Below are 72089 nucleotides of genomic sequence, written 5' to 3'. Positions count from 1 at the left end.
ATTCATTGATGACATCCTTATTTATTCTAAGTCGGAAGAAGAACATAAGCAGCAGCTCTGGATAGCATTGGAGATACTCCGACAAGAGAAGTTGTATGCCAAGTTTACCAAATGTGAATTTTGGTTAAAGGAAGTTCAATTTTTGGGGCATGTTATTGGAAATGAGGGAGTTAAAGTGGATCCGGCAAAGATTGAGGCAGTTATGAGTTGGGAGAGGCCAAAGACTCCTACGGAAGTGCGAAGTTTTCTAGGATTGGCCGGATACTATAGAAGATTCGTCAAGGATTTCTCGAAGATCGCCACGCCATTGACCAAGTTAACCAGAAAGAATCAAAAGTTTGAATGGAGTGCAGAATGTGAAGATAGCTTTCAAGAGTTAAAGCAGAAGTTGGTAACAGCTCCGGTGTTGGTACTTCCAGATGATCAAGGGAATTTTGTGATATTCAGCGACGCTTCACATAAGGGTTTGGGTTGTGTGTTGATGCAACACAGTAAAGTGATCGCATATGCATCAAGACAGTTGAAGCCGTATGAGTTAAAGTACCCGACTCATGACTTGGAACTAGCCGCCATAGTGTTCGCACTTAAGATTTGGAGACATTACCTCTACGGAGAGAAGTGTGAAATCTACACGGATCACAAGAGTTTAAAGTACATTTTTACTCAGAAAGAGCTCAATATGAGGCAGAGGAGATGGCTGGAATTGATCAAGGACTATGACTGCTCGATAAATTACCATCCTGGAAAGGCGAACATAGTGGCCGATGCTCTGAGTAGGAAGGAGAGATTGAATATGATGATAACATCAAAAGAGTTATCCGAAGAAATCGAAAAATTGGAATTGGAACTTTGTGCTTATGGAAAAGTCGAGGAAGTTTGTCGTGCAATGACCTTTCAGCCAACACTAGTGGAAAAGATAAAGAAGTGTCAAGAGGAAGTAATGGAAAAAGAGAAGAATCAGTTATCTGGAGAGGAGATTAATACTCAAAGGGATGAGCAAGGGATACTAAGGTTTTCATCCAGAATATGGATTCCCCATGTACCTGAATTAAAGAATGAGATCCTCCATGAAGCCCACAATTCAAAATTTTCAATCCATCCGGGAAGCACCAAGATGTATCGAGACTTAAAGAAGAACTTTTGGTGGCCAAATATGAAGCGAGACGTGGCAGAATGGGTTGCGAAGTGCTATACTTGTCAGAAAGTAAAGGCAGAACATCAACGACCAAGTGGATTAATTCAGCCCCTGAAGATTCCAGAATGGAAATGGGAAAATATCGCTATGGACTTTATAGTAGGACTACCGCGAACGAAATCCGGACATGACGTAATATGGGTTATAATTGATCGTCTTACGAAGTCGGCGCATTTCCTTCCAATAAATGAGAAGTCGTCACTGGACAAGTTGGTTCATCTGTATGTGCGCGAAATCTTACAAAGGCATGGAGTACCTGTATCAATAGTTTCAGACAGAGATCCCCGATTTAACTCGAGATTCTGGAAGCAATTTCAGGAATGTCTTGGCACAAAGTTGAATATGAGCACGGCATACCACCCGCAGACTGATGGGCAGAGTGAAAGGACGATTCAAACAATTGAAGACATGTTGCGCAGTTGTGCAATCGATTTTGCAGGAAGTTGGGATGACCATTTGCCGTTGATTGAATTCTCTTACAACAACAGCTATCATTCCAGTATCGGCATGCCACCATACGAAGCTTTGTACGGGCGAAAATGTAGATCACCAATAAGTTGGGATGAAGTAGGAGAAGAAAGAATTCTCGGCTCGGATTTGGTACAACAGTTGCATGACTCGGTCAAGTTAATTTAGAAAAGGTTGCTTGCTGCTCAAGATAGACAGAGGAAGTATGCGGATCCAGCACGTAAGGACGTTCAATTCCAAATTGGCGAAGCTGTGTTGCTGAAGGTGTCACCTAGAAAAGGGTTGATGAGATTTGGCAAGAAAGGGAAGTTAACACCTAGATACATAGGACCTTTTGAGATTTTGAGTCAAGTAGGAAAGGTGGCCTATGAGTTGGCCTTACCACCTCAGTATCAGCATGTGCATAATGTGTTCCATGTGTCGTTGCTTAAGAAGTACAATCCTGACGCTAGCTATGTGATAGAATATGAACCTGTAGAAATTCAGGCAGACCTGTCATTTGTGGAGCAACCGGTTAAAATACTCGACTGGCAAGTAAAGAGTCTTAGAAATAAGTCAGTAAAGTTAGTAAAAGTACTTTGGGGGAACCCTAAGGTCGAAGAGTCGACTTGGGAGTTAGAGTCTGATATGCGTTCCCGGCATCCTCATCTTTTCTCTTAGATTCTGGGGACAGAATCCCTTAAGGGGGAGAGGATGTTACAACCAGTATTTTCGTGTAATATTATTTATGGATTTGGTATAATATTAAAGTCAAATGAAAATATATTCAATGATTGTACACTAGTATGAGTGAAAATTTCGGCATTATAAATTTGCTTTGTGTAGTACGTGATTTTTCAAAGCAAGAGTTTATTTAATTTCTTTATTTTTGATTTATAAGGAATATTCTAAGACTTGGAAAAATTTTCTTTTAAAAGGTATTTTGTTCACAAACTTTGAAAATGATTTTATAAAGTCTCTAAAAATCCAAGTTATTTTATGGTATAAATTTTATAATTTTTGAACTTGTATTTTATTTTATAAAAATAAATCATTATAAATTCTAGTTGTCATATTTAGCAAATTATAAGAAAGCCCTTGCATGTAAACCACCCTCTCATTCTTTTCAAGGACAAAGAGGACAATTCCAACCCCACTAACTCTTATTTCTCTAGCCAATTTCCTTCTTTACCCTTGCATGCAAAATGCACCAAGTATAAGTGGAGGGATAGACTTATCAATTCTCCCTTCCACTCACATTTTGTCAAATCAAATACCATAAAAACAAGCAAAGACATGATCATTTTCACTCATCACCCACACCTCACTCTCTCCTCCCTCCCCTTCTCCCTCACTCTCGGCCCTCCCTCTCTCACTCTCGGGTTTAGCCGAGAACCAACCCCCCTCCCCATTTTTCTTCATTTCTCCACCAAGCTTCTACTCTTTATACAAGTAAATGTTATCTCCCATACCATGATCATTCATATTTCAAAGAGTTTTGAGTAGAAAGTTTAAGTTTAAGTGTTGCATGTAAAGGTTTTAGTGAAACTCAAAATACAATCTTGATTCTTATGGATTTAAGGTTGTTTTTGAGAGGACTACAATGAATGGATAAGTGCCAAGTCATGAGAAGGAAACTCTTGATGATTAATTGGCCATTTCCATCCATTTCATTCGGCCATGACCATATGGGAGCCGAATGAATGGTCCTTGAAATCATTCTAGTTGTTTTGATCAATTTTTGCATGTTTATGTGATAATGACTTGAATTTTGTGGTGATAATTTGATAAAACTCCTTGCATGCTAAGTGATCATCTAGGTATACCTTATGCTAGGCTTGCATGTCAATTTTAAGATGGGATATATGTAGAAAATGTGTTGTTTTGGTTTGAAAAACCCGAAGGCATGCATGCATGAGGATTTCTCTTAGAATGTTGTAAGATTTTGATCATTTGGAAAGATTTTGTTAGTGAGCCTTAATTTCAGTAGGTATAATGTGTTAATATTGATTTATGCTTCTTGTTGCATGGTAATAATTCGTGATTATCTTTTATAAAAATGCATACCCTGTTGTTTCAAAAGCATGAAGATTTGTGATTTGTGAAGTGTAGATTCTCTTGTTTTGCCATAATTGTACCTTAGGTAAGGATGATCTCACCCAAGGTTCTTTTGAGAATAAGGGAGTTAGTTCAGTAGATTACCATGTATAAGTCTTGGTTTAAGTATTGAGTTGTTTTTATTTGTGTTTGTCAAGTCAAAACCTTGGAGAAATGAGAGTTATAGTTTCTGCAGAAAATCAGTTTAGTACCCTGAGGTTTAGAGTGAGTTTTGACCATGTCATTGGTGTGCACTTTGAGGCCCAAGCCACCAGAAGTTAGTATTGGAAGTATATAAAAGGTTTTAGGAGTTGGTTGGAGGTTTGCATGTCATTTAGTTAGGTGCACAAGTAGAATAACAAAATCTGTCCAGCAGGGGACAGTTTTGTTGTAACTTAGAAATAGGAAGATTTGACCATGTCATGGGTAGGCCCTCATTAGGCCCAATTGGGCCTTAGTTAGAGGGAGTGTCAGAGAAGTTTTTCCAACCATAGTTCATAGGATATGAGTTAGAACCATGTGTCACAAGTTAATTCAAGTCAGGGCATTTTCTGCCCAGAAAAACAGGGGAACCTTGGACTTTTAGCTTAGGCCCAAGAAGGTCCAAGCCAGGACCTTGAGCCACATCAAGCTTGTGAGATGCCCTTAGGTCAGGAGAGTCTTGTGTAAAAGTTTTGAAGAAAAACTTGTAGTTTAAGAGTGCCTAATGCACTCAAGAAACTATAGTTGTCATTCTGAAATTTGCACCAGTGAGCACTTTCACTTATCACCTAGTTTTAGAACACTTAGGAGTAAGTATTAGGTCGACCACCATAGTTTCAAGATGGTATAAGGTCAGTAGAGCAAAAGGCACAAGTGAGGGTCAATAGGTTTTGGATAATTTAGGAAAGGCACATCGAGTTAGGGAGCCAAAATTTGAAGACTTTGTCTAGTTTAGCGACCAAGTGACTTAAGTGGTGAGTCGAGATCATCCAAGCCTAGTGTTGCATTATGGTATATATGGTGTTATTTGGTGTTAATATATGATATGTGAATATGTGGCTATGTGTGTGCAATTGTAATTTAAAAGTGAATATAAATTAAGTGTGTATAGGCCTAAGTCCATCCGTGTTTAATTTCAAGTTGTAAATAGGTTAAGTTAGTGAGAATATATTATAATGAGGATTATTATTTATGTAGGATCTCGAGACGAGGGAAAACTTTCCATAAAAGTCGAGTGAAGCTCCAGTTGCTCCTACCAGTCAGACCAGACCAGCCTATCTCAAGGCAAGTAATTCAACTTGACCTTCGTATTTACTATAAACAGTTCATATATATCGATTCAATTATCCCGAGTCATTTTGATATGATTAAATCAAGCGTATCTCTCGCTTATCTTTGAATTATATAGAAATGCCATGAACCCTCGAGTATGTATTGCAAGCAGTTCAAAGTCTTTTCATGATAGTTAAATGCCATGATAAAATAAAGAGTTGTAATATTACTTGATTGAACCTCTTGATTAACATGCCGATGATTCCCGAGTATTGATATCTCATCCTGATACTTGAACCCCTATAGAACCTTACCTTGAACTCTGATAGTCAGAAACTTACCAACATGATTCCTCATTGATTGATACCCTCTTTCCTATCCTAAAGCTTGACAATTCTGATATATATATACATCCTGAGCTAGAGATCAATACCTTAACACCCATAGTATTCATGAAGCTTATCTTCTTAATGATCCAACACCTGTACCTTGACGAGAAACCATTGCTTTGAGCCCAGTTTGGCATTACCCCTTCATATTATCCATTAGTCTCACCATATTTTCCTGTCCAAGTTCTGACATATGAAAACCTTTCGGTTATCCTAATAGAGTAAAGTTTTGTGAATCATGGCCCTGAGATTTAGTACCATATTTCCCATGTTTCGAGTTGATCTATAATCCCTTAATAAAAATATTTACTGTTAAAAGAGATTTTGTTACAATTCGGCATCAGCTTTTGAAATAAATAAAATGTGGGTTTTCAGTCCCAAAGGGGGATAAATGTTTTCTTGAATAGTGGATCTGGACTGAGACGCGAGTCATTTCCACACTTATATTAGGCTTAAAAGTTGCCTAGGGATTCCCGTTAATGTTTTAGAACCCAGCGAGGTTCGGGATTACTTCGCGGCTGATCACCGGCTGTAATCCGTAGCGTCATAAAATGATTTTGATTAAGACATGATTTTAAAATTGTTTTGATGCAAGCAAAATGATGCCATCTCACATAGTTTTATCTCTCGTTATCATTAGTTATGTCTTTCTATTGTCATTCTTAAAAGTATATCTCAATTTATGTTTTGTGTCGTACTGTTAGCACTTGTTGAGCATTCGGCTCACTCCTTGCTTTACCCTGATATTACAGCTAGCAGCTATGGTTAGATTCAAGCAGACTGCCCGTAAGACCTGTGATGCTGATGCTTATGTTCGAGCTCAGGTAGAATAAGTAATAATAGTTGTGTGAGGACTCGGTATTTGTAATCAGATGTAATAGTTGGTAGTGTTGGGCTGTTCCAAACCCTAAACTGTAAGATCTTGGATTTGGTTGTGTATTCTTCATTAAAATTATATAATAGCTATATTTATTTTGTTGTTTAAGTTGGGGGTGTGACAATCATTAAATACACAACACGGTCCATAAGAAACACAACGCATGAACCCAAAGAATCCTCAGCAAAAACTTTGATTCTGAATCTAAAAAAAGTTAATAAATACATTAAATTAATTTGTAAAGATGAGACAATATAAGACTTATTATTATTATTGGGAGATAAAACAGTTGATCATATACCACTTTTCGATAACTGTAATGATGCAAGGACATTCAACACATTTGTTGCTTCTATAAATCTTAGTAACTTCAGTCTGAAACTTGTTGTATGAATTGTACCACCAGAAAGAAAACTCCTCGAAATTGGCAATCACAAATATGGAGTACATGTTCTTCTGTTTAATTCGAAACAAAATAAGGAACAGACGAATATACGCTGAATTTTTTTATACAAACTTAACAATACATCAAATTTATAATCCGCACAACTTTAGACAAATCTTCAGGATTCAGCATTAGTTGGCCAGTAGACATCATCTCAAATTTTGGAATGACGATAGTTTCCGAACTCTGACCATCTGGAAAGCAGGGGTATGGCACCCCAACTATATTGCGTACTGCATACGTTCCTGTGCGGGGGTGCGCGAGGGTGCGGCTTCCAATGTACGGGGTGCGCCACCATGGCCTGTCCCCATATATCACAGTTCAGATTCGTGGGGGTACAGGAAGGGCATGACTTGTAATTTTTTCGACATCTAGGATACCTTCGCTGCCGTCATTCGCCTCCATCATCATTGTTTCTCCGCCTTTGTTGTCATCAATTTGATAATTTAACTTCATCTCCATCTTTAATTCCTTGTTATCAATCATCAATCTTAAATCTTTTAATAAAACTTCTAACTTTATCTTCATCTTTTATTCCTTGTTATCAATCATTATTTTTCCGCTTTTGTCGTCATCAGTTTGATAATTTATTTTATTGACTTTTATTAGTGTGCTAAATATATTGTAAAGAAAAGGAATCAGTATGATACTCATAATCAAATAATAATTTTTTAATAAATAAAATAAATATATAAATAAAATAATATGTTAGGTCACACAACACTGTAGAAGGGGGTTGAATACAGTGTAGAATATAATCAAATCGATTTAAAGCATATGTAACAGAAAACAGATGTATTAGATATAACAAACTCTGTTACAATGGAACTGTTCTCTCTCAATGATGAGCAAATATCACGAGAGCTGCTAGGTTGCAATATATGATCTTCTCGATGATCGTAACTCTTATAGAGTAAACCTATGTCTGTGTTTATATAGACACACAGTTACAAGATAACTTCTAATTGATATGGAATATAATTCTGTCTCCTAAAATATATCAACCAGATATCTTATATAATTCTTCTAGTCCTCAAACTCTTTCCATGCATATCTTATTCCTTATTAGTTTCGATCTTCTTTCCTGTGAATCAGCTTCCTTCCTTAACTGTTAGTCCTCCAGTACTTAAGTTCTAATAACCATCTTCTGATATTATCTTCTGATAATCTAAGTTCTGATATCCTTAAGTCCTGACTTCAAGTAAATCCTGATTCCAGTAAGTACTGATATTTCCTGTTAGTTAAGATCTGAAAACTAAACATGAAACATATTAGACATGACATCTCAAATATATCCAATAATCTCCCCCAACTTGTAAAGTATGAAAGAATATACAAGTTAATAGATTTGATGATGTCAAAAACATTTAAGTTCAAATGCAATAAGAGTTTAATAAGACTATAAATTAAAACTTACAAAACATCCAGCTTTACTAACATCACTAAATCAATCTGAATCCATAATGATTCTTAACAAAATTATTTATCAGATTATCTTCAGCTTTCTTCAGAACTTCAGCTAACTGTGCTTTGACCTGCATCAGTTCTTCTTCTTTACTATCACCAATTTGATAAATGGTTGTTCTGAGAGCTTGAATGGATGTTCTTTCAAGTCCATCACCAAGTCTGATAACCTTAGGATGTGAAGAGTTTTCATTATAACATAAGCATCTTCCTTTCAGAATAACTTCCACCTTAGCAGAATTCTTCAGCATAGGAATTTCTCTTCCATCACCTTCAGTAATCATTGGACTGTATTGAGAAGTCTTTGTACCAGAGATTCTGAATAGATCTCTTATAGCCTTTAAAATATATTCTGACCATCTTCTTATAACATCAGATTTTACTTCCAGGAGATAATAAATATGTTGAAGTTCTCTGATAGACTTCTTTAATACATCATAATCAACTAATCTATAAGTCCTTCCATCATTGAGAAATAAGATTAATTTATCTTTCAGATTCTCCTTATCATGAGCATCTATCACAACTTGAGCAGACAACACCTTGTCAAGGTGCCTTTGTTTGATTTATTCATATGGTTTGTCTGTCAATATGAAAGGATCTCCTAGAGTAACCTCTACTCCTGTTTGAATCTTCTCTTTGTCAAAACCTAATCCAGCTCTATCTCTAGGTTGCTTGGCTTTCAACCCAAATGTAGCAAGTTGATTAATCATGAGATTGGATTTTGGTTCAGCTGGAGTAGCTTTCTTCCATAACAGCTTCTTCTTATCAGCAATTGTCAATTTATTCAAATCAACTTGAGCATTGTCAGCAGTTGATGTCTTGATAGCTTGATCATAATTTGTTGTTTCTTCTGTACCTTCCTGTCCTTTATTATGAACAACAACTTGAGCAGTGTCAGAGGTTGTTTTAGAATCTTCACTTATCTTTCTTCTTTTCAGAATTTGAACAGTTTCATCTTCAACAAGATTATCATCAGATACTTGAACCATTTTACACACTGGTTTCATCAGATCTTGAGAAGTTTTCAAGTCCAGTGACTTGGTTGTTTTATCAATTTTTCCTTTCCCTTTGTCTTTGGAATTACTCTCAGTCTGTGATCTAATTCTGAACTTTGAAGTTTCAGAATTTGACTTTTCCTTGATCACAATGCCCTTTTCCTTTGGCCTCGGAGGTTTCTTTGCATCAGAAGCTTTAGACATAGGATTTTTCTTCTCAGCAGCAAATCTAGCTTCTTCCTCCTTGAGAGTTTCTAAATCCATTCCTGGATTGTGTTTTAGAAATAATCTTCTTGCTATCTCCTCATCAAGTGTCTGGATTTTAGGATCTTTGTAATAAACAGTAGTCTGCTTCCCCTTTAACTTCAGAGTTTGCAAGAACTTCTGAAAGTCTTCAGATCCTGACTGAATCAGAATATCAGAACTTGACATCAGACTTTGCTTATCATCACTTGACTTCAATCTCTGAGCATTCACAATATCAGAACTTGACTTGTTCTGAATAGAAGATTTTCCTTGAACTTTTCTTTGACCTCTGCTCTTTTTAGAGTTTCCCTGGTCATCACCTTTATCATCCTTTTTCTATAGTTCTTGAGTAGGTGAGCATTTGGACTTAACTACCTTCTCCCCCTTTTTGGCATCATTAGGAAGTAAGAGAGAAAGAAGAAGTTCAACTAAAGATTGGATTTCATCCAATTAAGCTTTCTGAGAAGCTTGATTAACCAGAACCTCAGCAATTTGGGCCTGTTGCTTCTCTTGAGTTTTCTCAATGGCTGCAACTTTTTCAGAAATAGGTATGATATACCTGTTTTTGTCAAGCTTGAGTACCTGATCGAGCTTATCGGCTTGTTCTCTGAGTGTATCAACCTTTTCATGAGTAGCGGTATATAGACCTTGAAGATGTTTTGTAGACAGAGCTGTGATCTTGAGTTGTGTCTTGAAATCAGAATTTGTGAGCAACTCATCAGCTTTTGCAATATGCTCTGTCAGAATTTTAGAACATGGAATAAAATCTGATTCATTCCACTTCTTGGTCCACTCAACACCTCTGTGAGTATCCTCCCAAGGAATAGGTGCTTCCTTTTCAACAAATTTCTTCACCAATTCTTCCATGCCTAGATTAGGTACTGGAGTCTCAGCAGAAACACTGTCATCAGAACTTGAGGAAGACTTATTCTGTTCTGATAGCTCAATAGTGTGTGAAGCAACTGGAGATTCAGGAATAACATCATCTACATTCTGATCAGCAGAATTTATCTCTAGAGCTGGTGTCTTTGATGTAGATGGAGCTTCCAGATAAAGAACTTCAGGTATATTCAAATTATGAATATCTATTTCAGAAATATCAGTTTGTTCTTTAGCATGATCTGTAGCTTTAATAGGAGAGACAAGAGGGGTAAGAACTGTGTCATTAGCAGTGTCTTTGGCTTGAGCTGGAAGGGCTTTAATAATGATTGGTTCTTGTGAGATCAGAGATTCCTGATCCCTTCCTCAGTTTCTTCAGTATCTTCTGATATAGCCTGAGCCAAATACCTCTTTGCCTTCATTTTCTTCAATCTCCTTGCCAATGAAGGAGTTGCTTCAGCAACATCAGAATGTAAAAATTTCCTTTTCAAAGTATTAGAACTTTGAGCTGTTGTTTCTTTCTGAGAAGTAACATTCTCAGCTTCAACTATCACAGGTTCAGATGCATGAACTCGTGCTTCAATTGTCTCCTCTTCACTCTCAGACTCATCTCTGAGAATCAGCTTCCTTCTCTTTTGTGGAGGTTTAGAAACAGACTTTATTCTCTTAGAAGGTTTGGAAGATGAAGGTCTGGTTGTTTGTGCTGATGGTTGAGGTTCTGATGGTTGGACATTAGGATATAAAGCAGTGTATTTCACTGGATCATAGATTATTAAGGGTTGTTTGACAGATAAAGGTATTTAGAGGGGTCTCAACACAGCCTTCTTATTATCAGTCGATAATAAGTCATTAAAAGCTCTTTTGGCTAGTTTGAATGATGGAAGTAATTCATGAGCTACTTGGGGCTTATTATCACAACAAATGCTATAAATAAGCTGACAGAATCTAGAAAAATAGACATTATTTCTATCTTCTGTCATCTTATCCCCAATGAAACCTAAAACAACACTTGCATAATCAAAATTAGTTTGATTAACGAGAGCATACCCCGATTTGTTGACTCAGGATGGGGATGGCATCAAAATTAGAACATTTATTTGCAAAGGCCTTGGTGATGTAGTCAAAGAAGAAACTCAATTCCCTCCTTATATAAGTTCTCTTCAATTGACCTAGCTTTGCTAATGTCCTTTCATACCCCAGACTTGCCATCATATTTTGAAGAACTGGCTCCTTAACAGTGGAATAGGCGCAGTTCTCAAGCAGCTGCAGTGCTTGGCATACTGTAGCGAAAGTTACGACATGCTTGTCCTCCCCTGATGAAAAGATTATACTTGGGAACCCTTGAGCACCACCATCATCATATACTCCACTTCTCCAGAACTCCAGCATTTGAGTTCCAGAGACTGCATCAGGTCGGGTTAGAGCGTACCCAATATCAGAATTAGTGAGAAAATCCTGAATGAAGTGAAGTTTCGATGGAGCTTCAGCCTTGCTAAGAATGGCAGAGTAGTTGTTAGGAACAAACTTAACTCCATTGAAAATCACGTCTTCTGGTGCCATCTCTGTAAGAAATTGAGACATAGAGTGTTTGCAAAGTGTTTGATAAAAGTCCTGAAAGAAAACCGCTTCAGAGAATATTAGAGAAAGAGAGAATAAGAGAGATGAAAAATAGAAAAGTAAATAAAAGATTAGAAAATCTTTTCACTCCCATATATATACTCTCTCCACTCAACAGTTATATTTTTGAAGCATGGGATATACTTTATGAAAGGAATATGTCCTAAGTCCAATCATGTATTAGGATTTAGGAATAACTTTTATGAATCTGTTTTGATTTCATTGATATTAATAAAAGACTTGTTTTGTTTTTATCACGGGCTTTATCTATTTAAGTGTTTAAATAAGATATACCATAGTTTAGAGTAAAGCTTTTTATGGATTATGATGAGATCATAATAGTGAGACCTAAAAAGATGATAACTTTAAACTTAAATAGTTCCTGGTCGTAGGATTACTAACTGGTAATTAATAATCCGCAGAGATCGGTACATACTATGCTTGCTTCATTATGAAGGATGTCTGTTCTCATAGACATTTGTGTGGTGACACTATAGCTAGTATGTAAGTGCTTATTATAGAATAAGTTCACTGAACTTGACTCGCACAGCTGAACAACTGATGGAGTTCACTCACGTGTCAACAGTTGTTCACATAGTGATAGTTGTACAAGTATCCTTAGACTTGAGGTCATCATAGTCATCTTGTGTACACTGAACTATGCTTTGGTTTAGTTCTTAGTCTCCAGGGACAATTATTAGGGCTCTTCTGGGTATAGGAATTTGTACACGAAGATAGTGTATGATCAATAAAGGATCTACCCCTTCCAGTGAAGGAAGCGAATGTTCAAGGCTGATCCACTTATGCTAGTTCAGGAATCTCTGGCCAGAGTGAATGAAATTAGAAATGAGTTTCTAATTTGTATAGACCTACGCATAGTAAATGGTAAGCAAGTGATTGAATTAGATAGGCTTGACACGAGATCCATGCCTTGTATTTAATCGGGACATTGTAGGGTAGAAGGAGTTTATTGTACGGTAACTATTCACTGAATAGGTTCTTGGTATTCTAAGCAGTGAATCCGGATAGTCGCGATATGCTGAGAAGTATCCCTCACGATGTAGAATAAATGTGATTAATTAATTAATCATATTTAATAAATTAGAGAATTTATATAAATAATGATAAAATAGTTTTATTATTATTTATTTCTACTACCGGCTTAATATTGAACCTACAGGGTCACACCATAAAAAGAGAATGATTTAATGGTGGAGGAATTAATTAATAATGGCTAATAATTATTTATTTATGAAATAAATAATTAATTGGCAAATTTAATAATTGATTAAATGAGATTTAATTGATTATAAATTAATTAAGAAAAGTTTTTAATATTATTAATTAAAGGATTTAATTTTTGGAAATTAAATCAAGAGAGAGAATTATTTCTAAAGTGTTTAGAAAAAGGATTAATGATTAAAAGGTGTTTTAATTATTAATGAGAATAATAAATGGGATAATAATAATATTATTTATGGAAAATTTCAGCTGAAAATTTTGCCTATAAATACACTATTATAGACCCTATTTTATTCTAACCCACATCGAACCCGAAAACCCAAAAAGTTTGGAAAACCCAATTCTCTCCACCTCCTTCCTCCTCCTTAACATCGTTTTCTTGGTGGATACCGGTGGAGTGCTTCACACTTGAGGAGCAACTGCTAAGGATCTCTGATCGTTATCTCCGAATTATTTTTAAAGGTTAGATTCGATCCCTCGAATTTTTATTCACGATTTATATGCTTTTATTTGGATTTTATGTGTGTAAAAGCTTTTTACCATGCCCCCGCTGCGTTTAAAATCCAACAATGGTATCAGAGCATAGGTTGTATGCATATAGATCTGTGGTAAAATTTTCAGAATTTTATGTGCTTGTATGAATTAATTATGATTTTTACAAGTTATATCATGGATTAATTTTGTCTGATGAGAAATCGTTTCTCATAATAATTTTGAATGTTGATCTGGATTCGACAAGTGTTGTAGATCGTCTGGGTATTTTTTTCATAAGTTTATGATGTATAGATTTTTTATTATGAATTTTTGAAGTTCTTGTAATTAAAATTTGTAATTAAATAAGTAAATATATGTATATATAGTATATATATATATTTGTATCATTTGCAATATATGTACATCTGTACATCTTCTACTGTTGTTTGTGTGTTGCACGGAGAAAAAGAGAGCAGACAGAGATCAGACAAGTCAGGTACGGCGTTCAGATGGCAGGCGCGTGTGGCGCACGCGCGAGGGAAGGGCTGTTGCGCATTCGTGGAATGCGTTACACCCTTTAATGGCTTAAAATGGGTGTAACGCATCACCGGAATGCGTTACAGGTCCTGTAACGCGTTCCTGTAATGCGTTACAGCCCGTCTGTTAATTTTAAAATTGATTTTCTGGGAGTTTCGTAACTCCGTTTTGGGCGTGCAATATACCGTTGGATTCGCTTTTCCGAGACGGATCTAATGGAGTGATCAATTTTAGTTTATATAAAAGTTTTGAACTGTTTATATTCCATGAAGTGTTTTAAAGCTGTTTTTGATCGTTTGAATTGATTTTAAATGCTTCTTGTGATACATAGAGATGTATATTGCTTGTTCTAATGTGCTAGATGATGTAACATGCCTACCTTGATGTTTATTCATGTTGATATATGTGATATATGCTTAGTTTATCATGCGATGATAGATTTAGGTGAACTTAAATAAACATAAGGCGTTTGTTAGACAACCTAGTATAGTGAAATTGTTTCATAACCTTAATAATAATATTATGAATACAATCATGAGATTCTTGTGTTTATGAAACACATAATTGAATATGAATTTTCGATACGAGAGAAAGGATGATTCTGTCAACAACAGATTTCTATCTGTAAGAAAGGGTTATTAAGTGACGCCTCTTGACAATGCTCCACCCGATCTGGGAATCATCTGATTATTGATTATTGATTTGAAATATTTAATTTAAAAGGAAGAATTTCTTTATAATATGATTATGATTGTAACGTAATATAATCCCTCTAAAATTAAATAATATCAAGTAGTAATTGGCCAATGATACAACGGGCTTGTGTCGGTCATAGCCTTCCAACATGGTAGAAAGTAGTTCTTATTTTGGAATCATTGTCGTTTCGTGCCACAAACGAGGGCTTTGATTTCGAAATAAGAAATACTTGTCTATTACATAGAGATGTGCACATTGAGTAAGAATCTAAAGGTCGTTATGTGCCACAGCCGTGGGCTTTTGGGAACTGATTCAATTGTACGGAATGTTGGGTTAGACTTGACTTAGAATATTGAGTTTGTCGTGCCACAGCCGTGACTCAATTATTCAAGAGGCTAAAGTTTGATTAGGGAATAACATTAGATGTAATTGACAAGAGTTGTCTGCCTATTGAACATTACATGGCGTTTCGTGCCACAGCCGGGGTTGTGTAATGGAATGTAGGATCCCTATTCCCACTAGCATTATGAATGCTTAATTTTTCACGTAGGGGGTTGAATAAATTAGGTAAACTAGTGGGAGCCACTTATGAATAAAGACCCGATTCATATAGTGTTTTAAAATGAAATCGAATATTTGCTATGTGTTGTTATGTGTTTATCATTTACAGATTTACAATATACATTATGTCTTCTGCACTATCACTCAGGAGCATACTGGATGCTCAGAAATTGACTGGTCCTAATTACGCTGACTGGCTTCGAAACTTGAGAATTGTTCTCAGGATTGAGAAGCTGGAATACGTGATTGACTCACCTAAGCCTACTGAACCTGCTAGTGATGCACATAATGATGAACATGTTGTGTATCGTAAGTGGATAGATGATGCAAATATTGCTCAATGAATCATGCTAGCTTCCATGAACATTGAGCTACAGAAGCAACATGAGCATATGGATGCTCACACTATCCTAATGCATCTAAAAGAGTTGTATGATGTGGCAGGGAGGACAGCTCGATATGAGATATCAAAGGAGATGTTCGGTTGTAGGATGTATGAGGGATCATCTGTAAATGACCATGTACTTAAGATGATCAATTTGATTGAACGTCTTGGACAACTTGGTTTTGCCATGGATGGGGAGCTGAGCCAAGACTTGGTCTTGCAATCGCTTCCGAGTTCGTTCTCGCAGTTTGTTGTGAACTTTCACATGAATAAGTTGGATGTCAGCCTGCCTGAACTCCACAACATGTTGAAGACTGCGGAATCGAATTTTCCCCCTAAGAAAAGTTCTGTTCTTCTAATTGGTGAAGGTTCCAATCCTAAGAAAAGGAAGAGGAACCCTTCCAAGAAGAAGAAAGTAGGTGAGAAAACGCCGGTTCCACCAAAAGCGGAAGACCCCAAGAGCAAAGTTGTTTGTTTTCACTGTAACAAGGTGAGGCACTGGAAGAGGAACTGTAAGGTTTACCTTGCAGAAATGAAGAAGAAGAAGGGTAGTGAGACTACCGCTTCTGATTCAGGTATGTTCATGAAAGAAGTGAATATGTCATTAAATCAAATTTCTACTTGGGGATTAGATACCGCCTGTGGTTCTCAAATCTGCAATTTGTTGCAGGGACCAAGGAGAAGTAGGACTCTTGAGGAAGAGGAGGTGATTCTACTGATGGGAAATGGAGCAAGAGTTGCTGCTGAAGATGTAGAATCATTTCATTTATATATGCCTACGGGCAAGACTATTATTTTAAATAATTGTTATTTTGTCCCCTCGATTGTGAGGAATATTATTCCCATGTTAGACTTGGCTGGATTTTCATTTATTATTGAGAATAATGAATGTTCTATTCTTAGAGATAATATTCTTTATGGACGTGGTACTTTAAATAATGGTCTGTATAAATGTGACATAATTTACTTCAGATTGAACAAACTAATAAAAGAAAAGGGATGATGAAAATCTCACTTCATAGTGGCACTGCAGTCTCTATTTAGTGGACATGGAGAGAGGGCTGTAGATTTGCTAGGAATGGTACACACAGATGTATGTGGACCAATGTCTACGCAAGCCATGGGTGGATTTTCATACTTCATTACTTTCATAGATGATAGATCTGGATTCGGATATGTGTTTGATGAAACACAAGTCTGAGGCCTTTGAAAAGTTCAAAGAATATAAGTATGAAGTGGAGAAACAACCAAACATAGTATTATAACTCTTCGATCAGATCGAGGTGGTGAATACTTTAATGGAGTGTTTCTAGATTATCTCAAAGTAAATGGTATAGTCTCCCAGTGGACTCCTCCGGATTGGTATCTGAAAGGAGAAATCAAACTTTGTTAGACATAGTTCGGTCCATGATGAGCTATGCAAATCTTCCAGTATTCCTATGGGGTTATGCATTGGAAACCTCAGCATATTTACTGAATAAGGTGCCTTCCAAAATCTGTTCCTCAAACTTCGTATGAGATATGGAAAGAAAGGAAACCGAGTCTTAAACACGTTAAGATTTGGGGATGTCCAGCTTATGTCAAGAAAGTTGACCCAGATAAGCTGGAATATCGATCCATAAAATATAGTTTTGTGGGATAAACTAAAGAGACTTTAGGGTATTACTTTTACACCGATCATCGGGTGTTTGTATCCAGACATGCTACCTTCTTGGAAAAGGAGTTTATCCTTGAAGGAAACAGTGGGAGCAAAATTGAACTTGATGAAGTTCAAGAAGCACAAACTACTACGGATCAAGTGGAAACACTTGTTCTGACTGAACAACCTTTTGTGGAACAGCCCATTCATAGAACAGGGAGAGTGTCTCGCCAACCTGAGAGGTAATATGGCCTTGTCATTGAGAATGACAATGAGTTGTCGATCATTGATGATGATGACCCTGTGACCTATAATGAGGCTATGAGTAGTGTTGACTCAGAGAAATGGCATAGTGCCATGAAATCCAGAATAGAATCTATGTATACGATATACAAAAGATAGATTATAGCAGATGGCCAGGTGGAGACCTATAAGGCCAGGCTTGTGGCAAAAGGATTCAAACAAAGGCAATGGATTGACTTTGATGAAACCTTTTACCTGTAGCCCTGTTAAAATCAGTTCGGATTTTGCTTGCGATTGCCGCTTACTACGACTATGAGATCTGGCATATAGCCAGATGGTTTCTTTCCAAGGGAATTGAAAACCTAGTGTGTAAGCTACTGCGAACCATATGTAGTTTAAAGCAAGCTTCTCGAAAGATGGAACATTCGTTTTGATGAGACAATCAAAGAGTTTGATTTTATCAAAAACGTAGATGAACCATGCGTTTACAAAAGGGTTAGTGGGAGCGCGATAACATTTCTTGTGTTGTAATGAAATAGAGTTGACACACATAACAACAAAGCAAACCCACTCACAAAGCTACTTTATGAAAGTCACTTTGATCGTCATAAAGACAAGATGGGTATTAGATACCAGAGTGATTGGCTTTAGTACAAGTGGGAGATTGAAAGGAATATATCCTAAGTCCAATCATGTATTAGGATTTAGGAATAACTTTTATGAATCTGTTTTGATTTCATTGATATTAATAAAAGACTTGTTTTGTTTTTATCAAGGGCTTTATCTATTTAAGTGTTTAAATAAGATATACCATAGTTTAGAGTAAAGCTTTTTATGAATTATGATGAGATCATAATAGTGAGACCTAAAAAGATGATAACTTTAAACTTAAATAGTTCCTGGTCGTAGGATTACTAACTGGTAATTAATAATCCGCAGAGATCGGTACATACTATGCTTGCTTCATTATGAAGGATGTCTGTTCTCATAGACATTTGTGTGGTGACACTATAGCTAGTATGTAGGTGCTTATTATAGAATAAGTTCACTGAACATGACTCGCACAGCTGAACAACTGATGGAGTTCACTCACGTGTCAACAGTTGTTCACATAGTGATAGTTGTACAAGTATCCTTAGACTTGAGGTCATCATAGTCATCTTGTGTACACTGAACTATGCTTTGGTTTAGTTCTTAGTCTCCAGGGACAATTATTAGGGCTCTTCTGGGTATAAGAATTTGTACACGAAGATAGTGTATGATCAATAAAGGATCTACCCCTTCCAGTGAAGGAAGCGAATGTTCAAGGCTGATCCACTTATGCTAGTTCAGGAATCTCTGGCCAGAGTGAATGAAATTAGAAAGGAGTTTCTAATTTGCATAGAACTACGCATAGTAAATGGTAAGCAAGTGATTGAATTAGATAGGCTTGACACGAGATCCATGCCTTATATTTAATCGGGACATTGTAGGGTAGAACTATTCACTGAATAGGTTCTTGGTATTCTAAGCAGTGAATTCATATTATCCGGATAGTCGCGATATGCTGAGAAGTATCCCTCACGATGTAGAATAAATGTGATTAATTAATTAATCATATTTAATAAATTAGAGAATTTATATAAATAATGATAAAATAGTTTTATTATTATTTATTTCTACTACCGGCTTAATATTGAACCTACAGGGTCACGCCATAAAAAGAGAATGATTTAATGGTGGAGGAATTAATTAATAATGGCTAATAATTATTTATTTATGAAATAAATAATTAATTGGAAAATTTAATAATTGATTAAATGAGATTTAATTGATTATAAATTAATTAAGAAAATTTCTTAATATTATTAATTAAAGGATTTAATTTTTGGAAATTAAATCAAGAGAGAGAATTATTTCTAAAGTGTTTAGAAAAAGGATTAATGATTAAAAGGTGTTTTCATTATTAATGAGAATAATAAATGGGATAATAATAATATTATTTATGGAAAATTTCAGCTGAAAATTTTGCCTATAAATACACTATTATAGACCCTATTTTATTCTAACCCACATCGAACCCGAAAACCCAAAAAGTTTGGAAAACCCAATTCTCTCCACCTCCTTCCTCCTCCTTAACATCGTTTTCTTGGTGGATACCGGTGGAGTGCTTCACACTTGAGGAGCAACTGCTAAGGATCTCTGATCGTTGTCTCTGAATTATTTTTAAAGGTTAGATTCGATCCCTCGAATTTTTATTCATGATTTATATGCTTTTATTTGGATTTTATGTGTGTAAAAGTGTTTTACCATGCCCCCGCTGCGTTTAAAATCCAACACTTTACACCTGGCAACGCATGAATAGTCAGTAAAAAGTTAAAACAGGAGTTAATGGGCACGTAAAATAGGCAATAATTAACGTGCACATGCAGTTATTCAAAACCAACATGTTGACCACTAACCGATAATGATTATGACTGTTGTTAACTTACCCAAATTATTCTGATTTAAATATGACTGTTTCAGATTTTACCACAAATAAGTCAAATAAAGAAAAATGCCACGTAAGCATCAAAGATTCCATCAGGATTTAATATCAGAACTTAACTTATATCAGATTAAGCAGTCATCAGAACATGGCTTTTGTACTCAAATAGTGAATATCTTTTTCTGTGATTCTTCATACAAATACTGACTTGTTTTTTTCAGAGTTTAATCATCAGAACTTCCATCAGAACTTATCCTCAGAAATTATGCAAATGACACTTAACTGTTTGTCAAAAACAACTTAATCACCACATTAATTTTCATCATTCATATGGAGTGAGAGTGTGTGCATTCAGCAAAATATCAGATAAAGATTAAAGTCTGATCAACTTCAGTACATCTTAGAAATAAGGCATAACTAAGAAAAATGCTTAAAATCTGTCATCAGTCATGATGTCTACTATGGAACAAATTTATTCAAGAGTCCACCTCAACTGTTTGTGCTCATTTTATGCATCTTTTGAAATTCCTTTTTACAGTGGCTTCTCAGTGTAAGTGAGTCACGACTGTTTATCAGAATTTATGCTGTTATCAGAGTATTTCTCCAGTAATCATAGAGTGTGAAAAGTCACCAAGAAAAAAATATTTGCTTTTCTAATGCATATTACTTAATACCAGCAATACACTTGGGTCTTCCCTTCCACATTTTTACTCTAGATCTTAAAGGAGTACCTAACTTTTATTCTTTTCTTTTCTTTTGATAAGTGAGGCTTATCAGCACTTAGTTCATTCTTAAGATTTACTGACATCAGAATTTGATAGATAAGAAACAAGAATCTAGTTTGTGACTTAGTAATAAGATACACAAAGTAAACTTGACTAAGCTCAATATCAGAATCTCCTTGTGTTAATGAGTTTCCACATAAACAACTAATTCAAACATGGGATTTCTAGTATGTTAAAGACTACTAGGTCAGCATCTAGCACAGTTATCATCATTGGATTGAATAGTTACAGAACAATCAAAACACTTATCAGAGTATCTAAATCCACATCAGATAACAATCAACATTTAATGAATTTTCAGATTATGCACAGATTATATATAGATAATATAATCTGTAAACATTGATCATAAAGTCTGATGCATGAGAATAAAAACTAAGCAGATTTAGAGAAAGAACCTGAAACCATTCCAAGTTCATTTACCAATCTTATAAAAGTAGCTTCATATAGTGGTTTTGTGAAGATATCTGCTAGCTGTTGATCTGTTGGAACAAAATGCAATTCCACTGTACCTTCATCCACATGCTCCCTTATGAAATGGTACCTTATGCTGATGTGCTTTGTCATTGAGTGTTAAACTGGATTACCTGTCATAGCAATAGCACTTTGATTATCACAGTAAATAGGGATTTTAGAAAATTCTAACCCATAATCCAGTAACTGATTCTTCATCCAAAGAATCTATGCCCAACAGCTCCCTGCAGTAATATATTATGCTTTCGCAGTTGATGTGGAAATTGACTTTTGTTTCTTGATAAACCAAGAAACCAATCTGCCTCCAATAAATTGGCAGCTTCCACTAGTGTTTTTCCTGTCAATTTGCATCCTGCAAAATCTACATCTGAGTAACCAATTAGCTTAAAATCTGATTCCCTAGGATACCACAATTCTAGATCAGTTGTATCCTTAAGGTACTTGAAAATTCTTTTCACAGCTAATAAGTGAGGTTCTCTCGGATCAGCCTGAAATCTTGCACAAAGACAGGTAGCATACATGATATCAGGTCTACTTGCAATTAGGTAGAGTAATGAGCCAATCATACCTCTGTAGTTAGTAATATCTAATGATTTACCAGTGTCCTTATCTAACTTGGTTGCAGTGGCCATGAGAGTGGATGCAGTTGAACAATCTTGCATTCCAAATTTCTTCAGTAAATTTCTGGTATACTTGGATTGACAGATAAAAGTGCCTTCTTCAGTTTGCTTGACTTGAAGGCCCAGAAAATAGCTGAGTTCTCCCATCATACTCATTTGATATCTTGACTGCATTACCTTTGCAAATTTCTCACACAGTTTGGAATTAGTAGAACCAAATATGATATCATCAATATATATCTATACCAAAAGTAAGTCATTTCCAAGGTTGAGGTAGAATAAAGTCTTGTCAATTGTGCCTCTGTGAAATCCACTTTCCAGAAGGAATTGAGCTAAAGTCTCATACCATGCTCTTGGAGCTTGCTTAAGGCCATAAAGTGCTTTGTCAAGCCTGTAGACATGATTGGGAAGTTTAGGATCTACAAAGCCTGGAGGTTGTTCAACATATACCTCTTCTTCCAATTCTCCATTGAGAAAAGCACTTTTCACATCCATTTGAAAGACTTTAAACTTCTTGTGAGCAACATAAGCCAAAAAGATCCTTATGGCTTCTAATCTAGCAACTGGTGCAAATGTTTTATCATAATCAATACCCTCCTGCTGAGAGTAACCTTTAGCAACCAGTCTTGCTTTATTCCTTGTAATTATGTCATCACTGTCAGTTTTGTTTCTGAACACCCATTTTGTACCAACAACTGATATGTTCTTGGTCTTGGCACTAGGGTCCAGATTTATTTCTTTCAAATTCATTTAACTCTTCCTGCATTGCTTGCACCCAATCAGCATCTTGAAGAGCTTCTTCCACTTTCTTTGGTTTAGTCTGAGATTGAAAAGAATGATAGAGACATTCATTTGAAGTTGCAGTTCTAGTTATGACACCTGCTTCAGGATCTCCAATGATTAAATAAGGTGTATATGCTTTAGTCCACTTTCTTGCAGATGGAAGTTGATCTCTAGAACTGGATCCTCCCCCATGATCCATGCTGTCTCCATCAGCATTTTCTGATGCTCCCCCTGTAGTTATGCTCTCTGAGACTTCAGAATTTGAATTTTCAGGAGGTGAAGAATCAGAGCTTCCAAAATTATCAGAATTTGGCTCATCAGAACTAGATGAATCAGAACTTGAAGAGCCAGTGACAGGTTCTGATGCGTCTCGAGAGTCTTGAGATGTGGTAGGTTCTTCAGCTTGCTCCCCCTGGACAGGTGCATTTTCCTTTGGAGTTGTTACCACAGTTTCAACGACATCAGAACTTAATCCATCAGAACTTATAGGATCAGGATTTAAGTCATCAGAATTTCCAGAATTAGAATTTAAATCTTCATTCTCAAATCCCAGCTGATCATGATCATCGAAATCTTCAAGTCCAGTAATCTTCTTATCATCAAAAGAGACATTGATAGATTCCATGACAATTCTTGTTCTTAAATTGTAGACTCTGAAGGCTTTTGTGGAAAGTGGATACCCAAAAAAAATTCCTTCATCAGCTTTTAGATCAAATTTTGACAGCTGTTCAGGATGAGTCTTAAGAACAAAACACTTGCAACCAAATACATGAAAATATTTCATATTTGGCTTCTTTTTCTTCACCATCTCATATGGTGTTTTTTCATGCTTGTTTATGAGTGTAGCATTTTGTGTAAAACAAGCAGTCTGCACAACTTCAGCCCAAAAATAGGATGGTAGCTTTGCTTCATCAAGCATTGTTCGTGCAGCTTCAATGAGTGTCCCGTTCTTTCTTTCTACAACTCCATTTTGCTGTGGAGTTCCAGGTGCAGAAAATTCCTATTTGATTCCATGATCTTTGCAGAACTCTTCCATGATTGAATTCTTGAACTCAGTGCCATTATCATTCCTTATTATTTTAACAGAATCTTTGATCAATTTATCCAGCTGTTTGACATGATCAGTTAGAGTAGATGTTATTTCAGTCTTCTTGTGCAAGAAATACACCCAAGTGTATCTTGTGAACTCATCCACTATAACCATAGCATATCTCTTCTTTGCAATAGACATGACATTGACTGGACCAAATAGATCAACATGCAGTAGGTGATAAGGCTCAAGAATTGATGACTCAGTTTTGCTCTTGAAAGAAGATTTTCTTTGTTTTGCCTTCTGACATGAATAACAAAGGCCATCAGGAGCAAATACTGTTTTTGGCAGTCATCTCACAAGATCTTTCTTTACAAGTTCATTTATATTGTTGAAATTTAAATGAGAGAGTTTTTTGTGCCAATTCCAGCTTTCTTTAATTGATGCTCTACTCAACAGATAAATTGCAGAACCATTAGTATTTGTTAAAAATCTGGATTCATAAATGTTACCATGCCTGTATCCTTTCAGAACCACTTTGCCTATAGAATTACTTATAACTTCACAGTGTTCTTCAAAGAAATCCACATGATAACCTATGTCACAGATTTGACTTATACTCAACAGATTGTGTTTAAGTCCTGAGACAAGAGCTACTGATTCAATGATGACATTCCAAAGATTGATTTTGCCATATCCCAGAGTTTTTCCAATGTTGCCATCTCCATAAGAAACTCCTGGGCCAGCTTTCTCCACAAAATCTGATAGCAGGGCTTTATTTCCAGTCATATGTCCTGAACATCCACTGTCCAGAACTAGGATGTTCTTCCTGTTGCCTTGCAATCACAAAGACCACTAATGGTTAGTTTTAAGGACCCATACTTGCTTGGATCATTTGGTCTTTTTAAGTTTGTTAACATTTGCAGCAGATTTAACATCAGAGTTTATGCTAACATTTTTCTTATCAGTATTAACAGTATCAGACTTTGCATCATACTTTACACTAGAAGGAATTAAAGCAACTTTCTTCAAAGAAGGTTTTATCTGATAAAAATCATAGTACAAACTATGATATTCCTTACAAGTATAAATGGAATGCCATATACTACCACAATGAAAACAAGGATTTTGTGGCTTAAACCTAACAGACTGACTCTTAACTCCTGACTTAGAAGGTAAGGAGTTTATATTCTTATTCTTCCTGCAAAAAGAAGCCAGATGGTTAGAGTTTCCACAGTTATAGCATTTCTTTCTAGGAGCATTAGGAACAGGCATATAATTGTTGCTTTTATTCACACCTTCCTTTCCATTCCTATTTTTCCTAGCTACCTTTACCTTGTTTACACTGGTAATCTCTTTCAGCTTATGTTTAAGCTGCTTCTTTGTCATTAAGCCTATGTTAACTTCAGTTGGTTTATTATGTTCTAATTTGTCAGAAGTTTACTCTGCTATCACTTCTGTCTCAATATCTTTCATCTTTTCAGAATCAGACTTTACAGTTTTAGCTACAAATTTAACAAGATTTACCTTTGGCTTATGGGTCATTTGGCAAATCTGAATCATTTATATCTGAATTATTAATATTTCTGAATGATGTGAATTAATCAAAAATATGAATATCAATTGATTAAGATCATTTGGTATATATTTATTTTTATGATTTCTGAATGATTAAATTTTGTGATTAAACGAGTCTGAAAAAATTACAAGATTTTAAAATTGATATAATATTGAATGTTAAAAGTGCTAAGCATTTAAAATGCTAGATGCACTAAATATTTTAAAAAATAATGTGTTTTAATTAAAAATGTAATTCAGACAAAGACATGTATAAATTAAAAAAGGTACTAATACGCTTTAGTAAAAGTAATTGGTTAGTTATTAATAAATATAATATTTTATTAAATAAAATTGCTCGTGATTTTTTTTATAAAAAGAAGTGTTTTAGTTGGGTAAAATAAAAAGGGCAATGTGTTTAACTTGAAAAAATTTATTGATTTATATATTAATTAAGTTAGGATAATTAAGTAAAAATAAAATTTAAATAAGGGTAGTTAAGTAAATTAAGCTGGTATCGTACTATCGATCCACTCTCAAATTTTTAAGGTTTCATTGATTATAATATAATATAGTGTAGCTAGATATTAAATTTGGATACATGGGAATATTATTAAAAAATTATTAACTTAATAAAATAACTTGTTTATCATAATATTTGTTTTAATGTTAGTGCAAAATGATATAATTATGAATGTCATAATAATTATAGTTAATAAAAAAATATTAAAAATGAAAGAGAAAATAGGCTTTTGCAAAAAAGAAGGAAAAAAATAATATAAAAGCTTGATAAAAAGTGTGGACAGTATCATATGAATCATTCAGATAAAGTTATCTACATGAATGATCAAGTGATTTATGAATCGCTCATGTGTTAAATGTTTTCAGATAAATGATCTGAATGAAAGATGCGGTCAGATCAGTGTTCATTTAGTAACATTCAGGGCCAAACAAATGGGGTCTTAGTAGTCTGTTTAACAATAATTGACTTAACTTGTTCAGTTCCTTTTTCACTTTTCTCATCTCTATAACCTAAGCCTTCTTTCCAGTTCCCACTACTTAGTATATCCTGAGTTGTTCAGCCAGAGTTAGTCCAAGTCCTGATAATCTCTCTCTCCTTTTCTAACTCAGTTTTTAGAGATTTATTCATTTTTAGCACTTCATCTCTAACATAGAAAGCATCATCTCTATCCTTCTGAGTTTGATGGAACATAACTAACTCTTTTTCTAAATAATCATTCCTCTTTTTAAAAGCAAGATTTTCAGAAGTTAATCTTTCACATGTTAAAGTTTGATCTCTATAGCTAATAAACATGGTTTTAAGATATAATCTCAACTCAGTAATATCATCAGTATGAAAGGCATAAGTTGTTTGAGGTACCTTTAACTCAGCATCATCAGAACTGCTATCAACAATTGCCATCAAGGCATAGTTCTCCTCATCTTCAGAATCTGAAGTGTCTATCCAGCTTTTCTTCTTTGTGACAAGAGCCTTGCCTTTATCACTCTTTCCTTTCTTACAGTCAGGAGATATGTGGTCTTTCTCACCACAATTGTAGCATTTGACATTTGATTAATCTCCTCTGTCAGACTTTCCTCCTTTGCCTTCAGATTTTCTGAAGCCCTTCTTATCAGAACTTCTACCTTTCCTGAAAAACTTCTTTCCCCTTCTGAATTTCCTGTAGGCTATCTTTGTGATACCCTTCACCATAAGAGCACACAGCTTCATCATCTCTTCATCAGCATCTACTTCAGGTAGACTTTCAGTTTCTGAATCATCATCATCAGAACTTGATGATTTTGAATCAGACTTTATGATAAGAGCCTTTCCTTTTCCTTTCTTTGAGACAGCCACTTTGGGGGATTCCTCCTCAGCATTAAGAGCAACTGTCCTTGAATTTCTCCCATGTCTCTTGCTTCTTTGATCCATCTCAAGTTCATAAGTCTTGAGCATTCCATAAATTTCATTAAGAGTAGTTTCATCAAGAGCATAGTTGTCTCTTATAATAGTAGCTTTCAAATCCCAACTTTCAGGAAGAGCTAAAAGGAATTTTAGATTTGAATCTTCAATGTCATATTCCTTATCCACCAGTGACAGTTCATTCAAGAGTTTGACAAACCTGTCATATAAGTCAGTTAATGACTCATCACTTTTTGAGTCAAAGTGCTCATACTCTTGAGTGAGTATAGTCCTCCTGTTTTTCTTGATTGCATCAGTTCCCTGACACCTTGTCTCCAAAGCATCCCATATCTCTTTTGCAGTCTTGCATTAAATTACCCTATTTGACATGACATTATCAATGACACTATGCAGCAAATGCCTTACCTTTGCATCCTTGGCAATAGATGAGAAATCTTCAGCTGTGTATTCACTTTTCGTCTTTGGTATGGTCTTTGCTGGCTGATCTGCAACTTCAACAGAGAGCTTGGTTGGCTTATGCGGTCCTTCATAAATTCTGTCAAGGTATTCTGGATCTGTAGCTTCCAGAAACATAGCCATCTTCACTTTCCATATGTGATACTCAGAAGGTCTCAGCATGGGAACCCTGATAGTCTCATATCGACTATGGGTTTGAGTCTTTGGAGTTTCTTCAGTTTTGGCGGGCTTGATTGAATTTTCTGCTTCTTCAGACATGATTGTTTTGGATCTTTACTGTATGTGTGTTAACAAATAAGCTCTGATACCACTTGTTAGGTCACACAACACTGTAGAAGGGGTTGAATACAGTGTAGAATACAATCAAATCGATTTAAAGCATAAGGAACAGAAAACAGATGTATTCGATATAATAAACTCTGTTACAATGGAACTGTTCTCTCTCAGTGATGAACAAATATCACGAGAACTGCTAGGTTACAATTGTATGATCTTCTCGATGATCGTAACTCTTATAGAGTAAACCTATGTCTGTGTTTATATAGACACACAGTTACAAGATAACTTCTAATTGATATGGAATATAATCATGTCTCCTAAAATATATCAATCAGATATCTTATATAATTCTTCTAGTCCTCTAACTCTTTCCATGCATATCTTCTTTTTGTATTAGTCTCGATCTTCTTTCCTGTAAATCAGTTTCCTTCCTTAACTGTTAGTCCTCCAGTATTTAAGTTCTGATATCCATCTTCTGATATTATCTTCTGATAATCTAAGTCCTAATATCCTTAAGTCCTGACTTCTAGTAAGAATTGATATTTCCTGTTAGTTAAGATCTGAAAACTAAATATGAAACATATTAGATATGATATCTCAAATATATCCAACATATTATTACTATAAATTTGTGTAAAATATGGATATGTTATCGAATTTTTTTCGGGTTACGGATTCGGATCGGGTTTGGAACAGATTTCGGGTTTCAAGTCGGTTATCGGTTCGGTATAAACTAAGATCCAAATTCATATCCAAACTCTTTCGGGTCTAAAAATAAGATTCATATCCGAATCTAAATTCAAAAAATCGGATAAATCCAAACAGATCGGAATTAATCAGATATCCGTTAGTTTGCATAAAATTGCCCACGACGCTTGTAATTTGTATTGCTCTCCCACAGCCCCGTTTTCACGGTATCTTGTAAAATGATGCTAATGGCTCACTAGTCTTATAAAATGTACGTAAATCTGTCCTTTCGAAAAAGAGTATATAGTATAAAGATATAAGAATAAAAAAAGGGAAAAAAAACAGACGCATTACTTTAAACAGAAGATCGCAAAAATACACAGGGCAAGGACAAGGCTAAGCTGAGCATTTCTCCCAATTGGCCGCCATTGATGGCGGGAATCAAACCTAAATCGTCAGCTTCCAGAGTAGACACCAAAACTATTAACACGCGCATCTGGTTTTACTCCTTGCTGCTCACTTTACAATACGGTGCTCAGCCTCTCATCTCTAAGCGCTTCACCAGGTCCCTCTCTCTCTCTCTCTCTCTCTCTCTCTCTCTCCCTCCCCCCCTCCCCCCCTCTCTCTCTATATATTTATGCGTAGTCTTCTGCTTTACAAGTTTGTCAGGAAAAGCTGATTAACTTATTTTGTTACTCAAATGCTGATTCTCGCGTTAAAATTATTTGATTGCTTGTAGTTTAAGATTTGATAGAGTGTGCGAGTTGTATATGATACTGATGTGTCGATAAAAGAAGAAGAAGATATTCATCAGTTATTTAGAAAGCACGGCTCAATATGTGAATAAACTGCAGATTGTGTCTAATGTTGCTCCCGAATTGATATTTAGATTGTCGATGCTTAATATGTGAATTGAAAATTTAGGATTTGGTTAATTTGACTATGTGATGGTTGGTTGAATGACCAAAATAAGTTACCTAATTTTTGTAGTGAAGTTCTCTTGATTTGTAGATGTATGCTTTGCAGGATAGGCTTGATATTTTGATATCTTTAAATATACAAGTTTAGAAGTTCTAGGAAGTATTAATGTATCATTGATTTGTATAAGGATAGTTATGATATCGTGTATTAAATAGAGAGTAGAGTTTGTTCGCTAAGAAACATGCCTAGAAAACATCGCATCGCCCTTTCTCAGGTGTCCACCTTAACGAGGAATGTACCTCCACTTGAAAGACATAAGGTGATGGAAATTGCGAAGCAAAGTTTAAGATGAAATATCATTTGGATAAAAAGGAGAAGTAATTAAACATTTGCATTAGTAGATCTAACCTTCTAGTTAGACTTTGTTGTAGATCGTTCATAATATAAGTGGTTATTTGCAATGTGAATATACAGCTTAGTATATTTACTTATGTTATAAAAGATCTATGCATTGTCATTAAACACCTATTCTCATAATCGAGTCCTAGAAGGACCATACCCCCTTTATTTGACTATGCATACACATCTCTAGCAAAATGGAAGATCACACTCCAGATTTACAGTCGAAACTTGTACTTGAGTTTAACACCCACTATTGTATCATGTACTTAAAATAAATATTGTAAGTTTGAATCTTTTTTATGCAACAGAGAGATGCTATTGATGCTGATAACGGGGGGTGAAGATAATTTATGTACTTTAGATTTTAGATTTTAGTTATTTAATTACTTTATCTACACATTCATACATTGATGTAAACTACTTATAGACGTGACACGGTTTGGTTGACTAATTTGTGTAATAATATCGTGTATTAATTAGAGAGTTTGATTGCTCAGAAACATGCCTAGAAAACATCGCATTGCACTTTCTCGCATGTTCACCTTAACGAGGACTGCACCTCCACTTGAAAGGAATAAGGTGTTAGATATCGCGAAGCAATGTTTAAGATGAAATGTCATTTGGATAAAACGGAGAATTAACTAAACGTTTGCATTAGTAGATCTAATCTTCTAGTTAGACTTTGTTGTAGCTCGTTATTATGAGTCTAAGTGTTTATTTGCAATGTGAATATCGAGCTTAGTATATATACCTATTTTATAAATGATCCATGCATTTTAATTAAACACCTATTCTCATAATCGAGTCCTGGCAGGACCGTACCCTCTTACTCTAGCAAGATGGAAGATCACAGTGCAGATTTGTAGTCAAAATTTAAACTTGAGTTTAACTCCTACTATTAAATCATGTACTTCAAATAAATGTTGTAAGTTTAATTTTATTTCTGCAACATAAGAGATGCTATTGATGTTGATAACGGGAATAATAATGATGAAGATAATGTATTCATATCATTACGTAAAAAGAATGATGAGAGGGGGTAAAGATGTACACAAAAACAAATTAATCAACAAAATCGCGTCACATCTCCAAGTACTTCACATCAACGTATGAATGTGCTGTGCAGATGAATTAATTAAATAACTAAAATTTAAATTAGATAAATTATTGATGACTAAATATTTCAATCTTATTGTCCAGTGACAATTTTTCAACATTTTTGATAATTTAGTCAGAACGTCTCAATCTTTTATGCTTGGTAAGTAATTAAATTACTAAAATCTACAGTAGATAAGTTATTGATAACTAAATATTTTAACCTTATTTTCTGGTGACAGTTTTCCAACACTTTACGATAATTAAGTGTGAACGCCTCAATCTTTTATTCTCGGTAGTATGCACCAAAATAATGATTTATCCCTAAAACTTTAATTAATTGGAGTGTACTTAGCAAAAAAACGAAAAAAAGTTGGAGAGTCTTATTACGTTTTAAAGAGATTCAACAAACCACAAATTATAGGTTGATTCTTTTAACATGATAGAGTTCATCACTTCATTTACACTTAACTCACCCAAATTTTATGATAGTCCTAAATAGACTAACAAATTTGGCCTATATTCTCGAATTTATAAGCAGTGAAAAATATTTTATGAAAAGTTCTTTTCTCTATGTCTACGAATCGCTCGACTCATGATTTAATTCTTTAAACTATTTCTAATTTAGTGCAAAAAAATAAATTAATGTGTAAAATGATGTTATTATGTTATCATATAACTAGTTATACTTAAATGAAGAATAAGATGTTACTTGTAGTGTCTCTTGCGAACAAATTCCGCAGCAGTTGTGCAAAATTTATCTTTTGTTAGTAATTTTAATTGGGATTTATTCAATCAACATTTTGAACTTAATAATAAATAGCAAAGATGAGCCATGTAAACAAATAATGTTGATTTTGGAGGATGTAATTATACCCAACGTCCCAACCTAAAATTAAGATATTTGCCGGGTCTTAAATTTTGTTTGTTAGTCATTACTGCTTAACAGAAAAGTGGTGGATATTTTGAAAGCGAGGTTTATGATTGAATGTTATCTGAATGTGAGAGAAAACATTACACGAGGAAATAAACATTTAGACCACTGTATCCGACCTTCTAGTTAGACTTTTTACTCGCTGGTGTCTGTAGTTAAATGATTCATTTGTCATATCATGTTCCCTTCTCTTCTGCAGTTGCATCTTCCCTATTTTAAATTTTGTCTCACCAAGTCACCATTGTTGAATGAAGAAAGTGTCCTTAAGTGACAGTAATTATGTCGATATGACCTACCAGTTACCAGCTGTCAAGTTGTTAACTGAGGCCTATAAATGACATTTTGATCTCTTTTGTTTTCATTTAAACAAATATGTAGTACTTGCTAAAATTTATAGTAATGGAAAAAATTCTGCAAGGTCACCAGCTCCCTTTCTACATTGTCACTTGGCTCCTGTCACTTGGCTCCTGCCAGGTCTACAAACACCCGATGATAAAGTCTTTGATCATAGTACCTGATTCACATTTAAAAAATTCTTGTCCACATTTCACAAAAATGCACAAGTTAATTAAGGTGTTCATATTTTTTTGTGTTAAGCAGTTAGTTTCTGTTGTGTCTACAACATTTTTTCTTTCTGTTTCCAAATGTTCTATCAACTAGCTGTCTTTTGCATATGGGTACAGAATACAGACGTATTTCATCTTTCTCATACTTAAAATCTTGTAATTCATTCGTCCTGTCTTTCCAGTTTTGCACTAATTATGTTTATTACTGTTGTAGCCGAGAAGTGATCGTGACCTCATCTGTATTAGCATGTGAGCTTGCCAAGGTTTTCTGTGCCCTTATTCTCATGGCAAAAGAAGGCAGTTTTAGGAAGGTATTCAAGGAATGGACTTTGATTGACTCCTTAACCTTGTCAGGGTTGCCGGCAGCTACATATGCACTGCAGAATAGCTTGCTGCAAATCTCATATAAAAATCTCGATTCACTTACATTCTCAATGCTGAACCAGACAAAATTGTTTTTCACTGCTTTCTTTACTTACATTCTATTGAGGTTAGTTGTTGAAATAATTTTATCTCACATCAAGTTGTGATTTAATCAATTAAAGTTTTTTTTTGTCGACTGTTGAATAGAGAGTTTAAAGACATGTTTATTTAATAGAACGAAACTGTTTTCTTTTCATCTGAGTGTAATCTGGAATTTCCCCAACCATGGTTTACATAATGTAGGGTCCATCACAGATAATTGTTAAGAGGACCAAGCAAATTTGCATTAAGATCATTATTACCTTGATCTTCTTGGTTCACTTTCTTATGTACAGTAGCAGCTAGCATTCATCTTAATTTCGAATACATCTGTCCTATGTACTATTACATACTTCATAATAATTGTAAATGATTATACTTTTCGTTTGGACATTCTTCAGAAAAAGATAGAACATATGGTTATATAGTTCAAATGGGTCAGATTCTTGGCCATATCTGTAAGGGTTGACTATCGAAAACCCTTACTCCTGACTCCATAGGTTCTGAGAGCATTTTTTTGTTTTTAAATCAGACAGAAGCAATCAATTCAACAAATTGGGGCTCTTTTCCTGTTGATAGTTGCAGCTGTTCTTCTGAGCATTGGTGAAGGTTCCCGCAATGGATCTACAAGCAGAGACCCGGATGAAATTCTTTTCTATGGGATTGTTCCTGTCTTAGTAGCTTCTGTGCTCTCTGGTCTTGCTTCTGCATTGTGTCAGCGGGCTTCACAGGTTAGCAGAGAAGTCTGGTATCTGAAACTTTGTACCTCAGCGTTTACCCACAATGGTGAATTTCTCCTACTATGTGCTGTTATGAACTTTGCAGGTCAAGAAACGCTCATCATACTTGATGACTGTAGAAATGTCTGTAGTTGGGAGCCTCTGTTTGCTAGCTAGCACCTATAAATCTCCAGATGGAGAGGCAATCAGACAACATGGACTGTCTTATGGCTGGACTCCACTTACTTGGGTAATAATTTTTAGTGATTATGTATGCCTCTTAACTTGCTAATGAGGCTGTTCCATGTTAATACATTTACTCTGGCTTAAGGTTTTTCATAACAGCCAATATGCGTATTTTAGAAGGTTATAAAAAAAATTGTCGACCTTTGACCGAAAACATATGTAATGTGTATGGGCAGTGAATCATCTGATCCAGAAGCTAAAACTAGAACCTTATGTTAAGAGGCAGTGATTATGTATGCCTCTTAACTTGCTAATGAGGCTGTCCCGATGTTCATACATTTACTCTGGCTTAAGATTTTTTCATAACAGCCCATATGCGTATTTTAGAAGGTTTCTATAAAAAAAATTGTCGACCTTTGACCGAAAACATTTGTAATGTGTATGGGCAGTGAATCATCTGATCCAGAAGCTAAAACTAGAATCTTATGATTTGAGTATTAAACACACACAGATGCTCATTGTTGCCAAGTTATGTTGAAATGTATTATTGTTTTATTTATTATCTTGTGGAATCTTCATTAATGAACTTTTCACAAAATCACATGAATCACATCCTTCAATCTATGGAAGGTATCATTGTCGGTCACAAACTCCGACTGTGTGATGCTTTTGTTTGTAACGAGAATTCCAGAATAAAATGATAGCTACAAGTGATTGATATCATGCTCTAATGTTTTTCTTTCAGATCCCTGTATTGTTCAATGCTGTTGGTGGAATTCTAGTGGGCCTGGTGACATCCTATGCTGGTGGTGTTCGAAAGGTTAGTCTGTTTAATAGGCATTTCTAGTTGTAAGATGATGAAGGATTTACATTAATATACTTATCTTTACAGAGTGCCGTTATACTAAGGAAAACCGAAAGAACTTGTTCATATGATTAATCTCTCTCTTTGTTGCCAAATAAAGCAGAATTTAAATGATTTAATCTCTCTCCAGAATGAAAATTTTCCAAACAATATTAGCCCTCTGTCTTTGAAGAGGTTGGCACTAGGCTAGAGCCACTGGTGGCACATAATATATTTATGTTAGATTCAACATTGGTAACATGTCAATCTATTGTGGATTATGGCTTTAGAAGCCATAACAACACTTCCAATGCATTGAAACATTTCTGGTACGAGCAACACAAACCGGTTTGAGTCACGACATGATGTTACAATAGCAAGATCAGCTATAAGTGATCAATATATCCTAAAACATTGTTGCTGAGAATTAAAAAAAACAAACATAATTTGTGAAAAATCTTAAGCATTCGTTTGTAGCAAGTCCACAATTGATAATAAATTTGGATAAGATCAAGTATCCATCTCTTTACTGATTATTAAAGATACTTCTCTTGGTGGTGGTTTACATCATTTAATACATCTAATCCAGTTTGTATATTAATAATGTGCAGGGATTTGTCATTGTGTCTGCACTTCTTGTCACGGCTTTATTGCAGTTCCTCGTGGATGGAATACCACCTTCCATGTTTTGTCTACTTGCCCTTCCAATTGTTATAACCAGCATTTCAATATATCAGAAGTACCCGTACCGCATTAAAAAGAAGGAAGCCTAGACTTTGATTTCCCCATTTATTAGGTTTCTACTTTACTGTTTGTAGATTAACAACCACTGCATGCTCTTAGAAGTATAGTTGCGCCTGGTAGACAGGAAATTAAGAAAGCATTCTCATCTTTCTGTTATCATTTCCACATAAGCTTAAATGCATATTGTGGTCCGGAAGTCAATTGATGTATCTTTAGTACTGTTTGTAAACTGTGCAGAATGTAGATTACGACAAAAGTATAGTCACACTTTTGGCACGTTAGAAGTATATTTGTTGTCATATCTGCTGTGGAGTACTCCCTTCTTCCCAAAAATCGTTTCCGTTTTTGACTTTTTAGTGACTAGCTATTAATTTATGTCTAATCTATAAGATCAAATATAGTCATCAGTGATCTTGTTAGATTTGTATTTATGAGTATTTTAATATAATGAAGTTTTTATATTTTTTATTCTAATACGAAATTACAAATATTAACAATAAAAAATGTGTATTGTCAAATGTGTTCAACACAAACGAGAAAAGTATTTAGAGGGAGTATTTGTTTTTCAAATCAATAATCTGGATTAGCGAGAAACGACAATGTGGAGGAAATTAAAACAGTACATAAATCAATAACCAGTGTTTTGATATCTAATACGAGAAAATCAATTAGAATATCTAATTTTTCAAAATTTTAAAATCAAACACCGTATTAAAAATTAGAATTTTTGAATTTTCGTATATTTAAACTTGTCTGTATTATGAGTTCATTATAAATCGAAAATTACATACATTTTTTCAACTTACTCATATCCCAAACAAACCATTGACTTAAAAATTTCACATTTGACTTGTCATTTTAAACAATTGTAAGATCCAATTAATTATAGAGAAAAATGTTAATATACAGGGAATTTACGCGAGTACGTAATATATTTTAATAGCATAATTGTAAATATGTAAAATAAATTTTGCAATTACAAAAATACCTCTCATGTATTTTATATTAAAAAAAAATTGTGCTCACGTTAGGAGCATTTATTTCAAACTAAATCGGGCTTAAAATATAATGAATTGAAAATGGAAAAAGAATATGAAGAACACAAAAGACAGATCGAAAAGGTTTAATGCTTGGGGGCTATTGGGCCGTTCCAACTCGGAAGCCCATTACGATCGTAAACCCTGAGAACCATCCCTGACGGCGGATACTGAAGAACACAGCACACGAGGCAAAAAACAATCTGAAATTAATAAAAGGGGCGATCTTTGAAGAGAAAATGGGAAGCCGATTGGGAAGAAGAGTTGTCAACTTTGCAAACTTACCCATCAAGCTGTTAATGCCTACTTCTTTCTCTAACATCACTGAAATTGCCCTCAAAACCATCCCCTCTGCTTCTAAGGTACCCTCTCTCTCTCTCTCTCTCTCTCTCTCTCTCTCCCGCCACACACAGACACACACTGATAATCTTGTTTTTTTTTATGTTTATATGTTTAATGTTGGAAATGAAGATTGAAATTAAAAGGGTTTTGGAGTCACTTTATGGCTTTGAAGTGGAAAAGGTTCAAACTTTGAACATGGATGGTAAGAAGAAGAAGAGGGGTGGGATTTTATTTGCTAAACCTGATTATAAAAAGGCGTATGTCACGTTGAAAAACCCATTGTCGATTTCGCCTGATTTGTTTCCGATTCGGTTGATTGAGGAAGATAAAAAGAACTTGAATAAGCAATCCAAGTCTAGTTTTGTGGAGGGTGATGAGGCTAAGAAGAAGTCACATTGGCTTGAAGGGAATGGAAAGCCTGAAGTAAGTGGTGGACGCTGGCGTGGTAGAGATCGTGTTGGTCACCCGGGCGGGGGTAGAGATCGTGGTGCTAGCCAGGGAGGTGGCAGCAGTGGACAAGTGAAGTTCCCATGGAGCAGTATGAAGTCTTCATCTAGGTAGTTTCGGTTTTCTGTTTTGTGGCGTTTGAGGAAGTGTCTTGCTGAATATGTGATAATAAAGATATTATGATATGCTTTTAAAAATGTATCAACATTTATTTTTTGGAGGTTTATTCGCATTGCACGAAGTAAAATTTGGTTGCCATGTTGATCACTCGTAGCAGATACTATTTGTGAAAATATATTGTTATCGCCCTCTTTAGGGTCTTAGCATTTTTTTATCCAGGCACTCTCCTTTTTTAGTTTATTTGCGGGCCATTTTGAATTTTAATTAGTAGATTGTTGCTTAAGACAAAGTCTAATCATAGACCTTATGGAAGAATTATGTAATTTACCTTTAATTTTGTAAATAGTGGATACATAATTATATTTATATCTTTTTTTGCTACATACTTCAAGGTGTTGCATATGGGTGGTTGTTTTACTAGGGAAGGCAATAGCTCTTAATGACATATTTTATTGTTTTCTAGACTTATTAAGACAAATGAACCATTAGGGATGTTAGTGGAAAATGTGTTGGTCTGGTCAAGCACCCGGACCGACTATGTTATTAGTGTGGCACAATCATGCATCTCTCGTTGTATATTAAAGATGGTAGATTCTTTGGAATGCTGTGTCTACGAGTATTTGAGCTATACGTGTCCTGTGTATGCTAGGATGTTCCTTGATCTACTTAAAGTTTAAAGAGACATATAGGACGGGGACATCAGTCGTGTCCTCTTCTTAAACATCGTATCATAAATACTCAAAGCCTGAACACTTGAATTCCCTGAAATTTATTGTCCTCTGCTAGGAGCCTTAAAGTAATCACATATTTTTAGCAGGGTTCCTTTTCCGTATCCCCGGTTTCTTTAGTTTCTGTTCTTTCGAGGAAAAGTCAAAAGGTTATTATTTCCTTCCATCCATAAGATCAAGTTTGAAAATTCCTCTGGTTGATATATAGCTTGTCATTGTCGTGCTACAGTTGAAATGAAAGTAATATCTTTCAAGGTCTGCCATGTGCATCTTCTCCAGTTTAAGTTGTGACCTCTGTGTTACCCTTAGTTACCCGGACACTTCATTTTGCTTCGAGTACACGTGTCGGACACTCAACACTCGGACATGGGTATAGACACTTGGACACTTATTTTAGGCCAAAAACATGTAAATTTTTCAAAATATTGCCGAGTCCGACACTTGGATACGAACCCGTGTCCGACACCCATACCCGAGTCCGGGTAACATAGGTGTTACCTGCGATTATTGGATGAAAGATATCATGAATTAAGATCTTGCTGAATCTTCTGAAATGTGATGAGAAACCTTTTTAATATTTTGGAATTTCTATGTTGTATTTTTTTTCTAAATGGATTGTCAACTAGCACGGTGTTGCCTAACTTTATGCAAAGCTGCAGACAGGTGGTATTTCTGTGATTTTCAATCTATAGTTGTATATTTATGTGGTATAAATCTGATGTTCTGGTTGGATTTGTAGAAATTGATCAAGCATAAATCTGATGTTCTGGTTGGATTTGTACAAATTGTGTACAAATTGAATTAGAGAAGTTTTGAAAAGATACTAGTATTTTTTATAATTCAAAAGTTCTTTTCACAAGGTTCTTTGATCCCACTTAGTTTTGGTATTTACTGACACTATATATTTGGGATCAACTTTAAATATAAAATGGAGTATTAGCGGAGTCTATAATGTCAAAAATTGGGTTGTAGCAAATTTAAGAATATGCCAGTATAAGAATGTGATCTGATGATAATGAAAAAGTCTTGCATGTTACTGTTTAGCTTCTCTATTGAACGTATTTGTGTGTTGTATGTTGATGGTGATGAATTATATTACCTCAAACGAAGCTCTCCTCCTCGATGACTTTTTATGTTATATATTCTATAGTCTAACATATTATGAAAATACTGTGGTAAATCAGCTTCCTAGTACAGTGTCAAGTTGATTCTAGTGTAAGCTGAAGAGTGACAGTGATTGCATCTAATACCATTTAGGCGAGAGTTTAGATTTCTTATTTCTGCCGGTTTGCTCAGTTCTTTGCCTGCCTTAAGAAAGTCCCCTACTCAAATTCATTGAGCCCCATTCAAATGAATTGAAATGTGTTTTTGCACAGAATTCTGTATATAGTTTTTCTTTTGACAAATCTATGCAATACCATCTGCTCACTATTTGCATATATTATAAAATCATATTCTTTGCGGATATTTAATGCTAGTTTCCCAGTTAACTGCCTCTGCTAGATTTTCTTTTAGTTCTGCCAATGATGAAGTTGACGGACACCAAACAGGCAAGTATCAATCCAAGGAGAAGCATGGAATTATGTTTATTGAGACGAGTGTAAAACGTGGATTTAATATCAAGGTGGAAATTCTCCACATAGGTCAAATTTTCAAGTTGATTAAAATTGAAAAAATGCAGAGGGATGCTTAATTAACACTCTTGCCTTTCTAACATGTGTCGCAAATGAAATTATAAAAACTTTGATGCGAACTTAAAGCCCACTAGTAGTTCTAACCCCCAGATCAGCAAGGGGGAGGCTGTATGTGCTAGAGAAAGCAGTTAGCAGCAATATAGCAAGAACTCAAGAAAAGAGCATCTTGGAGAAATTACTGTAAAAAATTCGGCTTCCTCTACAAGTACAGTGTCAAGTTGTTCCCAGTCTAAACCAAGGAATTCTGACAGTGATCCAATCCCGTGTAGCCGACAGTTTAAAACTTCAGGAACCTTATACCGATTTCTGAAACTGCAGGCAGAGTTTCCTTTTTGAGATTACAATTTTCGTTTTTTTTTTTCCGTTGATTAAGAGTTGGACAGGGCACAGCATTCTGTAACTCATCAGTAGTTGCTGAAGGGTGTTATTTATTCCTTGAATTTAATTTCTTACTTTTCTTCTTTCCTCTACGGGGACTCTCGAAAGGAATGGAGTGGTCCTTGATAAACTATCTCTTTTTTCATTACTACAGCGTGGAGCTCTGATTATAATTCCCGAAACAGGTCAATCTTTGAAGTGATACACCCATCACTGGTTGTAAACAGTGGAACCACCATAAGTAAATTTAAAACTAGTGAAAATTGTAATTTCAACCATGACCACACAACGCACAACCCAGAAAAGGGAAGAAGCTACATGATTCTAGAAAGTAACATCTGTTCATCCATGAAGAGATCCATCCGCAAGCTGCCTAACCCTTAGGGTCAAAAATATCAGAATCACCGTGCCCAAACTCGACCTGGAAGGAAAATAAATACTGTCATTATTTAGAAGCAAAGGTAAGATTGCAAGGATCTTAAGCTAAACACCGTTGTGCATCCTCATGTAAATGTAGGAAATTAATTTGGTAAATCAGGACTTGCTTAAGCTAAACAAATCAAAGCCCTTTATGCATTGTAAAGTATCCGCTCATTCAGCCCTCAATCTACCGTGAATGGGATGAGGACTATGCCACAAGGCCACGATCCCTTTAGTCTTATTACATTATCTAAAGAAGCATCATAATATTTAATGAGGTAATTTACTCTAAAAAGAATCCTAAATTCTGTGGCATATTCCAATGTTATTTCTACTACTAATTCTGGTTATATTACATGATCGAAAAGGAGCTTCATTATCACTTGTATTAGAGTAGTAAGGTTCGGCTGGTTTTAAAAAATAAAACCAGTATATGTTGGATTAACAAATTGATCGATTTAAATTCAAGCCAAAAATATAAGTAACTTTAGTAAAAAGAGTAAAACCAAAGTCAGCTATACAAACAAGCATGTTAATAATGAGTTGAAATTAATATTAAAAACGTTAAAAAGTTCAACAAATACCTTTTGGTGTCTTTATCAAAACCCCGTCCTAAGGCATTATATTAAGAATTTTCAATACAAATATGACTACAATATTTTTGTTTAGCTAGCTATCAAGCAAAAACAGTAGCATAACCAAATTTAACAGTTATTCTGATAGTAAAAAAAACATTTAAGAAAATAAGCATAACACATAATATGATCGGTAGCAATCTTACAATACTGAGAACAGGAGAACAACTTTTTTTGAATTGAATGAGGCAGACCGCTTATATTTCCTCAGCCTGTTATTTGGCATGTCATGAACTCTTTCATGAACAGTTTTATCTGCCAAATCATAAAAAGTGCCACTTTGTGAATAATTACAGTTTCGTAAATATGTCAAAATCGAGTGGTAAATGCATACAGGCCATTCTAGAAATGTTTTTGGTATATCTTCTTAAAACTGTAATTATGCAAATAGGATAGAGGAAAGAAGGAAAATATGATGATGGCGAAATTTATGTGTTACAAAGGAATAAAGTATGCAAATACGAAGTTGCTGTTGTCTCATTCTTGAAAAAAAATCGGCAAAAAGAGTAAAGTAAGCCAAATGTCAAAAATGATTGACTTGAGAATTGGTTATGGTATTCCAGCAATGGCCTTTATAAATATGACACAAGAAGAAATACAGAAAGTTTCATGCAACAAAGGATATAAGATATGGTCGACTGTATTTTTTTCTCCAGAAAATATAAAAAATATATAAGAATTAAAGCAAACCAAGGAAATGTACCTGAACTTTTGTTCTGGGTTCAATATAAGAGTTTAGGAGTGCAATTACTGCTTAGTTCCACAAGAAAATTTTAAGTAGGCCCCTGACAACTGTCGAAAGGTTCAGAACTATAAAACTTTACAAGGTGTAATTTCTTTACAACTTATAATTTGTTATGTGTTATCCTCCAGGAAAACATGCTTAGTTATCTTTCACAAGGGTTTTGTTCGTAGCAACCATGTAAAGGATGTACATGGTGTTCCATTTCTCAGTTTTATAAATTTATAAAACTTAACGTCTTAAGAAGACTTCTAAATTTATAAAACTGAGAAATGGAACAGCAGGAGTTGTTTTAGCATACAAATTATAGATACGGAGGATAGCTTTGCACTTCTAAAGTATTACTACTGTTGGAGTAAGAACTTGGTGTGTGCAATAACTTCAGCAGGATATACAGAAAAAAGGAGATCTAAGATGTAAATTCTAAAACACGGAACAGGGAATTTTCATTTTTCAGAGGGAAATGGAGATTTATACAGATTAACCACATGACTGCACTATAAAATAGCATGCACCTCTAAAATCAAACTTCGGCAATACAAGGTTCTTGTCCATCAGCATCTGCATAATTTTGTCTCCCATTTGTATGCTAATTTGTCTTTGCATTGTCTTCTGCAAAATGCATACATTTTTTAGGTCATAATGAACTACTTATTATAAAGTATAAAAACAAAAGATGCCTGGAAAAAAAAAGACTCCATAAAGCATAACTTGATACAAGAAGCTAAGGTTCTCATGTGAACCAGACCGCTACTAAGCTCAATAAGGAATGTTAATCAAAGGAAAAGCATACTATACATGTAGTGTTTTGAATGCAGCTTACCTTCGAAGGATTTTCAGTCACTCCATTTCCGACAGGTTCAGTTTTGGTTTTAGGTTTCTCTGATCTTCCCTTCTCAAGATCCCCAGCAGCAATGCATGGAAAATTAACATCTACATTTCCCATATTCCCTTTAACTTTGTTTTGACCACAAAAAACGGCATTCAAGGACAGAGAACGCTCCAATGGCTGAGTAACTTCTAAGCCATTTAAGAGAGAATTTTTTGTTTCACATGGAGGAATAGTAGTGCTTTGATCAGGCATCACTGCAATTTTATAGGAATCTTGGTCCTGCACAGAGGATTTCAATTTAAGAATATGAATTCATCTTTCTTACTAAAGACAACTCAATTATATAGAGCTAATATTATGCCTCTACAGCAACCAGGAAAGAGCAAAAGGAGTTACGAATAAAGAAGAAGGATACCAATAAGCTAAATTTGTTAAAAACGAATAATACAGGTATGAGAAAAGTACTCGTCGGCTGTCATCGTCTTTAATATGGGAGGAAACAACATAAAAACTCACTTTGAAATGTACAATACATTGTGAGGATGGACCATATTATACCAATATATCATCTTAAAGACTATTACCAGTTCCTCTCCATACTGAGGATAATGACCACTCATGTTGCTTCAATAACTCTAACATTAAATTTTCCAACTGAAGTTGTACATTTACATAATCACTAACAGAGCATGACAAACGAACTTAATCAAAATTATTGCCGGAGAAAATTCATCCAATAGATAGGTTGCAATTAGAGAAAAAAAAAGACTCCATTACTAAAAAAAGTATGAAATGTAAGTAACATTTATCTATAATTCCAAGTATCTTTCCCGAGGTCCAGTGAACTAATCAGCAAGAAAATGAACTAAGAGTTAATCTATTTTTCTTTTTTTTTCTTCTGCTAAAATGAAATAAATAAATTTCTTACCAATGACAATATGCATCAAAGATATAGGAAGTAAGAGAGCATAAACATAAGTTTTAACAGAAATGTTGAAGTTGCAGAATTGAAGCTGAAGATGAACAACAAAGTAATGAACAAAATAATATTTCAGCTTAGCTTGCTGAGTACAGAGATGATGAATTTATACTAGTCTATATTCAACTATACAATGCCTCTGTATCTATATTTTCTAACTGATTCTGTTACAAGAGTGAGATGAGAGATGCAAGCTTGCTGATGTGGCTGCTAGGCTGTCATTTCCTTTTCTTCCTTATCCTTTGATATGAGACTTATATCTGTAACATCCCCCCTCAAGATGGGAGTTTGAAATAGATTACAAACACCCAACTTGGAGAGAAGATTGGAGAGAGTACCAGCAGCCAGTGATTTAGTAAACATATCGGCTGGCTGATCTGCAGAAGGAATATGACGGGTTTGAATAACCCCGAGTTGTAGTTTGTCACGCACAATGTGGCAATCAATGTCGATATGCTTCGTCCGTTCATGAAAGACGGGATTAGAAGCTATATATAGGGCAGACTTACTATCACAGAAAAGGGTAACCGGAGTAAGATCAAAGTAACCAAACGTGCGAAACAGTGAGAGAAGCCAGGATAATTCACAGCAGGTGTCAGCCATACACCGATATTCAGCCTCAGCAGATGAGCGAGAGACCGTGTGTTGTTTCTTACTCTTCCAGGAAATAAGAGATTGACCAAATAAAATACAGTAACCAGTCAAAGATTGACGAGAAACACGACAGCCCCCCCAATCAGAGTCACAAAAAGCTGTCAAAGTTGGTTTTGTGTTAGCAGCCATGAACAGTCCTTGACCAGGAGACGCCTTTAAGTACCTAACAGTCTTGTAGGCTGCTTGAAGATGATCCACCTTGGGTTTGGAGATAAACTGAGATAGAACTTGCACAGCATAGGCAAGGTCAGGACGAGTGACCGTGAGGTATATAAGACATCCGACAAGGCGTCTATAAATGAACACATCAGCATCAGACAAGTCTGGGCTCTTAGACAGATGCAATTGGTGATTTTGATCAAGTGGAACTTTGGAGGGACGTGCAGCAGCAAGACCTGTGTCATGTAAGATATCAAGAGTGTATTTGTGTTGATGAAGATATATGCCAGCGGTAGAACGAGCAGCTTCAATGCCCAGAAAATATCGTAAAGATCCCAAATCCTTGACCTTAAAAGCGGTAGCCATATGAGATATGACATGCTGAATTAAATCCTTACTAGTACCAGTAATAAGGATATCATCAACATAGACTAAAACGGCCACAAACTGAGGACCAGAGTGAAAGGTGAATAAACTATTATCAGCATGACATTGGATAAACCCGTATTGAACCAACGTGTGACAAAATTTCGTAAACCAGCATCGGGGTGCCTGACGAAGCCCATAGATAGATTTTACCAGTTTGCAGACCCAAGCAGAAGTGTCTGTAATTGCATTAATGGCAGGAATAGAGGACAATTGGAAGTAACCCGGAGGCACTCTCATGAAAACTTCCTCATGAAGATCGCCATGGAGAAAAGCATTCATAACATCCAGTTGAGTAATAGGCCAGGATTGAGAGGCTGCAACAGCAATTAATAGACGCACAGTTGTCATCTTTGCAACTGGGGCGTATGTTTCAAAGTAGTCAAGACCATACGTTTGGGTGAAGCCTTTAGCTACCAAACGGGCTTTGTATCGGTCAATACGACCATCTGGAAAATACTTGACTTTAAAAAGCCATTTACAATCAACAATGTGTTGATTAGAAGGTCTGGGTACTAATTCCCAGGTGTTAGTACTTTCCATAGCATGAATTTCAAGCTTCATAGCTGTAAGCCAGTTAGAATCGGAGGCAGCTTGTTTAAAAGTAGAGGGTATAGGAATGGAGGCAGAATTGCATAGGAAACGAGAATAAGAGGAAGTAAAAACGGTATATGACAAGTAATGTTGAATAGGATATTTACATGTATTGGAGAGATGCATACCTGAGAGCAGACCTGCAGATGAAGAACGAGAAGAGACTGGCAACCCTGTATAGTCTTTAAATTTAGCTGGTATTTGTTTGACACGAGTAGGTTTTGTAACAGCTATAGGTAGTGGAGAGGGTGGAACAGAAGGGGTAGAGGTGTTAGATGTAGAAGAGGAGTGTTGTGGAGAAGCAAGAGTATCCAGAATAACAACTGAAGGAGGATTGTCAGTCTGAAATTCATGAAAAGGTGATATGGGGAACATAGGTGCAGTTTCACATGGAACGGTAGTAGAGTGTGACAAAGTATGAAAGGGAAATTGATCTTCTACAAAGATAATATCCCTGGAAATGTAACATTTCTTGGTCTGTAAATCCATGACTCGATATCCCTTTTTGTTAAATGGATATCCTAAAAACACACATTTGATGGACTTGGCAGCAAATTTATCAGGGATGGAATAAAGATTGGAGATATAACATAAACAACCAAACGCACGTAATGTCGAGTAATCAGGGGCTTTATTAAACAAAAGCTCATAGGGTGATTTATATTGTAACACAGGAGTGGGCAATATGTTGATGAGATGAGCTGCAGTAAGAATGCAGTCACCCCATAGAGAGATAGGAAAGTTAGCTTGAATTTTAAGTGCGCGAGCTACATTCAAAAGATGCTGATGTTTACGTTCGACAGAGCCATTTTGCTGAGGTGTGTGGGGGCAACTAAACTGATGAATAATGCCTAAGTGAGTCAGATGACTATGGAGATTCGAATTAGTGAATTCACTCCCATTGTCGGATCTTATGATCTTGATTGTTGTGTGAAATTGATTGTGAACATAAGATATAAAATCTGCAAGTAAAGTAAATACTTGAGATTTGGAAGTCAAAAGAAACACCCATGTACTCTTAGAGAAATCATCCACTATTGTAAGAAATTTGTTACAAGTACCATGGGTTACATGTTTATAAGGACCCCAAACATCACAATTGATGATATCAAATACATGACTACTTCTGGAATCCCTTACTGGAAATGGTAGTCTAGTATGTTTTGACAAGTGGCAAATTTCACAATCAGGTAATACAGAAGATTTAGGTATTGAAATACTAGGAATATGACTTAGCACAATTGTGGATGGATGTCCAAGCCTCCAATGCCATTTAGTTAGCACAGATGTATTAAACTGACAAGTATTTGAAAGAATAGCTGACTCTGGAGTGATATGAGTAGGAGGGATAAAAGTTGTGTATTTGTAGAGACCATCACTGAGGTTACCAATCTCTATCTCCATCATCGATACAGGGTCCTGCAAGACACATTTAGTAGAAGAAAATAGCACATGACAAGAAGAATTGTGAGCAAGTTGAGAGATAGACAATAAATTGCACTGAAATTTTGGGACAACGAGAACATCTTGTAGAGTAATGTGTTTGGACAAACATATAGTGCCTATGTGAGTAACTGAAGATACCTCTCCATTGGGTAAATGAAGTTCAGATTGCATAGGTCTGATATTACTGACTAGATGAAGAAATGGTGTAATGTGATGTGTAGCTCCTGAATCTAATATCCAGGTGCAATCAGAATTGATAAATTGAACAGGAGATGCAAATATGGCAGAATTAGTAGAGAGATACATAGTACCTGCCACATGATTTGTACTGTTATGTAGCCAAGGAGCTGAAGAAGAGGGAACTGAGTGAGATGCTTTCATTTTAGACTGCAACATCTGAATCAATTGGTGACACTGTGACTCGGAAAGTTCATCAGACACATTAGTAGAGGAAGGCACCATATCTGTTTTAGGAGATTCAATTATGACAGTAGCAGCACTTTGCTTAGTAGAAGATGCACGAATCTTAGGCTTTGGTTTGCCATGAAGACGATGCCACTCCGGATATCCATGTAGAGCAAAGCATTTGTCTCGATTGTGTCCAGACAAGTGACAGTATTCACATTCAATAGCAGTATCAGGATTCCTCCTATCATCACGTCTAAATGAACCTGATTTCCTCTGATTATTGTTATGTATAAATCTTGCATTCATAGCTGAGTGTTCAGGCATCAAAGATATCGGTTGCACATGACTACGTTGATTCTCGTCTTGCAAAAGCATAGCATATGCTTGATTGAGATCAGGTAACGGAGACATCAACAGGATTTGACCTCGCGTAGCAGTAAATTGCTCGTTTAATCCCATCAAAAACTGACTTAGTTTCATTTGTTTCTCATAATTCACAATCTTCACAGTCAGATCACAAGTACATGTGGTAGTAGGTGTAGAACAAGAACATCGAGGTATAGGAGCTAGATTTTCCAGTTCATCCATTAAACCTCTAAAATATGTGAAATAACTAGTAATTGATTGTGTGCCTTGTGTGAGAGATGCTAGTTCTTTGCGTATATTGAACAATCGAGGTACGTTGTTTTGTGAATATCTAATAGCAAGATCTTCCCAGATTTGACGAGCAGTATGCATATAAACAATACTTTTCCTAATTTCATTTGAAACAGAGTTAAGAATCCATGAAATTACCAAATCGTTGCTTCGTTTCCATAACGCAAACTGTGGAGATGTAGTAGCTGGTTGCTGTTGAGTTCCATCGATAAATCCGAGCTTAAGCTTTGCGGAAAGTGCAATTTTAACAGATCGACTCCATTGATGATAATTGGAGTCTGTAAGAACTTCAGTGACGAGAGAGATGCCTGGATGATCCGATGAACTCAGATAATATGGATGATTTATGTCGATTACAGTCGCCATGGAAGATGTAGAAGCTGATTGAGAGGTGTTAGTATGTAAAGCAGCAGCGTAAGATCGCATCACATATAGAGTTATAATTGTGTGTGTATAGATCGTGGCTCTGATACCATAACAGAAATGTTGAAGTTGCAGAATTGAAGCTGAAGATGAACAACAAAGTAATGAACAAAATAATATTTCAGCTTAGCTTGCTGAGTACAGAGATGATGAATTTATACTAGTCTATATTCAACTATACAATGCCTCTGTATCTATATTTTCTAACTGATTCTGTTACAAGAGTGAGATGAGAGATGCAAGCTTGCTGATGTGGCTGCTAGGCTGTCATTTCCTTTTCTTCCTTATCCTTTGATATGAGACTTATATCTGTAACAAGTTTACACACATTCTTCTTCAGTAAGTTAGTTAATTTAGTAAAAGTAATTAATCTGTAAAGAGTAGTTTTGGTTAAACAAACAAAAATGCAGATAAAAGTTAGAGATTCATAAGCTTAAATAGAGAAGGAAATAATCAGAGTCGATGAAAGTACAAATCTTACCTGTTCGCATGAGTTCACGGCCATTGCACAAGACAAAATCACGAGAGAGAGAGAGACCAGGGAGGATTTGTTCAAAGTTTGTCTGAATATATATTAATATATAGAGTGTATATGTATAGACACGCAGAGACAATGTTGCAGTCGTACTAATTGTAGTGAGAGGACAGATTGAGAAACGAACGTTACAACTTACAACTTGCAGACATACAACTACTACGTTAACATCGAAAAATGGGGCTAGTGGCATTTACTATCTTTTATTTATAATTTCATTATTTATCCTTTAGTCATTTTTTAAGAAAATCACTGTTATTTTTGTTTCTAAATCGAGTACCATCATCCAGGGGGGGTGCATGTTTCAGCTTTGGGCCAAAATGGCAATCACATAATCTCAATTCTTATCATCGAATACTGCATCGAAAACTAAATAAATGATTCAATCCGAAAACTCTTGATATAGTTAAAAATGATTACATTTGATTTGTAACTAGTCGATATAAAACGACGTAATACATATAATTAGAAATGAAACAAATAGCATGCAACTTATTTTTCCAAAGTAGATATTTTCTCTTCAAATCCGATTAGTAGTTAACATACAACCAGCATACCAAAACATAAATATTACGGTGAAACCTTCCCGGGTGTTTGGCATAGTTTTTGGTTCGTTGTAGAGATCATGGGCGGTATAGAGGAAATTATATCTTCTTATTTGTTAAAAAATTATATTATATATGATCTCAAAATAATGTTTGTTCCATATACATTTAAATCTCAATAAAATAATAATTAATAAAGTAATAAATTTTTTAAAATAATATTTTCTCCGATCGTAACATAATAAACACAATATATATTTATTTTCAATAAAATAATAAACTCATTAAAATAATATAACTGTATTACAATACACAAGTTCAACTGGGTGTACCACCACTACAATTTGGGGGCGTGATTGGTTTGAACTCGATTAACAAGAATTTTACATTAATAATTTTGATATATAGAACGAGATCCTCAGTTTCTAAGTTCAGTAAATCATATCCTTTCCGGTTCCTCTTGAAATTTCAGGCGTAAAATTCTCATTCTTATTTATCCCCTTCCTCAATTCATTTATCTCATTCTTATATCATTCTTCTCATTTACGTTTTCAATTTTCTACCACAATCCAAACGCCTGTTAATTAACTCAAACATAGTAATTCAAATTTAGCGGGAAAAAAAAACGTAGTAATTCAACATCATGGTTCATGTTCCCTCGGGGTGTTCTGTAACTTTTTACTTTTAATTTATTTTTAATTGGTTCATATAATATTCATTCATTTAGTTTTTCTAAAATGTAAATAACTCATTTAAAAAATAATATATCAATCAATTTTTACAAAAAATGCGCAAATCCTAAAAAACATTTCATAATCATTATTTATTATTTAATGACAAGATGTCAATATATTATTAATGGCTCTCCCACTAATGAGATTATACCTATACGATATGATTTCTTTCTGTCAAATGTATTCAGTTAGGGTCGTCAAAGAATCGGATATCCAGTCCGATTTTATCAGATCCAAGTGTTAATGGACTGGATATGGATAATTTAAAAATAAAACCTGATCCGAAAAATAATCGAGTAGAAAAAATCTGATCCGATAAATATAAGATATGGATTTGATATAATCTGATCCGTTAATAATTCAATCAATATATATATATATTATATTTATAATTATTATTGTATTTATATATATTTATCATAAATTATTTAATTTTGTTAATAAAATATATTAATATATTATATAACAAAAGATTGACCTGCCGAACATCAATTATAGGCTACTAGCAGTAGTTCCAGTGGTTAAGCTATAGTTGCAGTGTTGTATAAATAAGCGGAACAAATTTGTGGTGCATATTTAGTATTTTCTGTTCTAATTTAGTTTTTAGGTCTTGTTTCCTATTTTCGTACTCTGCAATTGTTTCTGTTTTGTTTATTAATAAAAAACTTAATTATGAAAAAAGAGAGGCTATATTTGACGAGAAATGCGTAATGACTAATCAAAAACTAAAGTTGAATATAAACAGAAAGGAGTTTGGATCCTAAAATCCGTGATCCCGACATATCCGGATATGAATTGGACTGTAAAAAATTCGACTGAAATTTTCCGAATTTAAATCCGGTAAAATTAGATGAATCAGGATATGAATTTAGGTCGATCCGCTCAAGATCTGATCCATGACAGCCCTAATTCAGTGACTTGTATGCTACGAGTCATCTACGTCATTATTTAGGTTCTATAATACAGTTAACCTCGATTAAGTAATATCCGAAAAAGTAATAATCTCGCTTAAGTAATAAATTTCGTCGGTCCCAATTTGGGCCAATGTTATAAAATAACATTCTCACTAAAATCATAAGATAATAATCATTAAAGGCCCGATTAATAAGTAAAGCAATTATTTCATAATTTTATACACACACAAAATTTAGATCTTTTTTAAAATAAGAATATATAGTAGCTTGTTTCTTCTTTCCATCAAAATCAAAATTAACCTCATCCTTAATTTTATGTAAAGTCTATTGTTGTAACAAGTAATTGTTCAAAATGTTGATGGCTTGAAATCCTTCATTTGATAACATGCTTGGGATGACATTAATTTCATCCGGTTCAGGATCAGTTATCAGTTCATTATTGACTAAATGATTTCTTCATTTATAGGCGAATCTATATTCACATTATTTCACTTAATTTAAGAGAAGTTCAACATCCAATATATTTCTATATCGTAAATTAAAGATAAATTTATTTAATCATTTGATACCTTCATTTATTTCACCAAGTTCTTGTAATACATAAATCACAAAAATTCGGTAAATTAATAAAATATTATTTTATCAATAAAGTAATAAATTCAGTAAAGTAATAAATTTTGTTGATCCCATTATTTTAAAGAGGTTTAATGCAGTTCTGTGCTATAGTTTCTGATCATATATGGATATCAAGAAAGCCCTTAACAATGAACCAACCATCTTTATAGAAATCATGAAGATCTAGGATTTCAATACCAAATGAGATAACAGAACCTTGAGAATACGGTAAATACTCTAAAAAATAGCTACTTATTTTTTTTTGCCAAATAAATAGCTACTTATTAAATATGAAAGAAAACTAAAAATAAAGTAAAAGAGGCTTATCGTCAACTAAAAGAAAATGTTAATTTTAGTTCGATTTTGATTACTTTCTATTATACAGAATCAAAAAATAGTGTTCCATTTTCAAAAAACAATAATTATGATAATGTAGTAGTAATATCTAAAAAAATAAGGAGTATCTCCTATAATATAGTACAGATGCGCATCAGGCGATTGGGATGGTTTTGAGGACGGAAATAAACCAAACTGAAATGATCAGTTTATAAAATAATTGAGTTAAATACTTCAATTGGGGAATAAGAAATGAAAAGTAAGTTAAAATATTTGATGAGTTAAATACTCCTGTTTATATTGAGATACATAAGAAATGTGAAAGAAATAGCTAAAGAAAACAAAGGGGTGGGATGGCAGGAAGGGGGAAGAATCTTGGTAGGCAAATGTAACCAAAAGAAGTGTGTGGGCTGGGGCAGTCACCCTTTAGCTTCATGTGAATTTAAAAGCTACCTTCACACGTAGCTTCCCCGTCTCACCACACTAACAACCAAAACTCATTCACGGGTTTTTGACATATTAGGGATTCTTCCACACACACGCATTCATGCATTGTCTATGTTATGTTCTTATATGTCTTGTGTATTTATCTTTATGAATGATGAATGGGTAGTTTTGTTGGAAACTAAAAGTAGTCTAATAGCAGACTGCAACTACTTGGAATATATAGAATACAATATAAAATTATACTTCAAACATGTTTTAGTGGTTTTTTGTATTACTAAAACATCTCTCTCGTATAAGTGTCATTTTTATCAAACAAAAAATTGATTTCTTTCCCATTTTTTTAGTTCTTTTCTCTCTCTTCCTTTTTATATCTTATTCAAGTTTATTATTGTTATTATTATAATTGAAAATAAAAATAAAAATTATTGTTAGAATTGAAATTTAAAATTATATTTTAAATCACTAAAAATTAATATTTATAAAATTTATATAAAACTTATGAGCTGTTGCTCTAATACTGCAAGTATTGGTCGACATTACTTTCCGTGAACTACAAACCAGTTCATTTATTATTTTCTGTGATAACGATCCTCCTTTTCCCTTGGCCCTAAAACTTTTCTTTTTAGTTTCTTTAAAAAGAAGTTTAGACATGAAGAAGCGTCGGTCTGCCCGACTACGATTTATTTTGTTCCCTAAAATAATATCCACAAATATACAAAAAAAGATTTTCATAAGCCAATAATTTTATTTTTAGTTTTTGTTAATAGAGGATTTTGGTTAACAAAAATTTGAGATTTGTGACCGGAATCAAGATCTGTAGCGGTGGTCGGTGATCGGAAAAATCACCGGAATGCGTTGATTTGTGCTTAAGAAACGGCTGAGATTGTTAGGACTTATGTTTGACTTCTCAAAACTCTCAAACACATGCTACGCATTTTCTTTTATAAGAAATCAAGCCGAACGTAGTTTTTGGGGAAGAAGAAACCTAGATGGACTTGACTTCTCATTCCGCGATTCAATAGGAGTTGTCGAACCAACTTCCTATTATAACTCGAACATTGATTTGCTTTAGGAGTGCCCAGCGATGCGACCTAGTCACAAAGACACCCAAGGCTCGGTTGTGATTTCAGAACTTCACGGATAAAAAAGGTGGATATCCCATCCAATATCGCTATCTTCGTCGATCGTAACCGCATATATAGACATGACTTACCGCAAACGTCCAAGCGCATCCATGCCCCCCGATAACGATAACCCACTAGACTACATGATAAGTGATCCCAATCATATAAGTGCAAAATACGAGATAACCCCAAATTCTCCCGGCGAGGACAACCCGACGAATGTAGAGACATGGCTCCCAAATCACACACTAAGTATTTATGACCGTTCCAACGAGGACAACTCGCAAGACTACAGAACGATGTCTTCAACATATTTTTCGGGATGACGGGCTCCCGGAGGGCTCTTTTCCTTCTTTGGTCGCGCCCTGGGAAGGATTGGAGCCCTCCGAATGTCTCTCTTATGCCTAGGGCGCACCCTAAGCATGGAGAGCTCCTCTAGGGCTCCTCTTTTTCTCTTGTATGATTCTTATACTTCATTTACTTCCCAGTTTAGTTGTGGGAGCAGTTTAGTTGTGAGAGTAACCTCCTTGCTAATTTTTTCTAGTCATTTCACTTGCGTTACGGAGCGGCTGCCTCGTGCGGCTATATGGCACGGGGCGCGCCCTAGGGGAGTCCGGGATCATTTCCCCGGAGCCGGATCATTCTTTGTTCCTTGATCATTTTACTCTTTCTTTCTTGCCTTAAAATCATCCTTTATAGACTCTTTATCAATACTTATTTTTCGTCGTCATATTCTACTATAGCGATCGTCATGGTATCGTCATCGTAGCGGCCGTTACGCACTTCCTTCACTATGGTTGTTTGTAATCTTTTGTTGTAATGGTCATCGTTAAACCTTCATGTAAAACTTCACCAATCATCGTTGTTACTCTTCATCGTTAGTAATCATCGTAAGCGTCTTTCATATAGGGATAACCCTATAGGGCGCGCCCTAGGCTCCAGAGACGCATTCTCCGGAATTCGTCCGTCTTCTTTCTCGGCGATGATCTGACCCATTTTTTTAAAGATCCGATAAAATATCCATGATAATTTTATGGTATAATTTTTTTTACATGATATCTAAATATATATATTTAAGATAAGTTTGACACATTTTTAGATAAAGAAAATGCACTATAGGAGATGTTATGAAAAATGACAAGACTTTATAGAACTTGAAAGTTATTCGAAAATAAACGAGTAATCCCAACATATAAGAAATATATATTTATGTAAATCGATTCTATGAAAGTTACTATACGTTTCTACTTTGATTTTGTCACACAACAAAGCCCACAAATCTGCTAAAGACAAGAGGCTCTGCAAAAAATATAATATAATTTTAAATTTTATAATAGACTGTTATTTAATTATGTGAATCCGTAAGAAAGTTTCGATTTTAGCTATTTATCAAAACTCAGTATAATCTGCATAAACTCAGTATTAAGAATTCAAATTCAGATAATATGTTCATACTTATATTTAAAGGCCCACAAATATTTGTTACTATGACATTTTTTATCAATCTTTTTGTGAAGATTTTAAAATTTTATTATTATAAATATGAATAATTTAAAATTCTTTATCTTAAGTTCATTTTAATTTAAATTTTTAATGTTGTACTTTCAGTTGACAACTACTTTTAAATAAATAATTAATTATTATTTTTTATATAAAAATAATAATACCCAAGGCTAAAAATAATTTTGCAAAAATACTGTCTTTTTTTAAAAGAATTTGCAAAAATACTTTTTAATTTGAAAAAAATATTATTTTTCAATTTTTTTTTACAAAAATATGGTTTTTTGGCAACTGGAACAACTGGATGCAAACTTTGACGAGTTTCTGCAACTACATGCAAACTCAAATCAACCAAAATTTTTTTATTCAACTAGTTGCATATGTGGTTGATTTTGGTTGATTCCGTATTTTTGTAAAAAAAATTCAGAAGATAGTAAAATGTTAGAGCGAAAACACGCGCTAAAATTACACGCAAGTATATGCGTTCACAAGTAGTATAAGATATAAATCAGATTCGTACCCACAAAGACTCTTTTTAGTTAACTTAAGATTATGCACCTATGCAACAATGGTATGGCTATCGCTCAATGCTAAGACAATAACAAGTAGAGATGTTTATAACTAAGATTAAACTAACATGCAATTAACTAAGAATAAAAGTGATTGAATTAACTATATGAGACACACATGGGATTCTAACTTCATTAAATACTTCATTCAAAGTCATTGTTCTTAACCTTAGCATGCAATGGTGATGACAACTAATCAGATAACATGAAACTAGTAAATGTCGACTTTCGTTGTACGAATACCCTACTACCGGACATCCACAAAAGAGATAGAAGCTGAATAGACACCAATTATGTTGAGACCCTATATGTCTATAGAATTTGGCAACATAAAGGTTTAATGAACAAATTATCTATCGTGATTACATAGGGCAAGTAAGATGGTTAAAATTACCTACGAATCATGCATAATAAATACATGAATCTATGCTAGCATGGCAAGTTCTAAATCTCTATATTCACTGTCGCTTCTAAAGAGATTAACACGCTATCTTATATATTACCTATGCACATAAGACGAATAAGCACAACCAATATTAGGATATCAATAAATCACCATACACCAAGATATTAAAACAAATTTACTATAGAAATCCATAAGCAAATTTGTTAGAACCCCATGACAACGATTAGTTCATAACCGAACTCATCGTCACCAAGAGTTCCAATGAAAATATGATAATAAAGAATATAAGAGTACTAGGGTTAAAAGACAAATCGAAAACAAGCATCTGAAGTACAATTATAATGAAGAATACAAAAGTCTTCTTCTCCGTAGCCGTCTCGTGCTCTCTAGGTCTTCTTATTACTATACATTTGCTCCTTGTTGTTAAAAACGTCTTTTTATTGGTATATATAAGCCCTTAGTGGACCTGGACCCTCAAAATCATCAAATTCTATTTAAATCAGGATTCTGGGGCAAAAAGGGCGGGGCGTATCTTCTTGACTTCTGGACTTCTGGACTTTTCTGGACTTTTCTGCAGTATCTTCTTTTGGCCGTATATTGAGTTCTGCTCGTCAGAATTAGGCGATTCAACTGCCCACGCGAAGCTAACAAGATTCTCTTCAACTTGAGAATGTCCTAGGCTTCCAATTTTTAGATCTTTTCTGCATATTTCCTTGAAAATCTTCTTTCTTCATTTAACTGATGCTTGAAATGCAATAACACAAAAATATATCAAAAATACCAACAACTTGAGTCCAAAATACCAACTTAAGATTGTAATGAAGCATGTCAAGTAGATATATAATCCACTTATCACACCCCTAAACTTGAATCGATGCTTGTCCTCAAGCATAAACAGACTCAAATCTATAAAACAAACCTAATGCATGAATGCAACTACGTAAATGCAACTAAATGATAGTGCAATCAATCCTCTCAGAATAACCATAACTAACCAATAAGCTAATGCCTCTATGAATGCAATGACTTAAAACAAAGTTCGAATAAATCACACAAACCAACTCACAAACCAGAACGTGCGTGTGTGGATGCTTAACAGATATACTCTCGACACTAGATTAATAACCATAACTTATCCATCATCAAAATAATCACAAGTTTATAAACAAAATAGATGTTAAACGCATAATGACTCACAACACCTCCTTCCTACTAGAGTTATACAAGGATTCATGCTATTATTGAACACATAACAAAGATGCTTATTTGATCGTGCAATGAATGATGTCCCAAAAGACTTATACAATAATACCCATGTAGCGAGCGCTAGGTTAGCGAATCCCAGACTATCAAAAGCCTTAAATCACTAGGCACAAAGTCCCCTAGAACTTAATAACTCGAGTATTAAAGTGCTCAATCTTGATCAATTATGCATAACACATATTTTTTTTAACAATTTCTAAATGAGTGTATTTCGCTCCATCTCATTCAACCCTAGACTACTCATAAATTATGAGCAGGCTACTAGCCATTTGACGCCTAGCCTTATTCACAACTAGCAATGAAATCCAAGTTTTTCTCCAGATTAAAATTCAATGTTCCTTTTCCATTAAGAGAATACCAAAAATTCTAGATATAAACAAGTGATTAAATCTCAACAAATAAACAAGTATGATCATGATCTAGCTCAAAAGCAATCCTATAAGACTTTGTGAAACTTTTTTTTTCTGGCATGCAAATCAATTCATTAGACTTAAACAACCCTCTATTCATCATCACCACACTCAAATTAACATCAACTTATCAACTAGAAATAGCTCAACCTAAGGGATCATGTTAAATGCATGCAAATGCAACTATATGAACTCACATAAAAACATAACAAATATGTCCTATATGAACAATCATGGAAAAATACTCATGAAATACAACTAAATATGCGACATGAATCTATATGATTCTATATGGACACACATAAAATAATCCTTAAATTATAACCCCCAATTTTTTTTTCAATGTCCTCATTGAAGGTAATAATAAGGATTTCAGGCATACTTAGTTAGTGGGAGGATCACCCTCTTCGGGTGGAGGATCAGGTGGCCAATCAACCTCGACACCAGTGTCTCAAAAAACGGTACCGAGAGCGTGTGTCAAATCTTCAACAAAATGTTGGTGGATGTCATGCATGGCCTCAATATGCCGAATCAACCTTCTATACTGCGCATCACCAAGACCAAACCTATCAACTGTCTATGGTGCACGAGAGGGACCCTCTATAAGCACGGGAGGAACCGGCTGGTCACCCTTTAGATTATCATAGATATATTCCAACCCCTTATCAGGGGGTGCACCTAAGAATGCATAACTCAAGTGATCTGGCAGTGAGTTGAGCTCAAGTGTGGGAGCTTCTTTAATCGACGGTTCGAGACGCTCCTGAGAAATTTTCAGCTCTGCTAACCCAAAAGAATCGAATGGCATATCAAACTTCCTCTTCCACGAAGGTGCATTCAAAACCTGCAGTTGCTTTGCTACTTCTTCAACTTCACTATCAGATTCCCCTGTCAAGGCTCTCTCTAAAGTATCTGACCTTAGCACTTGCTCAAGTTCCGAATTCACTACAGAATCGACCCACTCTACTTTAAAGCATTCCTCTTTAGTTGTGGATAACTTTATTGCCTTGAACACATTAAAAGTGATATTCTGATCTTGAACCTTCATCGTAAGCTCTCCTTTTTACACATTGATCATAGTTCGGCCTGTAGCCAAGAATGGTCTTCCTAAAATGATGGGAATCTTCTTATCTTCCTCAAAATCCAGAATTACAAAATCAGCAGGGAAGATGAGTTTGTCCATCTTGACCAAGAAATCCTCCACTATACCTCGTGGATAAGTGATGAAATGGTCAGCTAGTTGCACTGACATGTATATCAGTTTCAGATCAGGTAGACCAAGCTTCTTGAAGATGGACAAGGGCATCATATTGATGCTAGCTCCCAAATCACACAAGCATTTGTCGAAAGACAAGTTTCCAATAGTTCAAGGTATCATGAAGCTTCCAGGATCCTTAAGCTTTGGAGGCAACTTGCAGAACTGCACTGCATTCCTCTGTAAGAACAACGGTCTCTAAGTCATCGAGCTTCACTTTCCGAGAGAGAATACCTTCCATAAACTTCGCATAGTTAGACATCTGTTCAAGAGCTTCAACGAAAGGTATGTTGATGTGAAGTTTCTTGAACACCTCCAGAAACTTAGCAAATTGCTTATCCAACTTCTGCTTCTGTAGCCTCTTAGGAAAAGGAGGTGGAGGATAGACCTGTTTCTCCCCTGTATTACCCTCAGGAGGAGTGTGTTCCACAGTTTTCTTCCTTGATTCCACCTCGGCATCCTTCTGCACCACTTTTTTAGCTATAATCTCATTTTCTGGAATTGGCAAGGGTGCAGACGCACCTGCATTCTGGACAGAGTTTCCATACTCTTCGTCTTGCAGAATTTGGGGGCTTGCGACCTTTCCGGATCTCAAGGTAAGGGCATTCACCTGTTCGTTAACTTTCCTCTTTCCTGGATTGGCTTCTGTATCACTAGAAAGCGTTCCTGGTAGTCGATTCAATAAGGTGTTAACAATTTGCCCTATCTGGTTCTCCAGAGTCTTGATAGAAATAGCATGGCTTTGGCATATAAGAGCCTGGTTTTTGCACATAAGCCTCAACTCCTCCAATTCAGATTTTTCATTGAAAGAATGACCTGCACCTCCATGTGTTTTTTGTTGAATTTGGAGTTGTTGTCTTGATGCAAATTGTTGCTGAAAACCAGGAGGATTGAATTGCTTGTTTCCAAATTGCTGGAATGGTTGTTGCATCGCATTCTGATTGTTGCTCCAGCTGAAGTTAGGATGATTCCAGTTGTTAGGATGATAAGTGTCTAGAACTGGTTTCTGCGATCTCTGAAAGTTGCTCACAAACTGAGCTGATTCACTAGATATAACACATTGCTCTGTCGCATGTGAACCTGCACACATCTCACAAACTCTGGTTATCTGATTAACACCATATTTAGCCAGAGAATCGATCTTCATAGACAACGCCTTTAATTGAGCAGTGATAGCCATAGCTGTATCCACTTCAAGAACTCCTGCTACCTTTCCCTGTGGCAATCTCTGAGTTGGATACTGATATTCATTAGCAGCCATCTATTCAATTAGATCATAAGCTTCCTCATAGCTCTTTGCCTGCTCCACCTGATGCTGCATCAAGTATGGGTCTTGACTGTGCTCCCAAACCATTGTAAAAATAATTAATGATCATCCAATCAGGCATGCCATGATGAGGACACTTCCTAAGCATCTCCTTGTAGCACTCCCAAGCTTCACATAGAGATTTTCCTGATTGCTGCGCAAATTAAGTAAGAGCATTCCTCATTGCAACTGTCTTCGCCATAGGGAAGAATTTAGTAAGAAATTTCTGAGCGAGATCCTCCCAAGTAGTGATAGAACCTGCTGGTAGAGAGTGTAACCAACACTTAGCTTTATCCCTCAGAGAAAAAGGGAAAAGTCTCTGCTTCACAACATCTTCAGAAATATTGTTGAACTTGAAGGTGTCACAGATCTCGATGAAATCCCTAATATGCATATTAGGATCTTCCGTTGGAGAACCCCCAAACTGGATTAAATTTTGTACCATCTGAATCGTTCCAGGCTTGATTTCAAAGGTATTAGTTGTGATCGCTGGCCTGACAATGCTAGATTGAATATCATTGCTCTTGGGTTGAGAAAAATCCATCAACGCTTTCGTTGGTGCTGCTGGATCTCCCATTATAATGAGTACCTGAAACACAAACAAGTAAACCATAAAAGTAAAAGAATCTGAGTCAGTGAACTTTAATGACCACTGATGTCAAGCACATAAACTAAAATTAACACCGAGTCCCCGGCAGTGACGCCAAAAACTTGTTAGAGTGAAAATACGAGCTAAAATTACATGCAAGTATACGCGTTCACAAGTAGTATAAGATATAAATCAGATTCGTACCCACATAGACTCTTTTTAGTTAACTTAAGATTATACACCTATGCAACAATGGTATGGTGTTAAGTGGCATTTATGACACTGATTTATGCTCTAATAAGCTTTGAGTTGGTGTATTTGTACCCAAGTTATTTGTGTTTTAACGTGTTTTCAAGTGTTTTTGCATTTCAGGCTTCGTAAATTAGGTGAATTAGCATTGTTTTGATGCTAATATGGTGTTTAGGATGTGCTGGAATAAAAGCTTGAAAGACCGGCTCGAAGCTGCAAGGAATAAATAAGAAGAAAAAAAGAATTTTTGGCTGAAGGCAGGCGCGCCCACTATGGTGTTGCGCGCGGCCGCGCCGGGAGAACAGAAATTCAGCGCGCCCACGCTGGTGAAGTGCGCGGCCGCGCTGTGTCGGGATATTAAAATCCTGATTCAACTACAATTCGATTTGCTGGACTCCTAGGATGCATGGACTGCTATATAAACATTACTTAGTTCGTTTTTCAGAGACATCAAGCAAGGAGAAGACAACAAGAGACCTTTTGGGCACAATTCAATAAAGATGAAGACGATCTAGTTTATTCTTGTGAATCTTTGTTTTGAGTTGTAATTTGGATGCTTAATTCTTGTTTTGATGAACCTTTACTCTTGTTTGTATTTTCGTTTATTTATTCGTATAAAGACTACGTTTGCTATATCATGTTTTCATTGGAACCCACGTTGGCGATGAGTCTGATTATTGGCTAATCGTTATTGTGGGGTTTCAGCGGATTTATTTATGGATTTCTTTAGTTAAATTATTTCGATGCCTTAGTGTGTGGTGATTGTATGATATCCTAGTATTGGTTGTGCGTATTCGTCTTGTGAGCGTCACGAACTTATAAGATAGTATGTTAATTCTTAATGAAGCAAAAGTGAATATAAGGATTTAGAACTTGCCATGCTAGCATAGGTTCATGTATTGTTATGCATGATTTGTAGGTAATTTTAACCATCTTACTTACCCTATGTAATCAAGATAGATAACTTGTGCTTAAACTGTTATGTTGTCAAATTCTATAGACATATAGGGTCTCAATATAATTGGTGCCTATTCAGCTTCTATCTCTTTTGTGGATGTCTGGTAGAATGGTACTCGTGCAACAAAAGTTGGCGTTTATCAGTTTCGTGTTTTCTGATTAGTGTCATCACCATTGCATGCTAAGGTTAAGAACAGTAAGGCTATTGAATGAAGTACTTAATGAGGTTAGAATCCCATGTTTTTCATATTTACTAACAAGTTTTTGGCGCCGCTTCCGGGGACCGTAGTGTTAATTATTAGTTTATGTGCTTTTCATCAGTGGTCGTTAAAGTTTATTGACTCGGATATTGTTACTTACTTGTTTTCTTATTTTATTTCAGGTGATCTAACGAGGGTGTATGCATACGCGTTCGCGTACTTGTAAGAGTTACTTGGATAAAGCAGAGGAAGAACTTGTGGTAGTTCGTAGGGAAGTTTTTGAGGAAAAAAAGAAGGTAGAAGAAGAAGAGAAAGTTGATGAGCCAATTGTAGTAGCTATGGGTGATCAAGCAGAAAATTCGAAGGCTTTGATGGACTATTCTAAGCCTAAGTTAATGACATTCAGTCTAGCATCATTAGACCAGCCATCAGGGCTAACACTTTTGAGATGAAGTCAAGCACGATCTAGATGATACATAACTCAGTTCAGTTTGGGGGTTCTCCTACCGAAGACCCCAACATGCACATCAGGGATTTCATCGAGATCTGCGACACTTTCAAGTTCAATGATGTGACTGAAGATGCTATCAAGCTACGACTCTTTCCATTCTCTCTGAGGGACAAGGCAAAGTGCTGGTTACACTCTGTACCAGTAGGATCTATCACCACTTGGAAAGATCTCGCTCAAAAGTTTCTCACTAAATTCTTCCCCATGGCAAAGACTGCCGCAATCAGGAATGCTCTTACTCAGTTTGCTCAACAAACTGGAGAGTCTCTGTGTAAGGCTTGGGATCGATATAAGGAGATTCTAAGGAAGTGCCCACACCATGGCATGCCTGATTAGATGATTATCAACTATTTCTACAATGGATTGGGTGCTACTTCTAGACCCATGCTTGATGCAGCATTAGGAGGAGCCTTGTGGGCTAAGAGCTACGATGAAGCTTATGAACTTATTGAACTGATGACTGCTAATGAGTACCAGAATCCTTCCTAGAGATTGACTCAGGGAAAAGTAGCAGGAATTCTGGAGTTGGACGCAACAACTACTATAGCTGCCCAACTTAAGGCTTTGACAATGAAGGTCGACACTTTGGCTAATTATGGAGTTAATCAAATCACTATTGTCTGTGAGCTTTGTGCTGGTCCCCATGAGACTGATCAGTGCGTAATTTCTAGTGAATCAGCTCAGTTCGTGAGCTAATTCCAGCGATCGCAGTAACCTGTGCCAGCCACCTATCATCCTAACAACCATAATCATCCTAATTTCAGTTGGAGCAATGCTCAGAATGCGGTTCAATAGCCTTATCAGCAGTATATAGCTAAGCAGTACAACCTCCCTGGTTTTTAGCAACCGCAGCATAAACCAAAACAACAACTCCGGCTGTAACAAGCTAATGAAAAATCTGAATTAGAGGAGTTGAAGCTCATGTGCAAGAGTTAAGTTGTTTCTATCAAGACCTTGGAAAATCAAATTGGGCAAATTGCCAATGCCTTGCTAAATCGTCAACCTGGTACATTACCTAGTGACACTGAAGTGCCAGGAAAGAGGGAAGTAAGGAGCAGGTAAAGGCAATCACTTTGAGGTCTGGGAAGGTTGCAAATCCCGAACAAACTTAAGAGTTGACTGAAGAAGCTGGGGCTGAGAAAGAAGCAAAGCAGCAGGATGAAGAAGTGGAACCAAGGAAGACTACTATTGAGCACAGTCTGCCTGAGGGTAATACAGGGGAGAAATAGATCTATCATCCACCGCCTTTTCCTAAGCGGCTGCAGAAGAAAAAGCTGGAAAAGCAGTTTGAGAAGCTTGTGGAGGTGTTCAAGAAACTTCATATCAACATACCTTTCATTGAGGCTCTCGAGCAGATGCCTAGTTATGCAAAGTTTATGAAAGGTATTCTCTCTTGGAAAGTGAAGCTAAATGATTTAGAGAGTGTCGCCCTCACGAAGGAATGCAGTGCTGTGTTGCAGCAAAAGTTGCCTCCGAAGCTTAAAGATCCAGGAAGCTTTACTATTCCATGTACTATTGGGAAAGTGTCTTTTGATAGATGCTTATGTGACTTGGGAGCTAGCATCAATCCGATGCCTTTTTCAATCTTCAAGCAATTGGATCTACCTAATCTTAAACCGACGTATATGACTTTGCAGTTGGCCGACCATTCTATTACATATCCGCGAGGTATTGTGGAGGATGTCTTGGTCAAGGTTGATAAACTCATCTTTCCTGCCGATTTTGTAATTCTTGATTTCGAGGAGGATAAGAAGATTCCCATAATCTTGGGAAGGCCTTTCTTGGCAACTGGCCGAACCTTGATTGATGTGCAGAAGGGTGAGCTTACAATGCGAGTGTTGGATCAGGATGTGACTTTCAATGTGTTTAATGCTATGAAATTTCCTACTGATAATGAGGAGTGCTTAAAAGTTGAATTGGTCGATTCGGTGGTCACATCGGAACTTGATCAAATGCTAAAGTCTGACGCCTTAGAAAAAGCCTTATTAGGAAATTCAGACAGTGAAAATGATGAAGGTGATGAGCAATTGCAATATTTGAATGCTTCTCCCTGGAAGAGGAAGATCGATATGCCTTTTGAATCTCTTGGAATGGAAGAATTGAGCAAAGCTCCTAAACGCCTCAAGCCTTCTACTGAGGAAGCTCCTACTCTTTAGCTTAAGCCTTTACCTGAACATTTGAGGTATGTTTTTTTAGGTGATGCATCTACTCTGCCTGTTATTATTGCATCTGACCTTTCAGGTAGTGATGAGGAAAAGCTTTTGAGAATTCTGAGAGAGTTCAAATCGGCAATTAGATGGACTATAGCAGATATCAAGGGGATCAACCCTTCTTACTGTATGCATAAAATTCTGCTAGAAGAAGGTAGCAAGCCTACTGTTGAACAACAAAGAAGACTTAATCCAATCATGAAGGAGGTAGTGAAGAAGGAAATTCTAAAGTGGCTAGATGCAGGGATCATCTATCCTAACTCGGACAATTCATGGGTAAGCCCGGTTCAATGTGTACCAAAGAAAGGTAGAATTACCGTGGTAGCAAATGAGAAGAATGAGCTTATTCCTACACGGACAGTCACGAGGTAGAGAGTCTGTATGGACTATAGGAAGCTGAACAAAGCCACTAGGAAGGACCACTTCCCATTGCCCTTTATTGATCAGATGCTTGACAGGTTAGCTGGTCATGAGTATTATTCTCTTCTGGATGGCTATTCGGGTTACAATCAGATTTGTATCGCTCCAGAAAATCAGGAGAAAACTACCTTCACTTGTCCATTTGGTACTTTCGCCTTCAAACGAGTTTCTTTTGGTCTGTATGGTGCACCAGCCACATTTCAGAGATGTATGATGGCCATCTTTTCTGATATGATTGGCCAGAATGTGGAGGTGTTCATGGACGACTTCTCAGTCTTTGGTGATTTTGTTAGTCCCTAACAATGCAACAAGAATTACAAAAGGGGGGTTGAATGGAATTCTTGAACCTTTTTCAAAAATATAAAATGTTCTATCTTTATAATATATAAGTGTTGGATTTGCAAAGTGCGGAATAAGAAGTTAGTAAAATCAAAACACAAGTAATTAAAAACACAGGTCTTTAAAAACTTTCTGGTGAATTTGAATGTATCCACCAGAGATATATATTATATCAAGAGAACTCTGTGTAGCAAGATTAGCTCACAGCTGCTTACAAATATGAACAACTAAGTTTACAGAGAAATGCTAAGGATGCAACTTACAATTGTTTCTCTGAGATAATGTTCTTAGTCTAGTTCTTGTTGTTCTATTTGTTACTTCTTGGTTTATATATCACCAATATTACAAAGTAATAAGACAAGATAATAAAATAAAACCTATCAAGTCTAATACTATGCTGGTTCATTACTCTTTTTCAGCATCTTTGAATATCTTCATAATAGCGTGGAAATGGCAATGCTTCTTTGTTCTCCAAAACCCAGTTGAATAGGCTTCCATATTCCTTTTGCATACACTCGACGCATGTGACTGTGTTGTCACTATCAACATATGTTTGAATTGATTATCCGTCGGGTACATGATCATCCGTCGGGTTGCCTTGTTGATCATCTGTCGAGTGGCATTGTTGTTTATCCGTCGGGTAGCTATCTGGCACTTGACTTAATTTCATTTATGCAGAATTACAAGACATCATCTATGTACAATTAATCAACATATTCTGCATATCTAATTAAAGTCAACATGACTTGAGTGATACTACAGAATCTAAACAAGGTGTATGCAGAAATGTGCTACAGACTCATTATTACACAAGCTACTCACTCGATGGATAATTAATCATCATCTGTCGGGACTATATTGAGTCATCCGTCGGGACTATATTTCTTATCCGTCGAGTGGTACATTTTTTACTAAGTAAAAACTACTAAGGTGTTTTGTTAATAAAATCATCAAGTTCACAACATATCCACAACAATCTCCCCCAATTTATGTCTACTGGAATTGTAGCCATAAATTAATAGAAACTTGATGATAACAAAATACCCTAGAAATACAACTTTAAAAGTAAGCAGATAAAACTGTAAAGTGCTTCAAATAACAAAATGCACAAAGATCAGCTCACAGTCATTTTTAAGGTGCTCCTCTAGCCTGAGCAGATTAATCTAATTCCTTGAAGATCTGGATCTCTTTCCACGCTTTATGTTGTTTTCTTCTATCTGATTTTGGAGCTGTCTGTGGAATTCCAGTTTATTAGATTCTGAGAGATTTAGGCTCTGTTTGGGATTGCTGTTAAAAATTGTTGTGCTGTTAAAAAAAGTGCTACTGGAAAAAGTGCTGTTGTAAAAATCAGATGACTCTTTGGTAATTTTTTTGATACGTATATGTTTTGATGCAAAAAATTAAAAATAATGATGCTTTTGATAAGGTTTGATGGTGAAATCAGCATCTGCTTCCCGCAACAGCTGAAAAGCAGTTTTTTCTAAAAGCATGGGGGGACTTGCTTTTTCTAACAGCAGCTTTTAATCCAAAAGCACTTTTTAGAAAAGCAACTTTTAAATTTTACCAAACAGTTTTTTAACTGCTTTTCAGCGAAAAGCTGCTGTTGCTGTCTGCAACAGCAATACTAAACACACCCTTAGCTTTTCTTGCATCTCCAAAAGAGTCTCATTGCTAGAAATGCTCAATTGGTCTTCTAATCTGAAAAATCTTCTAACTCCTTTGTCATCCATGCACTCCATCAGCCAGTAGGGCCTTAGATGCATTCGACTCCCTGTGTAAGGAATAGTTAGAGTCTTTGGGAGTGCATCTTTAGCTCTAATACTCCTCAGTTCTTCAATCTTCTTTAGAACAAGTCTTATTGTAGTTACATTGAATCCAAAGTTCTTCTTGAATGATGAATAAACCTTTATCAGCACAGATTGGCTTTCTTGAAGGATCCTGTGAAGTGGCCATTGAATCTCCTTTCCTCCCTTGTAGTTGAAAACTAACCTTTCAGGTAGATTCCTGTAGGCATCAATCCCTCTAACTTCTTCCAGTTCATCTAGATAGAGGTTTAGATCAGAGAATTCCTTGATGTCACATAAGTACATGTAATCTCCCTTGTTGAATTTGGATTGAGCTTTGGTTAGAGATTTGGATTTGAGAGGTGACAACTTCACTTTCTTGACTGCTCTTGACTTTGTTCTCTTTGGCTTGTTAAGGATTGGCAAATTGAAGTCAGGAATTGGTAGACTTTCCCAGTCTATTGGTTCATCCTTAGGCACAATAGGTTCACCATGAATATTGCTGTAAGGATCCACCACCTTAATGTCTTCAAATACCACTGAGGGTTTTGATGCTTGAGTTGTAGTTGGAATGGATTCCTTGGGAAACTGATCCTCCAATTCCTTACCAACAAAGTTCAATTTCCTTTTGGTTCTTTTGGCCAATTTTTTGTATCTGTGAGATTTCTTCTGTTGTGGTTCAACTTGCTTCTTTGGATCTTGAGATTCAGTGATTTCAGATGGCTGAGCAGGAATTTGTTGTGTTGGTTTCACAGCTTGTAGCTTGGCCAAGATAGCAGCTTACTCTTTCTTTTGTTTATCCTTTTTCTCATCTAGAGCAGCTTGCTTCTTTTCTTGCTTCAATCTTGCCTTTTCTTCTCTCTTTGCTTTAGCAAATTGAGGATTTCCATCCACCACACAAATTTCTTTACCATTCCTGAAAACTTTAGGAATTCTCCTTTTTAAAGCTGAATCAGCTGGATCCTTGTAGAAGGAAATTGATCTTGACAACAGTTTCTTCTCATCAGGCTTTGGTGTCTCATACACTGTATCCAAAGGGTTCTTTAGTGATGATTTTGGATAGTTCACCCTTGGATTCAAAAGTACTTCAGCCTTTGGACATTTGATACAGGATGGCTGTCCTCTTTCCAAATAGTTCATGCTCATTTCATTCACAGAGATTTGCCTGACTTGAGAGTGATAAATGGCTGACTTTTATGGCTTCTTTGCTAGCCCAAACTTCTTTTGAATATTCTCATCAATTTTCTCCCAGTTGATTGGATTCAACTGCTCCTTTTCAGCTGCTTTCAAAGTAGCTGCTACTTCCTTTATCATATCAATACTGTCCTTAGCTGGTGGCTTTGAGATAGTAATTGTAGGCACAATTACTTTGCTAATTTGAATGTTGAGCACTTTTTGCTCCCCCTCACTCCTAAAACTCTCTTTCTCCCCCTTTTTGTTATCATCAAGCTGAGTAAAGGAGGAGGTTTGTGCAGCCACCAGTTTCTGAAGCAAGTCTGTTTGTTGAGCTTGGTGTAAATGAATTGCTGTAAGAGATGCTTCCATTGCTGTCATTCTTGTATCCAAGGCATCTATTTTTGTGGCAAGATCAGATTTTTTCCTGGGTTGTCTCTTAATGTCAAGCATTGTAGCTTCTGGAAGTTTAGAGTCCATCTTGTCAGAAATGGCCTTTTTCCATGTCATCAATATCATCTTTGATAATGTTGACAGCTTGAGCATGTTGAAAACCTTGGATTTGTTGTAGTTGCAGAGAAGCAAGATGTGCTTGAAGCTTTTTGGTACTGGCATTTGTGGTGGTTTGAAGAGCATAATTTGTCTGATTTATGAGTTGAATCAGGGTTATCTTAAAGTGGTGTTCATCACATTGCTTTGAAAATGCCCAAGATGGCATGCCTGATCTTGAACTAGAGCCTATTTCTCCCATATGTCCAATGGATCTTCTTCACTATCTCCACCTTCACCTCCAAAGAATTCTTCTGAACCACCAGTCTCATAATTAACATCACTAGCTGTAGAAGGCAAAGCTGTGACGGCATCCTTAGCTCTTTGCATGGATTGTGTGGTATGCACCAAGTGTAGCATCCTTTCTGCATTGTCATTGCCCTGTTCAGCTAGAAGTTGATATGCTGAAACAAGGTGAGTAAATGTCTCAGCATCAAGGGAGGTAGAATCTATAATAGCTTTAGGTTGCTGAGATAGTCCCTCCCTGTCTGCCTCCTGGACATTCATTAACTCACTTGCAATGACATTCACCCTTATATCTCCTGTACCTGCATTTTTCTCATTATCTCTCTTTTGTTGCATCAAGGTCTCACCTTGGCTCACCACCCTCACCTTCACCATATAAGGTGGGACTCCTCACACTCTCTTTTGCCAATCCTGAGGAACTGGATTGCATATTTTCACTCTTTTCCTCTCCTTTTTCCTGGGAGCAACCCAGACTCTCACTCATAACACTCTCTTCCCTCAATCCTAGGAGTGATTGTACTACCACTAAGTCTTCTGCACTTGAGATAATTGATGAAATTTGAAGTTGTGCAGAGACACTCGACAGATAAGGGATATCCGTCGGGTTAGCAGTTTGACTATCCCACGGATAACTACTGTTAAGCTTATCCATCGAGATACAATCACTACTCGATGGATGATCAATATCCATCGAGAGAGTAGGAGTAAATGAGTTTGGAGTGAAAACTATTGTGGACTCTGTGTAGATTGATGAGAATTTTGGCACTGATGTTTTAACAGTTCCTGAAAGAATTGGCAAGTGAGCCAACAAATCATCCAGAAGATGTTGCTCACTTGCACTAGATTTTGGCTTCCCCAACAGAGTTAAAGAAGGGGAATTAGGAATTGATGTGTTGATCATATCCACATCCAGAGAGTTTGTGGGAAAATTTGGTGTTTGAGGTGCTTCCACATTTATTGGAGCCACATCAAACTGACTTTGAAAAGGTGAAGTGACCGTGTCTTCAGCACCAGTTTGCATAGTGTGTGAACCCTGTGCATCCCCAAGGGTTTTTGGTAATTTCTTTCTAGTATAGGTTTGGGGTGAGCTTGTGTCCCTTACCCTTTTGGCCTGTACTCTTGGCTGAGAGCTTTGTTCAATAGTCACATCCTTTTGGGAGGATGCAACTAGCAATGAGCTTATGTCCTTATTAAGCACTGCAGTCTATTGGGAAACTGCAGTGTGGCTAGGCTGGGAAACACTCACCTCTCCAACCTTATCCTTAGGGTTTATTTTATGTTCACCTTGTCCCTCACCTACCTTACCCACCTTCACACTCCCCTCTTTAGATTTGGTGGATTTTTCAACTGGCATCTTTTGAGAGATACCAGAGGGGGCTTTCTTTGACTTGGATTTAGAAATTTTTGATGGTTTGGTAGCTTGGATAGGCAACTGTTGGGTCATTGACACAGTTGCTAGAGCTACACTAAAAGGCAAATAAATTTGTGAGGCTGGAAGAGTAGGAATAGCTGAATTTACCTCACTTACCTGAGGTGCCTCCATAACAGGAAAATAGAAGAGTGGCACCTCTTTGTGATGATTTGCCCTGTTCAAATCTGCAATAATCCTTCTCTCTTGAACCTAAAAATCTAATTTGTTGGTTGGGTTCTCAAGCACAATATCCTCAGAGAGGTGGTTCACAATCATCATTAAAAATCTAGCATAATAAACATTTTTACCCCTTTTATTTAACTCCCCTAACTTAAACCCCAACTCAAACAAAACAAGATCACTAAAGTTAAAGAACTTATCAGTAACTAGCATGTAAAGCATGTTGAGCATAGAAATATTGACAGAATCAAAATTACTGATTTTATCAGAAAATACCTTAGTAACTACATCACATAGATAACTCCATTCCTTCCTAAGACCCAACCTCCTAATTTCACTTAACTTAGAAGTAGAGAGTGCATAGCCCATGGAGTTAAGCATGTTAACAATGTCAGTGTCTGTGTGTGGTGAAGTTACAGTATTATCAGGAATTTTGAAACATGCTTTAATAATATCACTATTAACACAGAATTCCTTACCTTTAATAGTGAATGTGATAGTCTTACCAGTTGAGTTGTATGTTGCAGTCATCCACATCTCTTCAACAACTTCACAGTATATGGTGGGTGATTCCAGCATG

General features: G+C 35.8%; 4 protein-coding genes and 2 non-coding genes across 8 annotated transcripts; 3 read left to right on the top strand and 3 right to left on the bottom strand.

Annotated features, from left to right (window-relative positions):
* The first annotated feature begins 29068 nt into the window (after nt 1–29068).
* On the top strand, nt 29069–35916 carry LOC141712753 (UDP-N-acetylglucosamine transporter ROCK1). The gene is made up of 6 exons (XM_074515798.1): nt 29069–29309; nt 32877–33152; nt 33657–33855; nt 33950–34093; nt 34775–34849; nt 35485–35916. Exons 1-6 carry the CDS (start codon nt 29176–29178, stop codon nt 35644–35646), a joined length of 990 nt encoding a protein of 329 aa, XP_074371899.1. The 5' UTR covers nt 29069–29175; the 3' UTR covers nt 35647–35916.
* Nucleotides 35917–36743: 827 nt separating this feature from the next.
* LOC141712752 (uncharacterized) lies at nt 36744–37803 on the top strand. The gene is made up of 2 exons (XM_074515797.1): nt 36744–37016; nt 37126–37803. The coding sequence occupies exons 1-2, from the start codon at nt 36894–36896 to the stop codon at nt 37555–37557; spliced, it is 555 nt and encodes a 184-aa protein (XP_074371898.1). The 5' UTR covers nt 36744–36893; the 3' UTR covers nt 37558–37803.
* Nucleotides 37804–39977: 2174 nt separating this feature from the next.
* Nucleotides 39978–49442, bottom strand: LOC141712751 (uncharacterized). 3 transcript variants are annotated; one of them, XR_012571703.1, is made up of 6 exons: nt 48454–49009; nt 42984–43271; nt 42676–42772; nt 42122–42210; nt 41565–41673; nt 40758–40784 (listed from the first exon to the last, which is right to left on the bottom strand). XR_012571703.1 is itself a non-coding variant. In XM_074515796.1 (5 exons), the coding sequence occupies exons 1-5, from the start codon at nt 49241–49243 to the stop codon at nt 40706–40708; spliced, it is 597 nt and encodes a 198-aa protein (XP_074371897.1). In that variant the 5' UTR covers nt 49244–49442; the 3' UTR covers nt 39978–40705. The 3 variants fall into 3 exon arrangements, 2 of the variants coding, with proteins under 2 accessions (XP_074371897.1, XP_074371896.1); XM_074515796.1 differs by lacking the exons at nt 42122–42210; nt 48454–49009 and adding an exon at nt 49220–49442 and having other exon boundaries at nt 39978–40784; XM_074515795.1 differs by lacking the exon at nt 42122–42210 and having other exon boundaries at nt 39978–40784; nt 48454–48977.
* On the bottom strand, nt 46778–48447 carry LOC141712750 (uncharacterized). Its single transcript, XM_074515794.1, has 2 exons — nt 47562–48447; nt 46778–47223 (listed from the first exon to the last, which is right to left on the bottom strand). Exons 1-2 carry the CDS (start codon nt 48394–48396, stop codon nt 47189–47191), a joined length of 870 nt encoding a protein of 289 aa, XP_074371895.1. The 5' UTR covers nt 48397–48447; the 3' UTR covers nt 46778–47188.
* Nucleotides 49443–60774: 11332 nt separating the features above from the next.
* LOC141715386 (small nucleolar RNA R71) lies at nt 60775–60881 on the top strand. Its single transcript, XR_012572151.1, has one exon. It is a non-coding gene; the product is annotated as a small nucleolar RNA R71 (small nucleolar RNA).
* A 2535-nt stretch (nt 60882–63416) lies between these two features.
* LOC141716383 (small nucleolar RNA R71) lies at nt 63417–63523 on the bottom strand. The gene has a single exon (XR_012573095.1). It is a non-coding gene; the product is annotated as a small nucleolar RNA R71 (small nucleolar RNA).
* Nucleotides 63524–72089: the final 8566 nt, after the last annotated feature.

Source organism: Apium graveolens, chromosome 3, assembly GCF_009905375.1.
Source record: "Apium graveolens cultivar Ventura chromosome 3, ASM990537v1, whole genome shotgun sequence".
Taxonomy (NCBI): Eukaryota; Viridiplantae; Streptophyta; class Magnoliopsida; order Apiales; family Apiaceae; genus Apium; species Apium graveolens.
The sequence above is the reverse complement of the archived record's forward strand: the minus strand, read 5'-3'. Positions and strand labels throughout refer to the sequence as shown.

What these genes read in the sequence shown, in the direction of transcription:
- LOC141712753 (XM_074515798.1), top strand. Translation starts at nt 29,176, where the DNA reads ATGGCGGGAATCAAACCTAAATCGTCAGCTTCCAGAGTAGACACCAAA. An exon ending in ATCTCTAAGCGCTTCACCAG is followed by an intron (nt 29,310 to 32,876) that starts GTCCCTCTCTCT and finishes TTACTGTTGTAG; the next exon opens with CCGAGAAGTGATCGTGACCT. An exon ending in GCTGGACTCCACTTACTTGG is followed by an intron (nt 34,094 to 34,774) that starts GTAATAATTTTT and finishes TTTTTCTTTCAG; the next exon opens with ATCCCTGTATTGTTCAATGC.
- LOC141712752 (XM_074515797.1), top strand. Translation starts at nt 36,894, where the DNA reads ATGGGAAGCCGATTGGGAAGAAGAGTTGTCAACTTTGCAAACTTACCC. An exon ending in CCATCCCCTCTGCTTCTAAG is followed by an intron (nt 37,017 to 37,125) that starts GTACCCTCTCTC and finishes TTGGAAATGAAG; the next exon opens with ATTGAAATTAAAAGGGTTTT.
- LOC141712750 (XM_074515794.1), bottom strand. Translation starts at nt 48,396, where the DNA reads ATGCATACTGCTCGTCAAATCTGGGAAGATCTTGCTATTAGATATTCA. An exon ending in CAGTACAAATCATGTGGCAG is followed by an intron (nt 47,224 to 47,561) that starts GTACTATGTATC and finishes TGTGTCTTGCAG; the next exon opens with GACCCTGTATCGATGATGGA.
- LOC141712751 (XM_074515795.1), bottom strand. Translation starts at nt 48,741, where the DNA reads ATGCGATCTTACGCTGCTGCTTTACATACTAACACCTCTCAATCAGCT. An exon ending in GGAAACGAAGCAACGATTTG is followed by an intron (nt 43,272 to 48,453) that starts GTAATTTCATGG and finishes TCCTCTGTGCAG; the next exon opens with GACCAAGATTCCTATAAAAT. An exon ending in TGACTGAAAATCCTTCGAAG is followed by an intron (nt 42,773 to 42,983) that starts GTAAGCTGCATT and finishes TGCATTTTGCAG; the next exon opens with AAGACAATGCAAAGACAAAT.